The following is a 60,948-nucleotide window of genomic DNA, read 5'->3' on the forward strand; positions in this document are numbered from 1 at the left end:
CTGAGCTCATGGTTACAAATTTCAGTGGCGAATACCAGCATTTGACAAAGCTAACGACGATCGCTCACTTAGAGGCCATCGGTAGTGACGCATGTTCAATGATTGCTCCGATTTCGGCAGCCGCCAAAGTTGACCCCACAATGACCAATACTGTTGACCTCAATTCGAAGCTTTCGTGTGCGCAGAAGGAGCGGATATTCAGTATGTTACAGAAGTTCACTGACTGCTTCACACCCACATCAAAAGTATAGCAAACGCCGACCGTGAAGCACCACATTATACCAAACCCAACTGAACGGCCAGTCCGTCATCACGTCTACCGAGTATCGGAATAGAATCAAGAGGTGGCACGCTCACAAGTGAATGCTTGACGATGATGTAATACGCCCTCAACCATTCCATAAGCATCTCCCGTCGTGCCCACAAAAAAGAAGGACGGCACTCTAAGATTCTGCGTGGATTACCGGAAACTTAACAAAGTGGCTACGAAGGACGTCTACCCTCTTCGACGTATTGACTACTCACTAGACCACCTTCGACATGCCCACTATTTCTCCTCGATGGATTTACGTAGTGCCTATTGGCAGATGGAAGTCGATGAGCGTGACCGCGAAAAAAACCGCATTCATAACCCCTGACAGCCTGTACGAATTCAAAGTGCTGCCATTTGGTCTGTGTTCTATTCCTGCGACGTTCCAAAGGATGATGGATACAGTGCTGTCAGGTCCTAAATGGGAATCATGCATTGCTTATTTGGACGACGTCGTTGTATGTTCACGAACCTTCGAACCGCATTTGGAGTGACTTCAGTTCGTCTTTCATGCGATTCGTGCGGCAGGCCTATCATTAAAACTAGAAAAGTAACACGTTATTCGTTACGATGAACTAATTATAAAGTTCCTCGGCCACCTTGTCAGCAATGATGGTACTCGGCTGGATGCAGAAGAGACATTGGCTGTTGCTGCATTTCCGCCACCTGCCAACAAACGTGATGTGCATCGACTTCTGAGCTTCTGCGCATGCTACAGGCGTTTTGTGCAAAATTTATCCAACATAACCGAGCCAGTGACCAGTTTAACGAACGATAACGTTTCCTTTGGGTAGGGCCCCAAGCAAAAAGCCGCTTTCTCTGACCTTCAGCAGGGCCTGCAAACTCAGCCCTTATTCGGACATTTTGATGAAAACGCCTCATACTGAATCGCACACTGACGCAGTCATCGTTCAATAGCAAGAGGGCGTCGAACGTGTTATTTGCTTATGCTAGCCGGATATTATCTTCTGTGGTGGCGAATAACTCGACCACGGAGAAAGAATGTCTGGCTGTTGCATGGGTGATAGCAAAGTTCCGACCATATATCTCTACGGCCGCTCGTTCAAAGTTGTTACGGATCACCGCGCTTTCTTCTGGCTTGCGAATCTCAGGGACCCTTCAGGACGTCTGGTCAGGTGTCGTTTGCACCTTCAAGAATTTGAGGTAACAATCGTTTACAAGTCTGGTCGAAAGCACACGGGTGCAAAATTGTTTTTCGCGCGCGCTCCACTTGAAACGACGGAAACTGACGAAGACATTGATGGTAGCTTCTTTAGCGCTATCAGTGCATCTGACTTGGTGCAACAACAGAGGGCTGCCGCCGAGCTTCGACAATTCATCGAATATCTTAAAGGGTGTGACTCGCGCCCTCCACGAGCGTTCGCACGTTCACCGTCATCCTTTTGTCTGCGCAGCAATGTTCTTTATAAGAACTTCAACCAATACGTGACTGAACACCTGATCGTCGTTCCATCCACGCTACGTGCAGATATTTTATTGACCTGTCATGATGAGCCTTCGTCCAGCCACTTATGATTCACACGCACCCTGGCTCGTATTCGCCAGCACTACTACTGGCGAAGACTCGCACAGGACGTGAAGCGTTATGTTAGAACGTGCCGTGAATGCCGGCGCCGTAAAGCACCGGCTCAGCGCCCAGCTGGTCTCTATGGCCTATTTTCCCGCGACCACAATCATTCCAACAGATTGGTATGAACCTGATCGGACCTTTCCCCAAGTCTCACGATGGCAACTGCGCTGGATTGTCGTCGCCAATGATTATATGACACGATACTGTGAAACCAAAGCATTGCCACGAAGCACCGCCAATGGGATTACCGACTTCTTCATGGTTAACATCGATTGTTCTTCGACACAGAGCGCCAGCAGTCATAATAACTGATCGCGGAACATCTATTACCACTCAAATTATGATGTCCTGCAGCTAAGTGTAACCGCACATAGGAAAACAATTGCGTACTATTCACAAAGCAACGGCCTTAGAGAGATGCTAAGCAAGACGATCCCCGATATGATTACCATGTACGTTGATCGACACCACAAAAACTGAAATGGAACAAGCCCGTATTACGCGGTATCATTTCTGGCGGAATTGTATGTGCCGCTATACATGGGTTGCACGTACGTCACATCCAGTAATGACAAGACCGAGAACCGCCATGTTTGTCAACATAAGCAGAGAAGCGTAGTCGGGAGCCTTGAAGCGGCGAAATCTGGTCTCCGGTCACGCTACCGGCTTCACCATGACTATTTGGGCCGTTTTTGGATGCAGAATAGTACCCGCCACGGTGGTCTGGTGACTAAGACACTCAGCTGCTGACCCGAAGGTCACGGAATCAAATCCGGCCCACGGCGGCTGCATTTTCGGAGGAGGCGGAAATACTTGGACCCGTGTGCTTAGGTTTAGGCGCACGTTAAAGAACCCCAGATGGTCGAAATTTCCGGAGCCCTCAACTACGGCATCTCTCATTATGATATGGTGGTTTTGGGACGTTAAATCCCAATCCATTACTGCTGTCATCACTTCATCTGAGGTAGGGGTATTTTCAAGTTATGTCCACGCTTGTTGCGTTTACGTACGTGATCGCGTTGCTTTCTCCGGAATGCCACCTAGATTCACAGCGCTGTACAGCCGACCTTTTCCACCTGAAGAGCCGCGTCTCGTGTTGTTAATGGAGGTTAGCAGTGCAACATATGTGAACGTGTCTTCTTTTAACCCGCTACTTCAATGTACGACGTACGCAAACCGCAACTGAGCACCGAGGAACTAGTAGTAGTTGCTCAGCAACGAAGACCAGCAACTGATAGTAGTTGCTGGACTACGGCCGTTATGACCCGACTACTGCCGCAGCATTAGTTCAATTTCACCGCTATAAAAAGCGACAAACGAACACGCTGCGTGCAGTCGCAGCGGGCACGAACTTCCACGGAATCGGGAACATCGCTCCATCTGCCTGCCGTAGACGCAGAGCCAGAGCGTGATGAATCCCACGAAACCGTAGCTCACGAGAGGAAAGTAAACGAAGCATTGCAACATTACTGAAACGAGCACAACTGTGGTGACGTGTGAACACGGGCGCTGACAGGAGCGTGCAAAAGGGGCATTAGCACCTCTCAAACAACCAAATTTCCCCCATTACGATGCAACACGGGTTCGCACTCCTCGCTACAAAATACCGTAGAGGCCCATGTTTTACTTCAACCGGGAAAAAGCGTCGTAACTATCCTCGACTACAACGAAGACATGCTGTGATGGAATCAACATATATTCGCACAGCGCAAGACTATGAGTAGTTATGGCGTAACTACAGAAGAAGAGACAAGGACAGAAAAAGCGCCGTTCCTGTCCTTGTCTCTTCTGTAGTTACGTCGTAACTACTCGTAGTCTTGCGCTGTGCAAATATGTTGATTCCCAATCACCGACAAGCCCAAGCTGCTGTCTGTGATGGAAGCTGCTTTGCTGCTATGCTCTTCACCCAACCACTGCATGGTAAAGTAGTTGTGGCCGTCCAGCGACTTGCAGACCTCCATTAGCGGGACGTGACTTGTCGAAAGCAGCGCTAGTTACGATGTCACCGTGTGTCACGGAAGGCAGCAGATCGGTGTAGCATCCTTACCGATGCACAGCTCGTACGGGTCGATATGCCATCGCACATTCCAATTTTCGCTGGGTAACACTTAAGTCGGTCCCGCAAGCTCTTCGAAGTACGACGGACAAAGCGCTCGCACGTTTAATTTTGCCATATCGCATAAATGACGCCGACAAGCTCTCAACCTCCCAACCGGCGGTAAGCTACACGCGCAGCCTGACTAAATGTTGACAAACATGGCGGTTGCTCTACACGCGCAGCCTGACTAAATGTTGACAAACATGGCGTTTGCTCACTTTTCCAGCCGAAAATGACGTTATGTGCAAAAAAGACGACGAAGAAGAGCGCGCGAAAGGGGGTGATGCCTTCGTTTTGCCAGTGAGCGGACCAGCTTGACGTTCAGCCGACCTCTAGTTACGTGTTGCTGTTCATTATAACGTGACAATATACAGTAACTCTAAACATACTGAATCACCTGCTCCCTCTGACACGCCTATCCTCAAATTCCCCGGAGCTCGCCGCCAGAGCCAGGCGCGACGTTGTCGTCGCTCCGCAAACTTGAGCTTCTGTTCCCGTTCGCGGCAAACCAATCCGGCGGCAGACGCCGCAAAAAAGAAAAAAAAAATTGTTACAAGAGCGATCGGGTCTCACTGCCGCTGAATGAGATTCGGCGCGCTTTCGGCGGTCGGAACGCTCGGTTAAAGTGACTTTAGCTCGGTGTGAAATGAACTTTCACCACCACCTAATGGTGCCCATATTTTCTCTCGCTCACACCAACGCTCCCGCAAGCTCCACCGGTTGTCGTTGGTTTCGATTTCGGTGTCTCCTCGATTGTTACTCTGGACAGCACGTAATATAAAAACAACACTCAGTCTTACTGAGGTGATAAGAATTAAAACGCGATAAAAAAAAAAAAAAAAACACACTCCGGAGCTTTTCATCGACGATCCAGCGCACAGATCAAAAAAACGCGCGTACTTCCGGTGCGCGCCTCGACATCCGGCAACAGGTTTGAAAACTTCATTCGCCGAAGTTTGATGCCCGTTTGCGCATCTCGTGCCTCTTTCTCGGCACAGTTAAATGCGCTGGCTGTGATGTCTCCAGACGTGCGATAATCGACTGCGTATTCACCTCAAGCGCCGAAGTTATACCAGAAAGGGAAACGACCGTGGGAGTGGTGTGAAACCGTCGGTTAGGCCTAGCCGCAGCTGCCGGGCAGTCGACATGGGTTGTGCTGTGAGTACCGCCGCCGACAAGGAGGCTGCCGAGCGTTCCAAAAAGATCGACAGAGATCTTCGAGCCGATGGCGAAAGGCAAGCGAGGGAAGTCAAGCTTCTACTGCTGGGTAAGTGAAGCGGCGCTCGCGCCGACTCTCCGCGCTCTGCGCGTCTCTTGTCGGTAGCGCTTCACTTTCTGACTCAACTGTCCAATGCGCCACCAGAAGCTCTATCTCGCGCTTAGCCCTAATCAACCACTCCCACCGCAGTGACCGGCCGGTTGCGGGCGGGAGTTTCGAGCGAATTTATCGTTTAACGTTAGCGATAAACGCCAAACTGATAGGCAAGGCCGTTTCGGTGATGTAAACGGGCACTTTCTGTCGACTTCCTGTCGCGCGCGATGGGCGGGGATGTCGGGACACATCGGCTCCACGGACATCGGTTCGTAAAACGGATGTGTGCTCGCTTCGGGCACAGGATGTTTGAGTGCGGTGCTTTCAATAAATGTCTCGGTGGCGTCCGTGCCGGTGGCTTAACGCATTCGTTTGCCGGTCCCGTCGCGGTATCCATCGGCCACCTCGACGCGCCGCCGATTTCAAAAGACCCGTGCGCGAAGCTCGGCGTGTCGATTGCTGAACACCTCTGCGCGATTCGGTTGATGAAGCCTTAGCAGACGTGTTCATTCTCCCTCGCCGTTCCCAAGGACCCGTTCATGCTTAAGTAGCCAGGGGTTGCGAGTGCACGATGAGCCGTTCGACCCCCTGCCAACACTTCGATCATGTGCAGCGAACAGTGTCACTGTCTCTCTGCTCAAGAAAGAAGGCCCCGAAACCTTTACATGCAAACTTTGCCAGCTCAGTTTTTAACTCACGCGACATAGCGAGCTTAGCGGTGGGTAACTTCCGGAAAGATAGACTGAACATACAGAGTTGCCTGAAACGTGTTTTGCAGCAATTTCAAGAACTGAAAGGCGTACTGTTGATTGCGTGAAGTCACATCTTTCGTTCTGCAACTAGCTAGCATTGAATGGTCTCGCATTTTAATATAAACTAAGACATTCTTTTCGAGTCATCATTTAGTTTCACTGAAGGCACATTTCTAGGAGTGCTCTCACGCTTGAAGCGCATCAAAGGGACCGCGAAATGATTCTTTGATGTTCTTGCATTCTGAAAATACTTCCCCAGAAGATCTGGCTGACCTTTTGTAACTTGATGCTGTTTGCGTAGGAATGCATGTGGCTCTGTAGATAATGCATGGTAAACACGTCAGTTTATAGGGAAAAGGATTCAAACCCATGACTTAGTGTATGACTCAGTGTGGCAGGGCTCAAACGCTCTGCTAATATGCATGTAGAGTATTTGGACATTTGAACCTTGCTAAGCTAATCACGTGTGCAGGGTATGGGATTCTCATCATAAATGCAAAGTTCTGAAGGCTTTACCTTCAAAGTGTTCAGGGTGTCAAACCCCCGACTTGTGAAGTATATTGGGACAGTCTGCTAAAGCTGAAGAGCTTGTGCACCTCAAATTACACCTATATTACAAGCTCCTCAAATTGTCGAGGGATCTGAAGGGTTCACTGGCTAAATGCATTTGCAGTAATTTTTCAGTGATTTCGGGGTTCTTTCAAGTTAGAGCTCTTTGTGGGGGTTCGCTCGAACTTCATAACTTAAATTTGATATGAGAATTTGTTGTCCAACTTGAATAGGTATAAATTCTGTGGCGACTCCTGTTTTGTGTCTTACGTTGGGGTAGCTGTTATTTTTTGAAGTGCTGGTCTTTAAATTTGTACAGGCGCCCGTCAACTTATGTGGCATTTGAAGAAAATCTCAATTTTTCTGTAAACACTTGCCTAGGGTGCTCCTGCGTAATGCTCTGTATTGCCGATTTAGCAGCCAACTCTGCTATCTCTCTCATCGTGAGCAAGCTGGTCTGCATAGAGTAATCTGGCCAAAATGTTCGAATGTATGTACACCCCAGGGTTGTGGTATACTGTATTACATAAAAAGCCACGACAGCTACGAATAAACCCTTCTGAACTTTTGTCTTGTAGCGGAGAACCCTTCTGAGGTGTGTCGTGCCTGCTGCAATCATCACACACGCTGCACTTCATTCGCAGGACTGTGTGGGCAGAGTACTTGAGATGCTTCCGAACTTGACTGTCTGACCTTGCAGGCACACAAACTCCAAGAAAGCACGCTTAACTAAAACTACACTGTTCTCTTGATCACACAGTGCCAGTGATGGAATAGCTGCACCATACTGTGCAAGAGCTGAAATTTGCTACGTTTCCTCAAAAGCTACATGATTTGCACTGAGCATTTCTGCTGTCTTTCAGTGAGAAAGAAAACTGTGAACACTCGAGGTTTTGAGTACAAGGTAGGCTCCAGGTGCCTACCTTGTACTCAAAGCACAAATGTCACCAGAATTCTTTTCACTAGTGAAAAGAACAGATGAAAATAAACTCTGCTTGTGCTTCTAGTACTAAAATTAAAGCATTAGGGAATGTCATTGAATTATAAAAAGGAAGTTGAATAAAATGCTTTTTTCGATACATTGGTTTATTATGGTATAGATTTAAGTGTAGAAATGGACAGAACACAAGAATACAGGGGAGCATTAAGTGGCCCGAGGTCACAAAACTAAATAATGTTAAATGCTACCCACAGATGGATGAGGAACAGTGATAAGCTCTCCTAACATGCATTCTTGTACACATATATTGATTTTTTTGAACGTGGCATAACTGCTCTTGGCTTCATTATTTGCAATCAGAAATTTTTGATTGGTAACTACTCCAAAATGTTCATTTACCGCTTCATTATGAAATGCGGCCATGGGAACAGTTATGATCGAATCCCAGCTGCAGCAGCTCCATCATCGATGGGGCCGAAAATGCTGTGGGCCCGTGTACTCAGGTTTGGCTCATGTTAAAGAACCCCAGGTGGTTGAAATATCCGCAGCCTTCCATTACGGCATCTCTCATAATCCTATGGTGGTTTTGAGACGTTGAACCACCCATATCAATCTATCAATGGGAACAATAGGAGGGCTGGGACGAGTTTTGTGCATTAAAATTGTGTGCATTATTGATATGTATAACAATAATGCGATAGCCAGTTTCATCAGTGAGAGCTGCAACAAATAATTGGATGTGATCCTTTCCTTCTGTTGCGTGTTTGACTTTTGTGAAAAAGGCTCTAACAACTTGTTTGTCATGTTGTAGGCATACTTTCAATACTAATTAAGAAGACCATAATTTGTGCAGCCTTTTGATGAAAGTGCTTCACATGAATTGCCTTGCATCTAGACATGTTTAGGGTGTCCAAAGTGTCTTGAGATGTTATGCATTGACAATAGCTGTACAATTGTTAATGAAATATCTATAACAAAACTTATCACTGAAGTGTTATTAGAATGTGAGCCAAAAGGGAAAAGAAAAAAGGAGGGAGCCAGCTTTTCATAAATAGTTCGTTCAAATATAGTGTTGGAACTGCTAATCTAGATTGCATGCGTTGAAGAGCATGCGAATGGGGCAAAATAAACAAAAGTGAAAACCTAAGAAACACGACCATAGTAATGACAGGTTACAACCAGAATTTGCTAATGTTTTTCAAGTCTATACTGAGTGCTTCAGTGAATTTCGTTTTTAGAGATGACAGACATCTTTTCACCGAATGCTGGTATAGCAGAGGGTGGTTTTGTTCTCGACAGAGGTCTCTGTTAGTAATGTCGTATCAGGGAATCATTTTAATGGCCCCTGCATTTTTCAGACTGCCATGTATGTAAGTTGTAGTTTATTTAGTACATAAAATTAGCAGCATGCAGATGTCGATGTGGCCATGTGCGATGTGCGTAAGTCGATGTATCGTTGTAGTACTGCCACATAAGTTGTACGTAAGTTCTCTATATTTTATCTGTCAAGTCATATTTTCGTGTTACCTTCCTTTTTCGTTATAATTCACGACGCGCATGCTTACCTAATCAAAAGAATAAAGCAGAAGTAAGTGCATTTGCACTTACAAGGACTATGCAGAGCATCTGTACAGAGGGTTATAAGACGGCACTTGTAGTTTAGAGCTTATGAAACTGCCTTTTAGAGTTTGTCTGAAGGGAATGAACTATGTCATGACTCTCGTCAATCTGCTAGGCTACAGGACACGTGTCCCTTGGTTGTTCACGTGATGGGATATCTGACTAAGGCCATGTGTCTGTTCCACTATTGAGCTCTCTGTGCCTCTGCCAATGTGGCTTGGTCCTTTTGGTTTCCTTGTATGTGAGGGAGTGCACAAGGCAGCAATGTCATAGAAGGGCCAAAAATGTTTGATTCAGTGTATGTCTGCGCTCATTTTTGATGCCACTGCATTTCAGTCTGTGAGGCATTAAGCTGTACTTCACCACACATCTCAGTCTCTCTAGAAACTTCACAGAAACTGCATGATTGATTGGTTATGTTTGTCTGAGAATTTAGTGTTTATCTGCTGCAAGAGGTTTATCTGCCGCAAGAGCTAGCTGGCATTTCTACCTATTAACCACACCTGTTCACTGTTTGTCCTCTTGTTTTCTTAAATATGGCCATCTAGCCAAAGCACCAACCATACATTGTTCCCAGTGTTCTATAGCTGAAATTTGGCTAGAAAGAAGTGACAGGGTAAACAGGATGTGTGCACAAGAATAGTGACTGCTTGTAGGAAAATTTGGTTTTGTTTGTGTTCCTGAAGTGGTCAACTTGTGTGCAAAATTGCTGCATAAAATGTTCTAAGTTGCATAACTACTACTTAGTTGCTTAAAAACAGGACAACTGCAGTCAGACTAGAAAGCTAGGTGTTTACAGAAAAGTCCACTATGTTGCAGTAGTGCTAAACATACCCAGACTGGAAAAAAAAAAGCAGTATACATTTCAAGTGAAGGCTGGCATACTCAAGCCAACAAACTATTCCAAGGTTTGGCTCATCAGTAACTGTGCGATCTTGGGCGTAAATATTTCCATGACGCGAGTGTTCCGTTCTTGCAAACTTCGACAAGATTTGGCATTATGTGTTTGGTGCTGCTCCACTTGTATTGTACAGCAGGTGGGGTTGCTCAGTTTTGTCTCTTTGCTTTGCAGGTGCTGGGGAGTCTGGAAAGAGCACCATCGTTAAACAGATGAAGTGAGATTCTCTTTCTATTTTTTTTTGTGTGCGTCGCATCTTTACCAATAGCACTAATGGGGCACTAATGAGAAAAATGATTTATTGGATCGTGCTTACCAAGAATGTAAGTGGGGGATCAGACCTTTTCTGTAGCCACTATAGATATTGTTAAACACAAACCCCACTTTGTTGAAAGTGGTAACCTCCGTGCAAAAAAAAAAATTGCTTCTGCTTCTGGAGCACAAGCAGATGTGTTACCCTCAGTGATTGTGAGCCAAACGCTTGGCTTCCTTACAACTGCAGATTGAAAGTGTATATGCCACCTGCTGACTAACGTCTCTCTTCTGTCTTCAGCAAACATAGTTTCAGATCAAGTTTTTTGTGTGAAGACTCCCGTCTTGTTAGCTGGTTACTTGAAAAAAAAAATTTAGGAGTAAACATACCGTACTTACACTGTTCTGACGAGACTATGATTGTAAACAAACATGGGTGGCTTTTTCATTGCGTTCGGGAAGAATAATATCAGTAAGCAATGTGTGTGTGGGGGGGGGGGGGGGGGGCAACGCTTCGTTTAACCAACGAAAAAAATGAAGACTGCCAATCAATGTAATGGGACGCAAGCGGAGACATCATATAGCCGTAATTTTTAAAGACTGTCTCAAAGCGAGATATTTCACACCAACTCAGATGATGCATTCAACTTCGTTCATGAGGTGCATTAGCTTACTTTCAGCTTTATCGGTTCAACAGTGACAGCTATAAGGCACAGGGGTGGAACAGCGGCACCATTGTGCACCAAACTTGCTTACCTGCGCCATCCTGCATCAAACCACCACTGTTGCACCAAACTTGCCTATTATATTAGCGCTGTACTGCGCTGCAGCTACAGAATTTAGCCAAAGTTCGAAAGCCACCAAGCACCGTGCCAGGAAACGTGGCTAAACATGGTCTTTTTGGTTTCATCGAAAGGGTTATAGTTTCGGTTTCGTAAATGCTGTGATAGCTTCAGGGGCTGCCTTGATCTTTGATCCTAAAGGTGTGGTTGTGATCGGTATGCGTGCAGGATCACGGAAGACATCAGTGCAAGTAGCTCGTGGACGCTTCTGGGTGCTTCTCTCTCAAAGCGAAGTGACTGAGAGAATAGCATCTCTTCCTGGCACGACTGTATTCTCTTACACCTGCGTTTTGTAGAGTTTCGCGATATCGGATCTAGAAGAGCTGGTTGCCATCCTTACAGTTTTTCGCTATCGTATTTATTGCTTTTTTATTCCGGTGAAACTCTTTTTTTATAACATTATGGCAGCGTATGGAAGAGAAATATATGATGGTAGTAACAGTGCTCGAGAAAAGGGGGTGGTGTCTCGACCTGCTTAAGTGTTCCTTTGTTTGTGGTGTCTTATTCTTTAGTTGTACAATTTTTTCCTTTGAAGGGTAGTGCCAGTTTTTGGGAACACCTTAAAACAAGTGCACATGAGTGCTCATTGAGTGTATGTGCATATTCTTGTTCATTTTGCCACTGTACTTCGCCACTATCAAACCAGCGACTGACACTTCTGCATTCAGGTAAAAAAAAAAAAGAAGGAACGTCGGCGACTGTACATAACTGAAAAAGTCACTGTTGCAACGCAAAGGTGAAGCAATGAATTCGATAGCAGCAAATTGAAGTGGTGCGCAAAGTGAGGCTGGCAGCTAACTCATTTCGATCCCATCTCGCGCAACTTTGCAAAACGCTGGCGTTCGATAATGTGGCCACTTCAAGGAGGGCAACTATTTTGTCAGTCTCGCTGCGATGAAAGTGCAACACGTATAAATTATTTATTTACAATACCTCAAAGGCCCAAATAAAGGTGTTTTACATGAGGGGTGCATGCATGCGAGGTCTCCCATGCATTTACGTGCATGTTGGTGGTGCTGATCTTGAGGGAAATGGCATGTTTTCAGTGTCACTGGCAAGATGGCGAAAAGGGCATGCTCGGGATTCTGATTGTCGTGACGCAGGGGCGCGCGCTAATTTCCCATGTGTACTTTGCCCCACCAGGAGGAAGCGGGGTGAGGGGTAGACACTTGTGCGTTCGCACGCTTATCTCACTGTGGAGTAGAATCCTATGCCTTGGTCTTTTACCAGGACAATAGCTTTGTAGTTAGAAACCGAGTAGTAGTTATGCAACTTATGCATAAAGGTCACTTCGCTTGCTGCACAGTGACTGTTTGCAAAAAGAACGCTTTTCAGACACAGCGAAGTAATAACTGACATTTGTTATTTTGCGCACATCCGTATTTATCAATACGTTTTGTGTATCATTTGTGCAGGAGCAGCGCACTGCACGGTTCGACCTGCTTGCCATTCTTCGCGTGACATTCCATTTTGTTGCTATCACATTCATTGCTTCTCCCTTACGGTGAAACTGTGACATTTTTCATACTCTTTCAAGGTGGCGGAGCGCCTCCTTTCTACTTCAACTGCAGGTCTCCGGGGCGGGGGTATCCGATGTTAACGCATGCGCCCTTCAAGCGGCGGAGGTAGGCCGGATCGTACGATCTCTGCTCCAACCATGTCCGTCATCCCCGCTCGCGCAGTTCTACCCGCGGATAAAACATACGATGCATGGGGGTATGTTATAAATCTGAAAATTATACAGGACATGACGGCAACGGCAAGAACCCGTCAGAAGTGTCCATTTAATTTCTATCACAATAATGAGGCTATTGTACAACTTAGCTGAGTGTTTGAAAAAGGCGGCATTGAACAAATGCAGCTTCACAAGTGCTTTAAATGGGGCCAAGTCTGCTCTGAGTGTTCTTACTTATTTAAACTCTCATACATTTCCACGTGCTGCACTCTCATTGTGAAGAGACTGTGCGAAAAGTGTTGCCCTCTTTGAAAATACCCTTCTGGCTGCTCCAAGCCTGCTATAAAAAGAACTTTTGCCTGCTCCCAGGACTGCTTCAAGCCCATGTACTCTGTTCCACCCCTTACGGCAGTTGCACTGTTTTGTGATGAAATCAGCAGCATGCTGCTCCAATTGAAGAGACTGCCACCCGCTATGATACTAGCGAAAGAGCGAAGGGCACACCATCTTAGAATGGAAACAAAAAAATTCCGCCATATCCACGAAGTGAATGATGATGAGTGGGCAAAGCTCCGGAAGTAAACCTGGTAAACCATGAATCCTCTGTACATTTTGCCCACTCGATTTTATTACATCGCTCTCCCTAGCGTACGTCGCCGCACTAAATCGAACGATTGCCTTCAACCAATGACACGCGCCATATGTGACATCATTCCTATTTTATAAGATCTCGCGTCTTTCATCAACTACAAGTACCGCTTTCTAGTTTATAACATCTTGCATCTTTTCATCATCAGCTACAAGTACCATCATCTAGTAAACACTACAAGAACTAAACGAGAGGTGGCTACATACAGGAGACGGTACCGCCATCTAGTGAACACTGCAAGAACTAAACTAGAGGTGGCTACATACAGGGGACGGTATCGCCATCTAGTGAACACTGCAAGAACTAAACTAGAGGTGGCTACATACAGGCTACAGGGGACGCACAGCCCACGCCCTAAGGAGCTTAGCCCCTAAAAGAACTGCTAAGGCTGTTTCACATGCCGCGATTGCAGTGAAAAAAAATCGGTCTGTTAGCTTCAATCACTCTGTTCGGAACTTCCGCTAATGGCGGTTTCGTTTCACATGGACTACAAACGGTCTGTGATTTTCGCTCTGTGACTGGAGTGATGAGCAACGGTTCTTGCTATCGTTCTTTGTGGCAGACACTGTACAATGTTTCGAATATAATGTAACAATATCTGCATTATAATAATATTATGTTTTCATGAACAGTAACGGAGAGCACTTGTGTTTCATCATTTAAAAACAGTTTTTAATCTATCTCTATTTTAAAATGCGAACCAGGGGCCATTACCAAAACGAAACACGACGATACAATTTCAACGGCTTGGTCGGCCTGGCCCTACTGTCTCGACCGAAAATCGCTCTGCCTCTGTGATCGCAGTGAAAAATTTTCAACATGTTGATAGCTTGCCGTGGTACGCTGCCGCAGGTGCAAATTGCCCTTTTTTTCGCTGAGAACCAATTCGCAGACTGAAAATCGCTAAATTTATGGCATGTGAAAGGGCTTTTACTGGCTTGTAGTGGATTAAAATGACACTCAGCTTGAACATGTTGCCAAAATAAGTTGCAGTATGTCCGAAACCCTGGTCGTCTAGAATTCGGTGCATTATGGTACTTTTTAGGCCACTTGAATTTCTCTGTCAATTGTAACGCCAGAGTGGATTTCAGGGAGCAAAAATGTGGACAAAATGTCATATTAAACTTGAGTAAATATGGTAGGTGCGGCTGCCATATTTACTGCTTGCCTTTCTCGGTGAGGCTGTGGTGTATTACTGCTGGAGCTCCCGCATGACCACCCTACAGTTTTGTCTTGCTACAAGAAACATGTTTCTGCCTTCTGTATTGCAAGTGTGCCTAAAGGTTTGTAAGACAGTCTAATGCCGTGCAATTGACAACTGTGTTCCTCTGAGCAATGCGCCTTGGGTGCCGACATTATGCTCTATAGATGTTTACTGGCTAGATGTTGTTTTTCCACTTGCGACAAGTTTGTCAGTGTGCTTAGTGCAGATACTCGCAAAGAAAACCTCTTTTTATGTTGTAGAGCTTCTTTCTATTCATTGTGCACTGATGGTGCACATATATTGTGATGACATGGCCACAATACTCATTTACCACTGACCACTGTGTTGGGGTGTGGCAAAAAATAAAAATTGAGAAGGGAAAGGACCGGAATACAGCACTGCCCAGGATGTAGGTGCATGTTTACACACATCATGTTTTGCCTCATTCCTTGCCTTGTTGTGAAAACTGGCATTGATATGTGAAACACCAGACCATCTAGTAAAAAAGGTTAAATTGAACAGTTTTACACTTCAAAAAGCACTGTCTTAATATTGAACATGCCAGTATAACTTTGACTGTCTCTTTTTTTGTGTATTTGTATGTACTATTGGCGTGAAACTCAAGCATTCACAGTAGTAGCAGCAAGCATTCGCAGTAGTATGGTGCTCGCCTTCCAGTCAACACCATTGAAAGGCGTGGTTTGGCAGCACCGTACATATGTGCACCGTCCATTGTAATAACTGGACGGTACACATTGTACCATGGCCAATGCTTGCTGTGGTTCAGGTTTCATTTGACGCCGGTAGTACAGTGTTGTGACGTTTTGTCGCTATTGCTCTGTGGCTGCCGGGACAGAGAATGGGCCTTTTTCAAAATTATAACTTTCTTGCTATTGTAACTTTTATACTATGCAGGTTGAACAGCTAATGGCAACTAGTCACTTACTGCAAATAGCCTGTGCAAGCGCGGTTTGCTCATGCAATGATGTGAAAAATATTTTTCACTTAACAGCCGAGATGAGGAAGGTCAGTGACTGTTTCTGTAAGCTACACGTGAGATAGTGGTGGCATGCAGGGGATTCATAGAATTCTTGTTCTTCAGAAGAGCCTTGTTGCTCTAAGGAAGTGCGAACGTGGTCTACTGAGGCATTTGGGTTCAGCCTGTGGTGTCGTACATGGGCTGGTAGAAGGCTGGAAAGATATGGGTGGCCTTAAAGGGTCCGTTAAGATTTTTCTCAACCCATTTATTGTGGCCCGACAAAAAGCTTACCATTAGTAGTGTGTGAAGCTGCAGTAGTTCATCTGAAAAGTGCCTTGCTATTTTACAAGCAGCATTTTTCTATCTCAAAAAGTCTAAATGTAAACATGGATGTACCTTTCTTTTAACAACGTTGACAGTTGGTAGTGATGCCCCCAGCTTTTCTCGCGATTTGTGAAAAGTGTCGTCATTCTTCTTTTGCTGGAGAACCTGTAATTATGCTTAACCGTCTCTATTTCGAGCTTTTCAACTACTTTTTAATATAACAAGCCGTTACATTGAGATGCTGGTCATCATACACTTCCTTTGTATTTGTACCATGTCATGTGCGTCAGCATCCAAGGTTGCCCGTGCTTGGGTCAGGGGTTGCTTGTCCTGGCATCTTTACTCTCTTGATACATGAGCCAGCCCAAGTCATCGAAAATCCTTTATTCATATTTGTGGCCGTGTCGAGTAGCAGTGCGTGTCATTTCCGAGACGAAGTATAAATAGCGAAACATTATCACTCCAAAATTTTCTCATCCTGGAGACTGTGTGCATGGTTGCAAGAGCACGCTGAAGGTTTTTTCGAGGTGAACTGGCGAGCTAGTATCATTACATCATATGAAGGTAGTGCCACGTTAATGCACACTACTAATACAGGACTGTGTGTACAATTTTACACAGTAATATCTTTTAATATATAAAACAAACAATATTTGAATGCTAACAAAACAATCGTCGACCTTGTATAATAACCAACTGCCATGTGGCGGGGTGCATTGGGCCATCAAAGTTTTTGTGTCAAAAGCCACAGGTAATTTTTTGCAACTTTCATTGAATAAATAAAAGAAATAAAAATAAATTAACTTCTCACGAAAACGAGGTTGGTGGACAATCTCTCCATCAGGGAAGTAATCTCATTTTATGTTCTGGGCAGTTATAGGTCAGTTTAAGGTACGAGAGTTGCTTTATTCTCAGACTGTCTTGGAACTTGTTTATTGTGGCAAAGGCGTCAGCTAAAATGTTCTGAAGTTTTGTTCCTTCTTGATTGCTTTTGAGCAGTGAGCAGAATTTTATTGCAGAACTAGTATAAAGGTTGTGACGTGCAGGTATGGATAAGACTGGATGTTGCAATTAAAGTTGCAAATAAATTGTTTATTCAGCCAAACTTGGGGCCAGGTAAAAGCAAAGACAGATTACAGCAATGCACTGGCACTGATAGTGGCGAACAAAGCGTCTGCTGTCGATCAAATGACAAGCAATGAGGCGTAGTGAGGGGACAAGAGGTTCGGCATTTGTACACGTGTTGTCGAATATTCTAGCATTATCGCTAGGGGCCACGTAGACTCCAGAATAATCTGTAATGTTCGCGTAGTAGGCACAATATTGACGAAATGATCTAATACGATCCCAAAGCTTCTCGAACACTGCAGGCGTGGTTTGCGCTGAGAAATAGGTACAATGCAACGGGGTGAAAACACAACTTGAGGAGGGAACGCGGCAATATATGTGTGTGTGTGTGTGTGTGTGTGTGTGTGTGTGTGTGTGTGTGTGTGTGTGTGTGTGTGTGTGTGTGCACGCATGTGTGTGAGCGCATGCGAGTAGACCTTTGTGGCGCAGAATATGGTCTGGCTATCCACTTGCATGTGCGGAGCTCCAAATTTGTATGAAAGGTATTTGTCGTGCAGTTGCACACTTTTTTTCGTTTTGGCGCACTGAATTTTTTTATCAAGCAACGCAGTCTGGGTAAAAAATGAGTCTGGTTGACGTCTTGGCAGATTTTGATCTGTTTTTGTCGATGTTTTATATTCTTGGCAGTCTTCCTGTTGGAACTACATGCTAATATTTCGGCTTATTCTAGAAGGGCAAGCAAGTGCCCATACCCTTAGGGGATGTGCTTAATATATGTACTCGTAGGCCTGTTGGTGAACCGTGATTTTTGAAGAAACAGTGCACAGTAGGATACAGAATGGACACACATAAAAGATGCTATGCTTGTGCTTGCATCTTTTATGTGTGTGTGTTTTGTATCTTTCTGTGCGTAGCTGTTTAAAAAAAAATTTAAGGGATAGAATGATTTGCTGGGACTGTATCATTTAAGTTTGTGTTTAACTCATAGTTTGTTAATGTTGTGACACTTCAGCTCGTATTCTTTTTAAGAACTTTGTCTACTAGGTGTATAGTTTTGTTATAACACTATACTAGCATAACATAGTGGTTTGTCGTGGCTTGCCTTTATACAACTTTAATCATTTCATTGACGCTAGTTCTCATGAACATCTGTATTTCACAAGTCAACAGTCACAAATGGCCGTGAGATTGCTGGCAGTCATCAGTATGTTGAGTGAGCACTTGCTGGAAAAGATGTTTTGTACTTTACTTGTATATAAACTCACACTTGATTTTCACAGCGTATTTCTTAGTAATAGTCTTTCATGTAGTGCTTGTATATTAACGTCGAATGGCATACAAAGTTTAGTGTCAGCTTTATAAAGTCTAGTTAAGGTATCACAGTAGTATATTATTTATGACATGCCCTTTAAATATATTGAAATGGGCTTTTCACTGCTCCAAACTTGCTGTAAATTTGAATTGTGCCTGATCACGGATCAGCTCCATAGTGTATTTAATCACTTCTGTCCCATGTTCCCAAAATCTCCAAATCGCGTGAAGCAACACGGCACTCATAGCGGTAGCTAGACTTCTTCGAGTAAATCAAACAATAAGTCTGAATCGTCATAGCTATATTCACAGCCACTGTACTGTCTCTTTTGTGAAATCGCATGTGTGCTTTCTAAAGCGTAAGGCATCTGGGGCAGTGGCAGATATTGATAAACAAAACTTTTTGAAGCAGTTTTTTTCACAGAGCACTCATTAGACTTTATGAAGTAGGCGGCAGTACCACTTTTAAGTGCGATAAGCTCCAAAAGTTCAGTGAGCTACTCAAATGCGAATCCATGTTTTCGGTGTCCTTGTGTAGTTTTGTGCGCAGCCAACTTTTTCTTTCAAATCAGACATTTGTTGAAAATAAAAATTATCTCATTAGTCAATTTTCTCAGCAAGTTAGCATGGCTTCTTCTCACACTCTGGTGTTTCAAAACAAGTGGCAATATCCTGTTAGCCCCCTCCCCAAATTGCTTGGTGAGCCAACTTCCTTTTTATCTCAAGATGGCTTGCAAAATAAGCAAGAGGGCCTTCCGTTTAGTACCACCACAATGGTCCATAAGCGTGATGGCCACATGACTGCCATGCAGCACACAGTTTAGGTGTACTTGCATATTCACTGGTTTCATAGTTTCACCATCGGAATGTGCAGAAGCTTCATTTCATTGCCTCAGTATTCCTTTGCAGTGGCTGTAGTGAGGCATCTTATTGATTTCGCTTGTTAATATGCTTTTTTATAATAAAATTATGACGTGTTTTGTGAACAGTTGTTTTGATGCTTATAGTAAACTACTTGAATAAACTAGTATGTTTCGACAATACGTAAAAGTAAAATAGTGCCTTACTAGGCAGTGAAAACAGTTCTATTATATTCAGCTTACCTTGTTGACAGGAATGACCTCTTAGATGTCAATGTTGGACCTTTTTTCTTCATCAGTATTGCTTGCATAGAGAATAGCAGTAAAATACACATGAAGTTTCACTTGTTCTTGATAGGCATAAAATATTCAAGGCAATTGCATGGCTTTTTTTTTTTCGCAAAGTACACTGAGTGTTGAAAAGGTATGAAATGTCCAAATGTGTGTTTGTGAGAGCAGAAACCTGCATTTCTTTCTTTTTTTCAGGGAAAAAAATTGTATTCACCATACTTAACTTTAAAATGCTTCTTGTGAGTCTAAAACTTGTCACTAAAGTAAGATAATTCAAAATATATTATTTCTACCTGGACAACATGTTCATGCTCACCTGGTTTCACCCTTATGTGGCTCTTGTTATTGTTGCAAGTGCATTATTGAATGATTATCAACGTATTCCGCTGGTCTTCCTTACTTTTGTATTGCAGAGATGTTGCTGAAGTTCAACTAGTGAATTAGCATTTTTTTAAAATTGGTAGTCATGAAGTGCATAATGTCTTTAACCTTCCTTTACGAGTCTGTATGCTGTAATTGCGGTTGGTGTAACAAGGCATTTCCCACAGTGTTGGGCTGATTTTGTGGCATCGTATCCTGGCTGCAGCGATCATATTTTGATGGAGGTGAAATGCTTAGATTTACGTGCACGGTAAAATGTTCAGAGCTTCTTACTGTGGTGTCTCTTGCTTGCATGTTGCTTCGGGACGTAAAATCGCAACAATTAGTAATAATTTTAGGCCACTTCTAACACGAAAATAGTCGCAGATGTTGAGAAGTTCATGTGTCGACAGTGTTCATTCATGCGTTTTGGCAACACACTTAAGGATAGTGCACCTACTTTTTGTGGTGTGCCTAGAGCCGCATTCTACCTCAGTGTATTGATGTACAGACATCTCTGAGAGAGTGACAGCAAGTGCGGTGTTTTAGGATAATCCACGAGTCTGGGTACACGGCAGACGAATGCAAGCTCTACCGGCCCGTGGTGCACAGCAACACCATCCAGAGCCTGCTGGCCATCATCCGTGCCATGGGGCAGCTCAAGATTGACTTCAAGGACCCCAGTCGAGCTGTAAGTTGGATCATCAATCGCTGCAGTCACATGTTCTCGTTTGGCTTGAGTTCTACTAAACTCATTATGCGTGCTCTGTCTCACCTGCGCATTTCCATGTGTTGAGATGTGTCCGTTCACATCCAGTCCACACTTGAAGAGGCTTGGCCAGATCGGTATTGTTTGTGAAGCAGTTTGGACAATCAGAGCATGCCCATTCAGCTTCAAGACGAGGCTGATGGCCGTCAATATTTTTCATAATGGATGCCATCACAGTTGGGAAAATGCTGGACTGATTCCAGAGGTTGCGCAGTACCAGGTGAAGACATACCTTATAAGTCTCCCGGAAATCAAAATGCAGCCCAATCAGATCAAGGCTTTCTGCAAACCTGTTGAATTTTATTTAAAGGAATTTAGGAGGCATTAGTGTAAATGTACAGTAGAATTGGAATGATGCGAAACCGGGTGATACAAATTGGTGAAATTCCCCAGTCAAATTCCACGACGTTCATTGGGCCGAAATTTATATATTTCGAATACTTTTTCTCATCGCAGCTGGTCGTATGAACTTTAGTACCGAAACCGTCGAACCAAGGCTGACATCATTATGCTCAAAGCTTCGTAAGGACGCGCGCGGCCAGCACATGCATTGTCTCAGCTGTAGTTATCGTTTGTGGGCAAAACTGCGGTACTTCTAGACATGATTATAGCCACAACGGAACTGACAGAACTCCAAAAGTGCGTGCACGTCCATCGCTCGACTAGTCAAAGCGACGCTGCTTTCCACAAACGCTGCAGACAAAGCCGCAGCAGATGCAATCATAGATAGCAAAAAAGCTACTTGGTTTTGAAGGCACATACGCAGCCAGTGCATTTGGATTGAAAATGGAACTACCATTTTCTGCAACCGCCACGCGTGAAACCCTCAATCGCAACGTGACTATATATAGCGACTACTAGCGGAGGGCACACAGCTTTTACTAGCGGAGGGCACACACAGCCTTTACCTATTGTGTGGTCAATTAGGTTTGTAGGCTTCTCTACTCTTGAGTTGTGGAGTACTTTCCAGATATATTGGTTCATTGCTGCTAAGGGGGGGATTTTACTCGTGGATAACTGCTGGTGGGAGCAGAATCTGAATGCAAAAATATACATGTACTTATCTTTATCCCTTAGATGGCCGATTTTTTTTTTTGTGTGAAATATGTCTCGTAAATGTTCCTTATATTGCTGGAATAAATCCTTTATGTGAATCTACTTATGGGAAAAAAATGTCAAAGAAATTTTTGTGTGACCATAAAGTGACAAAAAAAATGTGTTGTTACAGGCACAAGCTTCATTCCTAAGTAACTACAGGCAAAATCCTTTTTAAAAAAAAAGACGGAGAAGTCCTGAAAAGTACTCGACATTTTTTAAGTCTTGCAACAACACAGAGCTAGAAACTTGTTCTGAACGAGTAGTGTCAAATGGAAACACTGACGGGGTATAATCACCTTGAATCCAGTCAGCATCATCTTTCCGCACACACTTTTGGGATGTCGCTTCTTCATCCTCACCTGAACTTGCATCCAATGAATCAGATTCTTATTCGGCTGTTCGGTGGTTGTCCACATCGAAGGATTCGCTGCTTAACTCACCAGCAGCACAGCAACTGTCACACACTCTCATAGCACAAGTTAAGTGCACGAGTAAGTGCTCAGAAAGAATGTCTGGTTGTGCGCCTGTCCGAAAAGCAAAACGAATGAGAGCTATTTATCTCCAATGTGATGAAGTAGTTTTTCAGTGTACTAAAAATAGGAAATGCAACCACAGTGGCCTATTTTGTAATTTAGGGCTGCATGGAAGCAGGTGTAAGCACACCTCGAGGAGCAATTAAGGAAAGAGTAACAAGTGGTCAGCTTTTGAGAGATTAGAAACCAGGCAGCCATCAGTATAGGTGTTCTGAAAAGCGATAACCACTTAAGAGACCAAACCAAAACCAGCCATACTAAGCATGTGCGCTTGGATGCACAGGCGAAAGCCAGCGGGCTGCTTTGGAAAGAAAATTAAAAAAAAAAGTGGAGACATCAGTGCATGAAAAAAAAATTCATGTAATCATGTAGTGTGCAGTGTGGCAGCACATGCCAAGCAAGAAAAATATTTGGGAAAGTTGTGCATTTTAAATCTACATGCAATGACGCGCATGTACATTTTTGACTGTCAAAGATTGAAAGGGGCCCTGCAACATTCTTCCAGGTAGTCGTCGAATGGTTTCCTTAAAAAGTTTATTGCCCCATGCATTGACTGTTGCAAAAGTTTTAGCATTTTTCCAGTATGAACAAGGTGGCAGGGATGTGCATGACCTTAGCACTTCTTCTCTCTTGTCTAGCGAGCGCACTGACTTCACTGTTTAGCAGTCAGTCAAACACTGCTAGTCATATGTGCAAAAAGATTCGTGTCACCGCCTTTGTCCTATGCAATATGGGTGTTATCTACGAGGTTTCCACATCCTGCAGTAGCACCTACATTGGACAGGCTAGCCGCTGTGTGAATGATTGCCTGCGTGAACACTCCAGCAACATCGAAACAAAAACAGGTAGCAATCTGGCAATCCATTGTGCTGAGTGTGGATGCTTCTGAAAATTTCACCAGATGCACATGTTGCGTTGGTACCCTGATAATCACGGCCGCTAAATACAATCAATGCCCGATTTGCCGGACGCCCAAAATTTCGGACATGCCTGATTACCCGGACTCATTTCCGGCACCGTCAAGTTTCCAATTTAGTCAATGTATTGAAAAGTTCAAAATTTCGGATGCTTATAGCCTTCCCCATTTGATTTTTCGGGCTTTTTAGTGCTAACCGCATACTCAGTCACCGTTAACGCCACCATTTTGGTTGTTTTCATACCCTCAAATCCACCATACTCGCATCGCATGCACGTGCTAGGGAATGGTCGCGGATGCTGCACCCTCAGAACCGCAATCGAAGCAGTCTAGCACCCGCCAATTTGTTTCCTGCCGTAGCTTAGTCAAATCTGTGGTCAATCTTCCCTATGTTCGTTCACATATCTTTCTGTCAGCTGCGCAGTAGTGGCTGCTGCACGCTACCTTTGGCGTTGACATTCCGAACTTCAGCAGCCACTGAGATTGTAGCTGTTTGGCGCTGTGCTTTTCGTCAAGCGAATTCGCTGAGACAGCCATCTCGCCTGGAATGGACAGTGTGTGTGATGAACTTCCGTCCGCAGATCTTGCCTTCGACAATCTGCATGTTGCCGGCGTTCTGATTTCAGCTGGGCTAACCTTTAGAGGCTTCGCCGATGCTAACAAAGATCTCAATCTGTGGGCGGAATTGACCAATGTTGTCATTCAAGTGACGGAGGATTTCGAGAACTCCGACTGAGAGATCAAGGAGGCAGTGCTTACGTGGCCAACGAGCTCGAAGTGGATGCGAGCACTGATGACACTGTCATCGATGTACTGTGACAGCATGACATTAGCTGAAATTGAGGAAGACATCATCATGGACAAGCGAAACGCCGTGCAAAAGCAAGTAAGCAACTTTTTGGCCCAAAGTGTTGACCATTAAGGTAGCGTCAGCCACAAATATTTTTTTTTATTTTTTAATGAACGACTCTTTTTCGAATTACCTAAACGATGCCTTGGCTTGATTACAACAAACATTTTGCGCTCCGGCCATGACCCTCTCCGTCCGCTATAAATACCTGTAAAGAAGGCGTGTTTTCACGTGCATTCGTTTGAGTGGTCTGCCCAATTTTCCGGACATTTTTGTGGTCCCTTGAGGGTCGAAGGTCGAAGAAATGGGACGTCAACTGTATATAAAGCCTTTGCCATTCATGTTTTAGGTGAAGCATGTATCAGCTCCTGATATATTGCACTAACAAACATAGATGATCTATCTTTGCAGTTTTCTATGACAAAGCACAGTTGTGCACATGTGCCAAGAAAGTCCTTCTCCTCGCTACCGTTTTTTTTTTTTTCACTTCCCCTAGCGTATGTATTTGCACTTCAAATGTTGTCGCAATTATCTTGGGAGTGCTTGCAACTGACACGAGAGCAGCAAGACAAACACACTTTATACATTCAACATAAAGAGAAAACACACACTCAAAATAATGTAACACAAGATGGAACCAAAACTAACTGTGAGCCACTACGGCCTCTTGATAACCATGCGTTCTTGCAGTTCACGTCGACTCTGTGCCTTTGTCGTGTTGACAGTTTCAAGTGTGTTGTCCACGTTCTCCGCGAGCTTCTAAGGTCGCTGACTGACTGAAGTGAGCGTTATTTTGTCCTGAGAAGACAAGTCCCCCTAAGGGGGCTCATCTGCGGGCCGCGTCCACGACTGGACCAGGAGATGGAACTCGACGACCAGGTCGTGGGCTCTCTGGACAGCCCGAAGTTGATCTTCCACTTTCAGACTTGTGAGGAGAGCGGTCCACTGTTCCTCCGTGGCTGTTCCGCTGTTCGCATTTCCACTAGTTTTAGCATTTTTCTAGTATAGGCACATACCACGAGCAGTATGTGCCCAGACCTCGTCTTTCCCACTACAAGCTAGATCTGATACTACAAAGCAGTAATAATGAAGGCAAAACGAAATTCACTACACAACATAACACCAATTAGCATTGTATATAACTGTACACTGCTTGGCACTCATTCACATCGTCAGCTGTCAGTGTTATGGTTTACAGTAACACAGGACGATCCCACTGCTTTGCCCACTCATGGTCATTCAATTCATTAATGTGCTGTGATATTTTTTTCAAGGACCAAAGTGCTGTTTGTTATGTGGGCAAGTTCATTATGTGAGTAAATATGGTAACTTATAAGGGCACTTTTGTGCTCTGTAGTAATTTGCAGTACTATTAGTTGTGCTTCTATTAAAAATGTAGGAGGAACATGTCCTAACCACGTCATGCTTTAAGAGAAGAATAACTATACGACAAAAGCTGTATTTTGATTTTTACTCTATAAATTATTGCATATAAATAATTTATTGACCATTACAGAAGATTTTTTCTTTTTTTCATTCCGAAACAGAAATGGAACATAACTTTTTGCAGTGGAACGAAACCAAGAACTGAAACAAAACAAATTTTATTTTGACACCCTGAATATTATCAGGTATTTTCTAGCATTGCCAAACTTACAGTATTTACTCGATTCTACCGCGCCATCGATTGTAACGCGCACCCGATTTCCACCGCAAAAAAAAAAAAAAAAACGTAAGACATCGATTGCAACGCGCACCCATTTTTCTCGCTGGCCAGCACGATCACACCACTTGAAAAAACGACTCCTTTCGGGAGCGTCTTCCATTTAAATATGAGGTACGGGCGAAACTTGTGCCCATCTGACGTGTAACAGAGCATTGCCGTCACTGTAGTTTTACCGTGGACCGATGTCAGCACGCGAACTTGCTTCGCCCCCTTCTTCTGGACGGTTGTAATGCCAGGCATGTCGAAGTAAAGCGGCGTCTGATCGGCATTCCCGATTTGCCCAAGCAGGTAGCCGTTGTTACGCCGCAAGTTTAGGACGAACCTCTGAAAACTGTGAAGCTTTTCATCGTACTCCTTCGCAAAACTTTTCGCATATGCATGTTCCCCTTCGGAGGAAAAAGCCTTTCCTCTTCATAAAGTTAGTTTTCTAGCACCTGCTCGCTTTAAACTGGCTCCGCATTAGACCTTTTTCTAAGACTAATTGCATAGCTCGCACTTGGAGCAGTTCTGTCGTCACGGGCCGCTGTGCGGCTCGCTGCTCAAGCACATACTCGCCGAGCAGCTCTTTAATTTGCGGAAACCGACCCTGCAGTGGTGCACTGAAGCCTTTACGTGAAGCTTTGCTGTCGACAATCTTCTGCTTTTGTTTCCGCCGCTCCCGCACGCACGTTTCTGGAACTTCGAACGACCGAGATGCGGCCCGATTTCCGTCCGTTTCTGCACACGTGATGACTTTTCTTTTAAAATCGGCATCGTGGTGCACTCGAGTTTTTGGGGTCGGCCCTTCCACGCCGTCGATGCTAATGCACTACTAGATGACGAACTCCTCAGCACACGTACGAAGTGCCGCACATGGGAAACACATAGGCAGAAATGGCCGACGCGCCATGCCACGGAGGAAGGAAAGGTGCGCCATGCCGACACACGTAGGGGGCGGCCATTTTGGATTTGCCGATGGCAATAGATTGACCGTAATTTTTTTGTTCGTACTCGATTCTAACGCGCATGCGATTTATGAACTTGCTTAACCGGAAAAAAGGTGTGCGTTAGATTCGAGTAATTACGGTAAACTACTGCTTCTTTTGGGATGATTATTTGCTGGTTAGCTTCGCCGCATCAACAACTAGTGCATGTAAAACTGGACCTTTGATTTCATTGTCTGACATGTCTGCTGTGTCATCTTCAAGTGTTGTTGCTATTTTAGTACCATATTTACTGACATAATTCTCGAATTCTCTTCCACGGAAAGCCGCCCCGCCTCGGTGGTCTAGTGGTTAAGGTACTCAGCTGCTGACCTGCAGGTCGCGGGTTCGTATCCCGGCTGCGGCGGCTGCATTTCCGATGAAGGCGGAAATGTAGGCCTGTGTGCTCAGGTTTGGGTGCACGTTAAAGAACCCCAGGTGGTCGAAATTTCCGGAGCCCTCCACTGCGGCGTCTCTCATAATCATATGGTGGTTTTGGGACGTTAAACCTCACATATAAATCAATCAAATCACGGAAAGCCAATGAATAGTGTAGGGGTGCGAGAATTATGCAAGGAAAATATTTGATAAAGTTATATAGATGGAGAATGAAAATAAAGAGGCCACAAATCAAAATTCTCACGCCAGCAACTAACCACAAGCTTTGAGAAGCATTAATTAGGACTTACCTCAATAAAACAACAGGTTCACCACTAAGCAAGATTTAATTGCAGACACTAAGGCTTGTATTCACAAACCAACCTTACCTGACCTCATGTTTTCCTCAAGTTCCTGTACTCTCTACAATCGTTATAAGGGCACAAAAATGGAAATAGGGTAGACAATAACAAGGTTGGTTAATGAACACTGACCTACTTTGTTCACCATGCGCAATAAAGGCTTAAAAGGGATTAGGAGAACTCGAGGTAAGGTTGAGGTTGGTTTGTGAATACGGGCCTAAAGCCACTGTCTCAAGGGTCTTCGAGTGGAAACACTTACCGTAAACAAGAAAGGCCACCTTGATTAACCTGTGGATATTACTGGTCGTGGTAAACTTCGGGCTGATGGCTATCCAACGTAGGATTGTCCGCAGTTTACTTCTGAAGAAGCAAAGCTTTACCATCCATCCCATTCTGTGGCACACGGAAGGCCCTATGCTTCTTGGTGGCTTTCAGCTGCTCGTGCTGCAGTCACCAGTAACGAACACAAAACTCGTGAAGTGCCGGCCGGCAGTCCTGTTGGCGTTGTTTAGTGCACAATCGATCACTTTCACCTTGAAAGCAGCCAGGTAGCTTTTGTGTCACCCCATAGCGTAACCACAGAATGGACACAACGTATGCTGCGCAGTCTAGCACACTGCAACGCGCACTTGCCATTTTGGCTCGGCTTGGATCGAGGCTAGTGCTTTAATACTGTGCATGATGCTTAAAAGATGGCGCTAGGCTATTGTGAACCATCAATATCAGGGGTCGGAAGAAGCAGACATTATTGCTGCAATTTTTGGGTGCGCGAAAATTACACAAGGAAAACAAATCTTTTTGTTGGGCTGGGCTGGGGGCGTGCAAGAATTCTGCGAGCGTGAGGATTACGCAAGTAAATGTGGTATAACATGTATTCTTGTGTATGCTTGCATTTCTACTTGGGTGAATCGGTAAATTATATAGAAGTTTGTACACCGAGACTGAATGTATGGCTTCTGCAGGATGACGCCCGCCAGTTCTTCACGGTGGCAGGAGCGACGTCGTCCCAAGAGTGTGACATCACACCGGAGCTGGCCTCGCTGATGAAGCGCCTCTGGCAGGACCCAGGGGTGCAGCACTGCTTTGCCCGCTCACGGGAGTACCAGCTCAATGACTCAGCCTCATAGTGAGTTGTTGTCAGCTCATACGATTCAACCTTGGGTCAGTGCAGGCCGAGAGATAACTAGAACTTCAGTGTAGAATGCAAGCTCTTGTGAAAGCACTATTGTCCAGAAAGTGTGGTAAGCTGGAATGAAAACATGCCAACTGACAATTTAACCCTTTGTGTGTTGAATTTTTTTAGTGATACTTTCTCAGATGGTCAAGTTACTTTATTGCAGTTTTTAAATGTACAAAAATCTTGAAGTCGGGAAAAAGTTGTGAATTAAAAAAAAAAAAAGGAACAGTTTTTTCGTGCTAGCATGACTCAGCCAAACATTCAACGGTACTGCAGAGCGGGGTATTCCCTGAAGCAGTTGTCTACGCACAGGCGCTGTGCGTAGATTGTCTTTCCTTTCCCGTCTCTGTTTTTGTCGCGCTATTAGTCATTTAATATGGAAGTGCACCAACTCGCCCAATTGTCCCTTCTGATGCCTTAGCGCTCTACGCTCACATAACACTCGCATCCATTCTCTTTGAGCGGCAAGTTGTACTGGTCAAGACGCGGCATCTTCTTTTCTGCGTGTGACTGCCTTAGGCAGAATAAACTCTGTTATTCAAGGAAAATGAGAATACCTCGTAAGTGTCCTTGATAAACAAGCTAATAGCAGCACCAGTAAAGGTGACAATCATCCTGCACCACCTTTGAGAGGGAGTGCTTACAAAGGTAAATATCATGTTTGTTTTGCGCACCTTTGCGATCATGTGGCAAAACCGAAACCAGGGAAGGTGTTGCTCACTGGCTTTACTGCAGGCTGCACGACGCACTGAAGCTAGACATCAGTTTTGTTTATCTCCGCTAGAAGGTAGCACAAAGGCTTCCAATACTTGTTGTAAGTCCTAGTAGGTGGCAACACTTCTCTATGCACACACATTGTCATTACAGCGCGAAATGTTTAGCCTAGGGCCGAAAACATACTTCAACGATAAAGACAACGGAGCAGAAAACTACCATCGTACATGTATGGCAAAGACACTTAGAGGGTGAAGACCATTTACTGGTGACAAACGGTGATTAGACAAAATATGTCTGTGGCTGTCTGCTCACATCTTATGTATCTGGACGTACACTTGACACCATGTAAACCTGGAAAAGCCCAGTTTACTTGGAGTTTGTCTTCAAGGTCCGATTCTTTGCCCAATTTCGACCCGTAGAAACTTCCTGGTTAGCGTGCAGGCATAATTCTCCCTTTGTTTGCACTTCGGACACGGACACACACACAAACTAACTTAATGCAGTTATTTTGCAGCTGTCTTCAGTGTGCAGTGCAAGATAAGTTCCTTCAATATGGGCTTTCATAGTGTACTAAAATGGATTTGCACATTACTGGAACCATTTGCTCTTCGCTAAGAACATATGTGACGCATATAGCAGGTGTGTGAAACGGAGAAGGGGACTTGGACCCGATCGTCTGGCTGCGTTGAAGGTCAAGGGATCAACTGAGCGAGCCAGCGCCCGTAGCTCGTGCTCGTGTCCGCCGCCCCTTCTTTCTCCTTTATTTACAACACACTCCCGCGGCCACAAAAACTTAAGAAGTACCGCCTGCTTTGGGAAGGTACAGTTTTTGCACCGGTCGCCTGATGCTGGAGCCAAATGCAAACGTCGGAAGGGCACGCTCGGGCGATGTTGTCGCGACCGGGAAGCAGTTCGGTTACGTGAGCCATCTTCCACATTATTGGCAGGGAGTCGTCGTGCACCACGATAACGTCGACAACCTGCAGTCGCGGTGGAGCCTTCAGTGCCGCTTTGTGGGCCAAACGTGGAAACAACAAGCACTCCTTTCGGCAGCATTTCCAGAGATGATCCGTCAGCGCTTGTCGATGTCAGGCTTTAAGTGAATCTACCAAAAGGTGTGACACAACGATGAAGAGGCCCCTTGTCTATGACGAAGCCAATTGAGGTGGTGGTTTGTCTTGCGGGGGAAGCCGTCCCTTCAAACTGTAGTGTGTAGATGACTTCGCCGTCACGTTTGCCATCTTCAGGTCATACTGAGAGGTTTTGCGCTTCTTGCATAGCTTGTAGTAGGACGAGTCTGACTTTAGTCTGTTCTTGTACATTCGGAAGGCTTCCTGATAATCATCACTATCCTTGCTGTTGTTGGCATTTCATGTCGAGCCTCTGCAGGTGCTGCACGAATATGCTCCGCTTGACCACTTCGGCTGTCAGCTGGTCCTGATAGTGTGCCTGGCTCACAGGTGCTTCCGATCTGAATAAAGACTCCGCAATCCAGGATGATTCTTCTTCTTCCTCACTCGATGAGGACAACGATAATGCTGATGGATCGTGGTATCTTCGCGTAGCGACTTTGCTAAGGATGGGAATCTCGTCCACTTTCGAGGGCAGCGGAGGTTTGTCCACGTGTGCTGTTCCTGATAGCACATTGTTGGTGTCCAGTACGGCATCTCTGACGACGACGTGCTACGAGCTTACGTTTACGGGTGCGAAATTCTCAGCCATGGTGGCCTATTTGGTGGCATCATTGCAGGAGTCTCCGGACGACTTGTCGATCACAGTGTGTCCTGCTTCGCGAGAGTCCTCGTTTCTGACTGTTTCCTGCATGAGGTGCGTGGCGTAGGGCTGGAGCTGTGCGGTGTGGCGCTCGTACATCCATGGCAGGTCTCTCACGTCATGCGCCATGTTCTTGTGATGTTCGGTGGCGTCGTAGACGGTCATGGTGTCCACGAACCTGGTTGAGTGTGGCTCATAGCAGCGCTTCCACTCGCACTCCCAATCGTGGACTTCCTTGGACTTCAGGAAGGACGAACTGGAGACCCTACCACTAGGATCAGGTCAGAGGCGCCTGTGGGACAAGGAGGAGGGCTCCACGTGTTGTTCTCCATGAGGCGATTCCTGGGAGCGGGAGATGATTTAGACTCCAACCAAAAGTTTTGAAGAAACCCGACGTTTCGAAACCGACTTGGTTCCTTCCTCAGGGGTGACTGCGGAGGCTACGTAGCAGCGGCGTCTTCAAAGCACTCGCGGGGTGGATAATGACCCCCCCTCTCTCTCGTTTTGCCGTGGAGCGCAGTCCGTGTGTATACACTGGGGGAAGGGTTCTGAGACAGCGGATGATGTTATTGGCTGTCCTCTGTATGTGCCACGACTCGAGTAACAACCTTCTCCTCCAGTTCGGCTCGCTTTCAAGGATGGCCGTCGCTTCAAAATTTATCTGGTGATCCAATGTCTCAGCATGTTCGGCGACTGCGCTGCGCTCTTTGTAGGAGACCCGGACCCGATCTCCTGACTGCGATGAAGGTCAAGGAATCAACTGAGCGAGCCAGCACCCCAGGCTCCTGCTCGTGCACGCCGCCCCTTCTTCCTCCTTTATTTGCAACAGCAGGTAGTCACTGAGCATGAAGAAAAGCTCTGCAAATTGGCAAAAAAGCTGCTGTTCCCATGGCGATGGCAGCTGCATCAGCCCTTCTGATGGTTGGCTGTAGCATGTGCTGCGAGCATGGTTTCTGTTATGTATTCAATTCTAATTGCACAGGCAATTTTTGGGCACATTTTGTCAGCAGAATATGTACAACTTTAATAAGGTTTTAATCGCACTATTAGCATTCAGTATTAACATTTTGTGGGCTCTTCATTGTCCACAATATGCTCCCTTCTACGTAGTAAAAAATGTTAGAGTTCAAGTTTCAAAGTTCCCATACGCACGACTGTCTATATACGTAAGGAGTGGCATTTCTGTCGCAAAATGCTTCTGCCAGTACAGTGAAACCTCGTTAAACCGTACCCGTCTAAACAGTAGTTTCGTTTTAAAAGTAGTGAAGTCAAATCCCCGACTCGGCGGCCATTGAACGTAATGCATTTTGTATCCGCATAAGCCGTACCAGCTTATCGCGTATGTATCGGTTAATAAGTAGTTTTTCCAATTTTTGTTGCGCACTCGCCGCGACATGTCGATCATCCCCCATTGGGCGTCCCGACAGAACAGCAAGCCCCAGAGATCGAAACACGCCTCGCTTGTTTGTGTTGATGATGATGGCGGCTGTGTTGGTGAGCGTCATCTCTTGGATTTTTCTGCAACAAGAAGCACTCGGCCGGCTAGGCTTCTGGTGTTGTCCACGTGATGGCGCTCTGCACAAACACGCAAACACGGTGTGCACTTGCTTTGCTTTCTTTGTTCCTTTGGCATCGTGCATAGGTGTTCTCTAGTTGATCCGTGCCGTACAGCTCTCGCGTCGTTTTTCATGTGTTGTGTATGTGTGCTTGTGCTGCTTCGTACTTGCGTCATGCCGATGCTGGGACTAAAGCATCGAGTGCTGAAAATAGAGGAGAAATTGGACATAATTCGTGCTATTGAAAGCGGCACGAAAAAATCGGCGCTGGCATGTGAAAAGGACCTGCCGTTAACCACGGTGTGTGTAATTTGGAATTCCAGCACTGCTCGGCAGTGCTGCTGCAGCTGCGAAAAGATGCCGGCTACGCGGTTCGGCGTTTTCGGATGTTGAGGAGGCGCTGGTGAAGTGGCTAAAAGCTGCACGGTCAAAAAATCTGCCTATCAGCAGACCTCTGCTCGTGGAGAAGGCCCTGGGTTTTGCCTCGCAGCTCAACCATGACAACTTCGTGTGCAGCAATGGCTGGCTGGCCAGATTTAAGGCGAGGCACGGCGTTACCACGAGGACTGTTTCGGGAGAAGGTGCTGCAGCTGACGTGGATGGCGCGGAGCAGTGGCAAAATGGTCAGCTGAATAACATCTTGGAAGACTATGCACCTGATGACATCTTTAATATGAATGAATCGGTGCTATTCTTTAAGCTGCTACCAGACAAAGCACTTGTGTTCAAAGGCGAGACGTGCACCGGCGGCAAGCATGCAAAAGACAAAATATCAGTGGAGCTTTGCGTAAACATGACTGGAACTGACAAAACTCCGCTCCTCGTGATTGGAAAGTCGGCGAAGCTTAGATGTTTCAAAGGCACCCGGTTGCCATCAGGGGTCATCTATCGCAGCAACACCAAAACATGGATGACGGCAAAACTCTTCGAAGAGTACGTGCGCCTTATCGATCGTCGTTTTGCGGCTAAGAACAGAAGAGTTATTATTTTAGACAATGCTTCGGCGCACGTCGCCCTGAACAACCTAACGGCTGTGAAGTTGGCGCTTCTGCCACCAAACACGACAGCGATTGCCCAGCCCTTGGACCAACGCATCATTCGAGCTGTAAAACAGCTCTACAAGAAGAATCTGCTGCGCAGATTTCTTCTCGCCATTGAATGTGGCAAATTATTCTCCATCGACCTGATTGGCGCGATTCACGTGCTTGAATACTCGTGGTGGCAGGTTGAAGCAACGACAGTTCAAAATTGCTTCAAGCGTGCTGGCTTCAGTGTGTGTGCGGGCGACGCAGATGACGCCAGTGACACCATCGACCAGACTTCGGACATCGTAGACAGAGCTTGCAAAACTCTGCTAGCTGAAGTGCTGGAGCGGCAGGGCGTTACGGAAGGCATTTCCTTCCCCGGCTTCAGAGGCGCAGACAGCGATGTGCAGACATCTCCGGACATGTCTGACGAAGCCATTGTTGCCTCGGTTGTCGAAGTGTCGCCAAATGATAGTGATGAGGACGACATGGAAAGTGACAACAAGGGTGATCCAGGCCCGACAGTGGCCGAAGCTGCGCATAGTGTCAGCGTGTGGTGTATACGTATCCCGCAGGAGTACGGCCACCAGCGTGGGTCCTGTCTTAGCGAGCCGCAGGGCACGCGTTAACGGTCGCCGTGGCGAGAACACGATACTGCTCAAAGTCGCAACACTTTATTGTGGCAACACCAAACGCAGTACAGCCCGTTGCAAAGGCGCGGCGGGAAAGCAAATAGGCTTATTCACGCCACGGGCATAAAAGTACTACACAGGGTGCCACGAGCACGTCTCCGCGGTAAAGGTAATCCATGGAGACACCGGGACCAAGGCCCGGTTGCTCGAGCAAGGGCAAAGGCGCTCGCGTTGGCTTCGGAAGGAGACGGGTCGGCGTAGCTAGGCCACGCACTAGGACACCGTACCGCCCTTCGGCCATGCATACGCAGTGGGGCAACAAAAGGTGAGCGTCCGCCTCGGGCGCGAGGCGCCGTCAGCGAAGGCCGACGAGCCTCGAGCGACGGGAGTCGACGGACGGAAAAGATTGCGTGGCTCACCGTTTGAAGTTCCGGAGAGTATCTGTCCGCTCCTGACGCAGCGCGCGAAAACCTCTCGGGAGACCTCGCGCGTGGCGCCACAGTCAACATCCGCTACCGGGTGAGGGAGTTAAACGTCTCTCCGCTCTCCCAGCGCGGCAGACAGCAAAGGAGGGCAGACATGTTGGGACATGAGAACGGCAGAAAAGGCGACAAAGCCCGTGCAAAGGCTGTGGGCTAGCCTCAATTCCCACATCTCCCTCTCCTAAATTTGCCCTTTACCGGTGTGCAAAAGGCAGCCGGACGTCACCCATGCAGTTAAAATGACACTGCTATGAGCGATAGCTAACCTCAGTCCAGCCCTGTTACTGCTGCTAAAAAAATGATGACAAAGGAAAAACAAAAACATAAATAACAAAATAAACACACGACACTATAAAAATAACTGCGGAAGGGAGCACAGGAAAGTAGTAGTAGTGTTCGTGGTGCTGAAGCAGGATAGCGTCCACCGCGCGGAGGGACGGAAGAGCGTGACAATGTTCGCTAGGTGCGATGCCCGAGTGCGAGGTCAGAGGTACAGGAGGGGGCTCACTGATGGCTCGTTGCTGCTCTTGATAAGCCGCGAGTCTGACGAACGCTGCCTCGGTTGTGGTTCGGAGGCCCCACATTTCTGGCTCGATGACGGAGCTGGGACATTGCGGGAAGCCGGGCCTCTCCAGTGATCAGGGAGGCCGAACCAAAATTGGCTGCGAGGCGCTCTGGCGATAGCTGCTTTCAGCTGGCCGGGCGCAGGAGCCATGGTGGGAAAGGCAGCAGGGCTTCTTCGGCGACAGCTGAGAGCAGAGCACAGCCAGATGGTCTAACGTCAGTGGGTCAATGCCCCCCAGCACCTCCAGTGTCCGCGTCGATGGGGGGAAGCCATGACGCACTCTTCACGAGCACGCACTGAAGCATCACGCAGTTACACGCGGACAGAAGCACGCATGCACACACCGCCGACGGCTGCGCGAGCATAGGCGCAAAGTGCCTTCGTCTCTCTCTCCCGGCAAGCACCGACACTCAAGGTCACACACAGCTCCCTTCGCGGTAGACAAAATGAACACGGGAAAAAAAGTAAAAACAGAGCAAAATGACACTCAACATCTGGCCAAAAGAAAATAAAAAACATAAAATACAAATAACACCTAATATTAGACAAAAGAAACAAAATACACATGAACACTTAAAAAAGAAACACTGGCAGCAGACTGGGCGGGGTCAACTTCTTTACGAGGAAAGGCCGTAAAGAAGCTAACCTATACTGAGGCTAGAAAGTAAACTGAGGGCCTTCGGTTGCGGAGAAGTCCGCCGTCCGGCGCGAAATCACAAAGGTGACCGCTTCCTCAGATTACTTGGTGCGGGGCCGAATGCGGTCCGCTGCTCTGGGTGTGCCCCGTTGCTTGCGCGAAGTGCCGCAGGGCTCTGGCGCAAGCTCGTCAGACCGTGATACAAAGGGTTTCAGGTCTGCGATATTGGCACGGCTGAGTTTTCCCATATAAGGATCTTTCAGCAAGTACGCGAGTGGAGTGCAAGCTTTTTCCACTCGGTACAGACCAAGCCACTTAGGAGCGAGCGAGGTCTAGAACCCCTTACTGGCATCGCTAAGAGCGTGGTTGCGCTTCAGGACAAGATCACCCACCTCAAAAACTAGGTCGCGATGCTTGCGGTCATATTGGTCGTTCTGCTGAGCCCTGGCCGACGCCTAACTTTGCCTTGCTTTGCAGAAAGCTCTACAAAGCCTGTCCCGAAGTGCCGACGTGTAAGCGGAGCAGTCTGCCGGCACCTCCTCGTCCTCGAGCTGGCATTGAGTGACGCTGGTCACCGGATTCGCCAACTCCCTTCCAAAATTTAAGAAGGCGGTCGAGAAACCAGTTGAGCGGCTCTCGGATGTTCGAATAGCGAACGCGAGCTCACTCAAATGGTCTGCCCAGTCCCTTTGACTTTCGGCAAAAGCAGCCAACATCGGTTTGAGCATACGATTGACGCGCTCTGTCAAATTGGACTGGGGATGGTAGGGTGAAGTGGTGCAGTGATCAATTCCGAGGGAACGGCACGTGACACATAACACCCGAGCGGTGAAATACAAAGCATTGTCAGTGATGAGCCTTTCTGGGAAGCCGAACCTGCAAAACACTTCCTGCAGCTTCTCAAGCACCGCTCGCGCTGTCACCTTCCGAACTGGGAAAAGTTCCACCCATTTCAAAAAGTGATCGACTATCATCAGGTGAATGAACCCCTGCTTACTTCTGGGAAATGGTCCCATTAGATTGCAGGTGGCCACTTGCCACGGACGCTCACTGACAATCGGTTTCATCAGACCGGGTGGTTTGCTACCCCTTGATTTCACCGTTTGACAGACGCGGTAAGAACGGCTATAGCGAAACATGTCTCGCTTCATGCCAGGCCAGGTCACAATGCGGCTCAGTTTTGCAAAAACCTTGGAGCCACTCAGGTGACCGGCCATGGGTTCGTCGTGAGAGGATCGCAACAGTGCGGCTCTCGGACTTCTGGGCATAATCACCTTAAACGGCTCGATGGACTCATCGTCAGTGGCTATATACTTCAGCAGGAGCCAGTCATGGTCCAGAAAATATGAATCCGCCGGGGACTCGGCGACACACGCTGGTTCGAGCCCCTCAAGCAGTGTCACGGCGCTCCGTTTCCTCAAGACAGTCGCTATTGGCGCCCGCTGCAGGACAAGCAGCGCCACGGCGCTCCATCTCTCTGAGACCGTTGCACACATTTCGCGACAAAACGTGTCACTTTTTTCAGGGCCTTCAGAAGCTCTTCTCTGCTGAAAGCGATGCCAATTCTCCCAAAATGGGGGAGTCTGGTATCGCTCACACTCAGGACCGCAGCAACAACCGCTTGAGTCGGCGTTACGGGTTCGCTCTCGGCCTCGTGGCCTTCGGAACGCTCCCCCGCTTCGTGGTGCGCCGCTTACCTGGTTAGCAGCCAAGGTTTGTCCGCATGGAGACTCACCCTTCTCGCCGAATGGGGGCGAAGCTGCTGTTTCGCCCCCGACGCTTGCATGTGCTAAGGCACCACTAGCGGCACCAGGATCAAGATCCTCGGCCGACAATGGGGCACGAGATAGCGCGTCAGCTACCACGTTGGTGCTCTTCTTTCGATACTGCACTGAAAAGTCATAGTGCTGTATCAGGAGAGCCCAGCGCGCCAGCCTGCCGGCAGGCTCACGGAGCCGCATCAGCCAGCTGAGCGCACTGTGATCCGTTCGCACTACGAATTTCGTCCCATCAAGGTAGACGTACAACTTCCGCAGTGCAAACACGATGGCGAGGCACTCCTTTTCGGTCACGGAATAATTTTCTCAGCAGAGACCAAGGAGTGGCTAACAAAGGCCAACGGCTGCAACACGCCATCGTATTCCTGTAGGAGAACAGCTCCTAAACCCACATCGCTCGCATCAGTTTGTACAACATACGGTCTGGTCAGGCCGGGGAGCTTGAGCTGCGCTGTCTCAGCTATGGCGTTAGACAGTCGGCAAAACGCCTCCTGCTGCTCAAGTCCCCATTGTCACCCAGCAGATTTACCCAAGAGTTTGCTCAAGGGCACCTGCAGTCGGGCACAGGACGGAATGAAGGAACGGTAAAAGTTGACCATTCCCTCTTCGAAGGTTCGTGAAGAAATCACGATGTCGTCGAGGTAGCACATGCAGTGTGACCACTTTGCTTCCCCGAGGACGCGGTCCATGAGTCTTTGAAACGTCGCAGGAGCATTGCAAAGACCAAAGGGCGTACGAGTAAACTCAAACAACCCTCTGTGGGACGTGAACGCAGTTTTACACTGGTCACGGTTACCTATCCGGACCTGTTTGTAACCTTTAGAGGCGTCAAGCGTGGTAAAGTACTGTGCATCACCCAGGTTACCTACGATGGAGTTTATCGTGGGGAGCGGATAGGCATCCTTACGAGTCACTCGATTCATACGGCGATAGTCGTCGCAAAGGCGATGACTGCCATCTTTCTTAGGCACCAGCACAAACGAGACGCCCAGGAGCTAGACGAGCGGCAAATAATGCCAGCCGCAAGCATGTCATCTAGCAACCCATCGGTAATCTGCCTTTTGGCGAGACTGACGGGCCTGGGGTTACACTTCAAAAGAAGCGCGTCACCAGTTTCGATCACATGGCTCACTAAATCGGTGCAGCCAGGTTGATCGGTTAAGAGTTCGTCGTACCGACGTAACAGTGTCGACAGACGAGCCTTCTGTGCTTCATCCAACTGAGTCGCGCAGGCGACCAAAGGATGTAGTGCCTCTTCGTGTCGTGTCGGTCGATCCACACAGGGGTTTCGAGCCGACGAGCGCGGAACGCCAGGGTACAACCAAATGATAGTGATGAGGACGACATGGAAAGCGACAACAAGGGTGATCCAGGTCCGACAGTGGCCGAAGCTGCGCATAGCGTCAGCGTGTGGTGTACACGTATCCCGCAGGAGTACGGCCACCAGCGTGGGTCCTGTCATAGCGAGCCGCAGGGCACGCGTTAACCGTCGCCGTGGCGAGAACACGATACTGCTCAAAGTCGCAACACTTTATTGTGGCTGCACCAAACGCAGTACAGCCCGTTGCAAAGGCACGGCGGGAAAGCAAATAGGCTTATCCACGCCATAAAAGTACTTCACAGGGTGCCACGAGCACGTCTCCGCGGTAAAGGTGATCCACGGAGACACCGGGACCAAGGCCTGGTTGCTAGAGCGAGGGCAAAGGCGCTTGCGTTGGCTTCGGAGGGAGACGGGTCGGCGTAGCTAGGCCACGCACTAGGACACCGTACCGCCCTTCGGCCGTGCGGACACAGTGGGGCAACAAAAGGTGAGCGTTTGCCTCGGGCGCGTGGCACCGTCAGCGAGGTCCGACGAGCCCCGAGCGACGGGAGTCGACGGTCGGAAAAGATTGCATGGCTCACCGTGTGAAGTCCTGGAGAGTATCTGTCCGTTCCTGACGCAGCGCGCGAAAACCTCTCGGCGCCACAGTCAACATCCGGTACCGGGTGAGGGAGTTAAACGTCACTCCACTCTCCCAGCGCGGCAAAAGCAAAGGAGGGCAGACATGTCAGGACATGAAAACGGCAAAAAAGGCGGCAAAGCCCACGCAAAGGTCACTCCACTCTCCCAGCGCGGCAAAAGCAAAGGAGGGCAGACATGTCAGGACATGAAAACGGCAAAAAAGGCGGCAAAGCCCACGCAAAGGCAGCGGGCTAGCCTCAATTCCCACAAGCGTCTTGCGGGTATTTACCGAGAAGAGGGGGCTGGCGGAAAAGCTGGCTCACAGCATAAGTGATTTTGAGGCCGCTGTCGTTGCTGCTAGGCCGCCGCGTCGTCAAATGAAGATTACAGACTTTGTCACGCGAAGTTAATAAATTACTGCACATTTTTTGTTCTTTCATCGCACTCCCTGAAGGTTTCTTTTTTTGACAGGTAAGTGAGCGACCTGACGCGATTTTGGTTAAGCAGTACTACCGTTTAGTACGTACTTTTTCTGAGCTCTGGCCAACTACGGTTTAACGAGGTTTCACTGTATTCTGTTAACCAGCCTGACTACTATTTTGCTTACAAAATGATCTTTATTCTTTATCACCAGTTTATGCCATCTTTAGCTCTTTCGTTACCACGCCTATTCAAATTTATCACTAGTAAATTATACTTTGAATCATTCTTTTTAGCATGTTGAATTTGTTCCACATACATCTAGCACTTCGTAGTGGTTTGTTCAGCCACTGACCTGCCAGAATCGGTTTGAATTTGCCAGTGTGGCAGACATTTCGGTGAACCAATGTGTGTATGTGTGGCCGGTAAATGGGCTTGGCTGACAAACTTGAGAGAAATGCGTGCCGCATGTGGTTATGCCGCAGTAACATCAAAATTCTGTAATGAAAAGAACTTCAGCAAGTCAAATATAAAATTATGGCATTAGCTTTGCAATCTCAGCGTTGAGCCATAATAATTGCCTCAAATTTATGCTGGCTTTTCACTAGAGAGCTGTAGTTAGGAGTCAGAAAAAATTTATTTTACAAAAAAATTATGTCCAACGTCTGCTGCATGTATAACGTGTGGAGGTTATCCTTTCACACATTTTCCAGCAGCTTCACTTTCGCTTCTATTATTACATCAGACACAGGGCTGCATCCAGTGTTGCTAGTGCTCCTATGTCGTCACGAGCGCATGGGTGTGCGCCTGCGTCATGAGAAACGCGCACCCCTCGAAACTTTCTTGCAACCGCAGTTGAATAGAGTGACGGAAAACTCCGAAGGTTATAGCGTCTCAGTTTCAAGCTCTGGTGGCGATAGTGTTTTGCATCAACCTGCGACATCCGTAGTTGTTCATGGGTTGGATTGGTTTACGGCCTCAGGTGGTTTCCTCCATTGCACGTGTATAGTTGCTGACTTTTGTGTGCTATCTTAGAGCTACTCTGGTTACGTGCGGGATCTACGCGTCGCTGGGGCATTATGTGCTGGTGCTTTCCACAAAGCTTCTGCTCACCACAAGAGGGCAACCGGAGCACATCTCGGCACCGCACACCGCACTATAGAGTGGTGTCAGACGTTTGAAAGTGTGAACTGTGCAAGCAATTTCGTTCTTTTTTTTTTTTTTTTCCAGGACTATCAGCGTAAATGCTTGGATGCACATTTTGGAGTAAGCCTATGTGGAGAGAGGTGGCTCGCGGAAAGAGGGGTGACGCCAGATGAACTAGTGAATTTGAATGGACGTTTGATGTATATAGGCATTATTCACATTGCGTATGTCCAGCTGTACTGAAAAACCAGCAAGCTCTTCTGGTAAAAAAAAACAAAAAAAATTATGTCAAAAGTATGCGAGTAGACCTGTGTTTTGCGAAAAAGGGAGATGCTTCACCGCATGGCATGAGCATTGAGGCATTATTTTGGTTCAGGTTTCTTTCGTCTATGCTAATAGAAACATTGTGTAGAACATTTAGTATTTTTTATGATATTCCTAGGCCATTCATCTTCAAAATGTGTATTCTGAATTTGCTTTCTTTGATTGTTCTTGCAGATATGGTGTGTTTTATTCCTGTGTTTATTGGCTGGCAACCAAAGTTACACTTTTCAAATGTTTATACAACATTGCACAATAGTTTTATTCCACTATAGTTTATATTGTTTGGGGAAAGGCATTTCATTATGCGTAATTTAGTGTGCTGCAATGTGTACTGGAGCACAGAGTTTCCTATTATACACTAAAGGGAACTCTGGCACTAGTGTCTATAGGAGCTCAAATGCACGGCGCTTCAGCGAGCGTGGGAATGATGGGTAGTACACACATTTGTTCAAACTTCGTACTTTCAGCCTGCTTTTGGCTCCGTGTGTGTTCGTGTGGCTTGAAGTTTTCTTATGAAACAAAAATCGGCAAATGTTCAGCGGTTGCGCTTCACTACCCTATTCTTTTAGACTTACCTTTCCGAATTGGGTCACGAAGTTCAAAAGGGTTAAATCTTTCATTCAAAACAAAACCGAAACACAGCAATAAACGAAGCCGCCAGTACGATTCGCTGCCAGCAAGTACGAAGACTAGGCAAATGTGTGTACTACCCATCATTCCCATGGTCGCTGAACGATCGCAGCGCCAGAGTGCCCTCTAGTTAATTTTAGAAAACTTTATGTACTGGAGTACTCCACCAACTGGCTGAAACTTCGTCCTCGAGACGTATAAAAAGCAGCTGTTTTCTCCCGGTAACAAAAAAGTTAATGTCAAACTGTCAATATTTCTGTCTGAATTCAACACATTTGCATCTCTGTAGGGCTTGGCGTCCATTCTATGCTATGAAACGTCATTCGTTTTCTTGTGTAGGTTCACATGATATATTAGTGCAAGTGAAGGTCTCCGCTTGTGTGTTGTTAACTCATCATGTGCAAAGGAAAAAGTATTCAGTATATGTCGAGTCTTCTTAAAGTCTTGTTTTCGTGTGAATTTCATGGTAAGTGCAGCGAGTGCATGATCTGATAAAGAATGCTAAGGGCTCATAATATTTTTTAAAGAGGCAGTATTGTGTGGGTCATATAAACTGCCTGCACAGATAATACCGGCATGTGACCATGGTTTACCAAGGGCTTGCTCCCACTGTAAACTTTTCCTGCTCCAAGCCTCGCCGCGGTGGTTGATATAGTGGCTAAGGTACTCGGCTGCTGACCCGCAGGTCGTGGGATTGAATCCTGGCTGCAGCGGCTGCATTTCCGATGGAGGCGAAAATGTTGTAGGCCTGTGTGCTCAGATTTGGGTGCAGGTTAAAGAACCCCAGGTGATCGAAATTTCCGGAGCCCTCCACTACGGCGTCTCTCATAATTATATGGTGATTTTGGGATTTTAAACCCCACATCACTATCTTTTCCGGCTCCAAGTTGCTCCAAAATGCCAAGGGCCACTTCGATAGCTAAAAAAAAAGCAAGAAAAGTAAACAAAGAAATCGAAATAAAGCACAAGTAGGAAAGTGTAGCAAAACTAAGGAAGAAAACAAAATGACTTGGCTCAACAACTTGCAAAAATACATTAAAAATTTTCTTTATTCAGTGATTGAAAAAAGCAGAACAATGAAATACTTGAAATTTTGCGGGGACCAGGTGTCCTGGTTTGGATTATGGGTCTTCTGCTGTGTTTTATACATTCGATTCCAAACTTTCAGGTTTGTTTGTTTTGTTGCCGTGCAAGTTGTTGCCATGACGGGTATATTGTGACACATTGCTCTCTTTCCCCCAGCTACCTGAATGCATTGGACCGCATCTCGCAGCCAAACTACACACCGACACAGCAGGATGTACTACGAACAAGAGTCAAGACAACGGGCATTGTCGAGACACATTTTGTCTTCAAGGAGTTGCACTTCAAGTGAGTGAGATGCCTGGGGAAGGGGGGGGGGAGGGGGGGGAATGACAACTGTAGATTTCATGGGGCTGTGGTCATTTTTTCAATACAACTCGAATATTTTCGTCATGCATGACATTTGTTTTGATAACTACCTATTTAGGTGTCGCTGAATAATTGAGCACACCCAAATGTTCAGTAAAAAAAGTGAATATTCGAGCAACTAAAGAATTACCGAAAAGCCTCATTGATCTGCATATCCATTTTAATGTCGTAAGGTTATAGCACAAGTGTGTTTGAGCATGAAGAAAAATAAGCCAGTGAAGAAGGGAAATACGGATGACAGGATGAACGCTAAACTTCCAACTTCTGTTTATTGCATAATCCTACAGCACATTATAGAGCTCTGCTGGTTGAACAGGTGTACTGCACACATTACAAAAATTTTGAGCATGTGGCACAGCACACGTGACAGCTGATGAGCTGCAGCGGTCTGGGCTTTAGCGATTCTGAGCGTCTTTTTTCGCCGCTTATGCTCTGCAGCTCCTCAATGAGCCTTCACTTGGCGAGGCACAGGCCGATGTCGCTAAGCTTTTCGAGCAGTGGCTTTTTGCGGAACCTTAAGCTTGGGATTTGGGTGGCATCGACGCTGTCTTTCTAGGAGCATTTGCTAAATGGCGCCCACTGATTGGGTTCTAGAGAAGGGCTGTTGTGAGGAGGAATCGCACGCCTGCCGATGTAGGTGCCGTCTTTGTGTGGTATCGGAGTGAGGGGCAGGTTTCTGAAACATATTTAGTTTTTTTTAATTAGTTATACCAATTTCTTTTTGGCTATTTCGGTCAAATATATCATTTTCAACTTTGTTCATTTATTGTAACCTTGGTTTGAGCATTGCTACCCTTGTTTTAGGCCTGTGCTGATTGTGAACATGATCACGCTACGCGAGATGGATAGACGACAGGCCCCTCAGAGACCCATGTCTCCCCAGAAGTGCTGCACGCTTAAAAGCGTGTCCTTTTTGTATGTTGCAGGATGTTTGATGTAGGAGGCCAGCGGTCCGAACGGAAGAAGTGGATTCACTGCTTTGAAGGTGTGACGGCCATCATCTTCTGCGTGGCCCTGAGTGGCTATGACCTCGTATTGGCCGAGGACGAGGAAATGGTGGGTGCCTACGGTGTCACTGACAGGGCAGCTAGGGAACGGAAGAGCTCAGTTTATGTAGTGGCTCAACGTAAAATGCTTCAGAATTATGTGTGTGCAGTAAGCAGGTCTCCGGAGGGGTGCAGTCTTAATTAATTAAAAGTGATGCTTCCCTGCCAGCTAGTTGTTTGCTTCTGTGCCTGACTGTGAGGAGGAGGAATGGCCATTTTTCTTTTTGGGATCTGAGAAGGTTCCTGGCCCACCAGTTGTGCTAACTGCTGCCCAGTGCAGTTTGAGATAGATACCTTGTCTCTAAAGGTAGTACGGTTTATCCCAGACATGTCAAACTTGGATATCAAACTATTTGCCTGTGTTGCACAGTTGAGAAACACCCTTGAATATCTCATGCAAAGTAGGATGCTGTTGCACACTTATGTAGACCACCACACAGTGACACATCTGGCATATCGAATGCTGTGCCACACCGAAACCCTGAAAGTGCATTTTTCCTTATAAGTATTATTCCCTTTTCAGCTGCATTTTAACAAGCTCTGTCCCTTTTTTTTCCTTTCAGGTGGCAAAACATTGGTATCGTTACATTACATTGCATTGCTCTGGTCGGTTGCACAGTGCCTGAGAGTGCACGGGGTTGTGTGATGCACATTCTCTAGATTGTAATGTTCAGCTCTATTGTTTTTCAAAGAGGCAGATTGCCAAAACAATCAATCAATCAATCAGTTTATTATCATGTCATAAAAGGATGTTACAGGGAGTAAGAAGTACAATACTGCAACGGGACCCTCGGTGATCATTACAAATAATAAAAGCACAAGCAGCTGTTAGAATCGTAGAAGCAAAGATATATAAAGCAGAATGAAAACAAAAAGGCATGGAATCAAAAAACAAATAATACAGCATAAAACAATACAAACAAGATGATAGATCAACTATTTAACAGGCACTCTTTTAATGAGTTTTTAAATGAAAATAAAGAAACGTTGCATTTTAGCGAAGTTGACAAATTATTCCATATGATGATGGTACAGAAGAGAGAAGATGATTTACCATAGTTAGTACGAACCTTAGGAAGTAAAAAGTTATTATTAGCCGCGAACCTGGTTGTGTTAGTATTAACTAACATCTTAGGATCAATGAAATTAGCAGAAAGTTGATTTCTTATTTGTTTATGCAAAAACATAATTAGATTAAACCTGAATAGATAGTTAACAGTTAAGATTTTATTGCATTGAAGAAGGGGAGCGGCGCTACTGTCGCGGGAACAGTTAAAAATAGCGCGAATAGCTCGATTTTGTAGATGTTGTACGGATGAAAGATGACACTGGTAAGTATTCCACCAATAATTTCACTTAAGAGCCAAAGGCTCTTAAGTGAAATAAATGTGAAGTGACTTGTCAGCCTCGTCACAATGCTGGCATTTCTTCCAATGTTTAGTCATTTTCATTAGTACACGGGCCTATATGCATGACCTTGGAGATCTGCAACCTACGAATGTATTTTTAGTTATGAAATACACATCGTGGAGGCTACATTTTTTTTTCTTTACCTGTCATATCAGTGGCTGCCTGCTGCAAAGCCACAAGTGCCTTTGCAAAAATTTTAAAAGTGGAGACTTCTTTAGTTGTTGCTGTTAGTGTGGATCTGGCGCGGCATTGTCTCTTGCAGCGCTGTGAACTTCTGAATTTCTGGCTCGGTTCATGAATAATATCCTGAGTTGTGAGTCAACCTAGTAATGACCATCAGATCACTGGGAAGGACAAATTAGGGTATTTCCTTTCCTAATTAAAGCCCTCTTAAAGTTGTTTTGCTCCAAAGATTGTTTCTCAATGCATGCTATGCTTCAGTTGATATGCAGATGGGGGCAACAGACATGTCTTTGAGGTATGCAAGTCTGCACACATTGGCTAAGAATTAATTTGACAAATTGTGCTTCATATCTCAGCCTGTTAGACGTAAAAATCACAACCACAGGCCTTACAGTTGTGTTTAGCTTAAAAAAGGAGATGCTACACTGACCTCACTGACCCCGCCCTCTCCTCGGCATTTTCTATGCCTTCTCGGTGGGCAAAGAGGCTCTGTTCTAGCGGGCACAGAGTGTGGCCCTGGTCTTCTATGGTCCTCCGAAATGCATTGCCACATCAGTGTGCAGAAACATTCTAGACAGTCTTCACTTCTGTAAGTATTTGAATAATGGTTGTGCTTTGTATGAATTCACGTTTTATGCAGGGCCATTCGTGGATGGCTCTCTTTAAAGGGCACATATGCATTGGGTCACGAAGACAATGTTGCATAAACGGATATGTTTCAGTAATCTGCAAGAAATGACTGACGGTTGGCTCTTGTTAATTCAAACTCGAAGAGATTTTTAAACTTGTTTATAGTATTATCAAGAAGTTTGAATTATTAGAAGTTCTCAGATATAGGACTCTGGGCAAGGTGTCACATTGATTTTGTCACATTAAACATTTTTTAAGTGTTTTTAAACCCTAACTGCACCCGATGAACAGGAAACAGAGGTTTAAGGTCTATGAGTTTATTGGCCATTTATTGCTGATCAGAAAAGAAAATGTGAATTGCCTATTGCTTCTTTGCTACTATATGTGCCTTCAGCACCAATCTCTCTCTACCAGTTGAGAGGCATCACGGTTTACCATGCATGGGCCTCATTTATATTACCGTAATTACTCGAATCTAGCGTGCACCTTTTTTCCGGTTGAGCGAGTTCATAAATTGCATGCGCGTTAGAATCGAGTATGAACAAAAAAATTACGATCAATCTATTGCCATCGGCAAATCCAAAATGGCCGCCCCCTACGTGCGTCGGCATGGCGCGTCGGCTATTTCTGCCTATGTGTTTCCCATGTGCGGCACTTCGTACGTGTGCTGAGGAGTTCGTCATCTAGTAGTGCATTAGCATCGACGTAGTGGAAGGGCCGACTCCAAAAACTCGAGTGCACCACGATGGCGCTTTTAAAAGAAAAGTCATCGTGTGTGCAGAAACGGACGGAAATCGGGCCGCATCGCGGTCGTTCGGAGTTCCAGAAACGTGCGTGCGGGAGCGGCGGAAACAAAAGCAGAAGATTGTCGACAGCAAAGCTTCACGCAAAGGCTTCAGTGGACCACAGCAGGGTCTGTTTCCGCAAATTAAAGAGCTGCTCGGCGAGTATGTGCTTTAGCAGCGAGCGGCACAGCGGCCCGTGACGACAGAAGTGCTCCAAGTGCGGGCTATGCAATTAGCCTTAGAAAAAGGTCTAACGCGGAGCCAGTTTAAACTGAGCAGGTGCTGGCTAAGTAACTTTATGAAGAGAAAAGGCTTTTTCCTCTGAAGGGGAACATGCATATGCGAAAAGTTTTGCGAAGAAGTACGATGAAAAGCTTCACAGTTTTCAGAGGTTCGTCCTAAACTTGCGGCGCAACAACGGCTACCTGCTTGGGCAAATCGGGAATGCCGATCAGACGCCTCTTTACTTCGACATGCCTGGCACCACAATCGTCGAGAAGAAGGGGGCGAAGCAATTTCGCGTGCTGACATCGGCCCACGGTAAAACTACAGTGACGGCAATGCTCCGTTACACGTCAGATGGGCACAAGCTTCGCCCGTACCTCATATTTAAATGGAAGACGCCCCCGAAAGGAGTCGTTTTTTCGAGTGGTGTGATCGTGTGGGCCAGCGATCAAAATGGGTGCGCGTTGCAATCGATGTCTTGTGTTTTTTTTTTTTTTTCGTGGTGGAAATCGGGTGCGCGATACAATCTAGGGCGCGGTAGAATCGAGTAAATACGGTATTTGTTTACTAGCAAACTCTTTTTTTTTTGAAGGTGTGAGGCAGTTATTTTTCATTTTAGGACTGTTAAGAATATACAAGCACACAAATTTTCAACAAGTAGTAGGAAAGCCGCAGGTATTTTCCAATATAAAACTGCAAAGAGTATGAATTAACCAATTGACAGTGTTCGAATTAAGAGGCTTCTAAATAAAAATACATTGAAAGAATAGAGGGCCAACCAACGAGTTGAATTTTGTTTGAATTAACCAAAAGTATGAATTATCAGAGTTTGAATTATTGAGAGTTTAATGTAATAAACTTTAAATAAAGTCTGGCAGTTTCCTACGCGTGTGGTAGGTGATGAGGAGATTAACCCCTGTCCTGTCCCACCCTTCGTCGATTAAAAAATATTGTTTTACTTGTACTCGGTTCTACTTGTCAAGGTTTAGTAGTTGACGCAAGGGCTTGGAGATGGGTTTGTTCTCCATGAAATGACATTATCAGAAACTCGGGTGGCCTCGTTTCAGAACCGGATGATTGAGAGCATGAAGCTGTTTGACTCCATCTGCAACAACAAGTGGTTTGTGGACACGTCCATCATCCTCTTCCTCAACAAGAAGGACCTCTTCGAGGAGAAGATCACCCGGTCACCACTGACCATTTGCTTTCCAGAGTACACAGGTGAGCACTGTTCTTCTGGACCTATTCTACAAGTGCCGAACCGTACCTTTGTCTGCTGTATCACTACGCTTTAACTTTATATTCTGCAAATGCCAGCTGAAATGACAATAATCTTTATGTCGGAAGAGGTCAAAAGTGCCTAAAGCAAAGATTTCATAGTATAAAAGGGCTTTCTTTGTTAAGGGGCAATCGGATTGCTGCTGGTATTTCTGTCTCTTCTAATTTCTTCACCTGTTAGCTAACCAACCATGGGGACACCATTGTTTGCAAGTGTCGCATTGGTAGATGTCAAAGCCACCAACACCAAGTTACCTACCATGCAAAAAAACTGTTGTGCTGGAAATGGTTACCAATAACATTCATTGACAAAAGCAACGAGATGGCTTCCCACCTCACTAAAGCTTTCAATACCGAAATGTCAAGTCCTGTCCCATTGATTAAACGTCTCTGTTGCTTCATGCTCGATGCTTGCCTGTATTTGAGCCCACTTTAGTTTTTGACCATTCATCACTCACCACAGAAACTTACATGTGATTGCTAAACCACACGGAAAACTAGCAGATCGATGTCTACTATTAGGGCAGTCCACCTATACACCTTTTCACAAGACCACTCTGGAACCGCTGACTGCGGGGGTCGAGAGTATGTTCTCAGTGTTGCTTGCCATCGTGCCTTGGGCTTTGCATGCCGTACCCGCATACATGATACGCTTGGATGCAGTATGTGTAATAATAGCTGCCTCCCTCCATTAAAAAGTGACTGTCGTGGCAGGAAATTGTGCGTATTCGAAGAACAGACCATTTGGCTATCGCTGTGTCGTGTACAGGTGCACATGCAGTCATTGCAAAAGAACAATTTGAGTGAAATCGTGTCTGCAGCATAGTACATCATGCGATAAGCACAGCTAGGATATGTTGGTGCTGCGTCGCTTTCCGGCGTTGCCTGAATTGCGGAAGAAGTGGGTGTCGTCTGTAAATTGAAAGTACCTCCATGTCTCGCCATCCTCACGCCTCTATGCTCGGCACTTGCTTGATAGAAAGAAAACCGACAAGAACAACGTTTCTGTGCTGCGTTTTGGATACCGAAAAAAAGGTACAGGAGGAGTCACACATGTCCCCAGAGCACCCAGTTGGCCGCTTTAATTGCTGTTTTTTGCAAAAACATGCAAATACCGATGCTGAAATAATACGTATCACAGTTACCTTGCATACACTCTTGCTGTAATTATAGCATGATCAGAAGCTTGTAACTAATGTGAAGTAGCAGCTGCGGACAATACTTTCTCCAGCCAAACACCCTGCTGCTCTACTGAAGTGTGATTACATCTGTATGGAATTCGCTGAAGGGAATCTGCTTTCTGGTTCTAGTACGAACGATAAAGCACCACCATTCGTAGACGCGGAGCCTTTCTTGCGTCACTAGCACGAAGGCGCGCCACTGAGTGGTTCAAACAGCCACGGATGGGTCAGTGGCAGCAACGATATCACAAAACATTCTAAGCAAATGAAAAATGGCAAACACACAGACTTCAGCAGGGATTTCGCACTATCGGATAACGCGCCGGTTTGAGTACGCGCAGCCCTAGATGGTGAGCTTGCCAAACTTGCACGTTGAACAGCACGCCCCGCCACGGTGGTCTAGTGGCTGAGGTACTCATTGATGATTGATTGATATGTGGCGTTTAACGTCCCAAAACCACCATATGATTATGAGAGACGCCGTAGTGGAGGGCTCCGGAAATTTCGACAACCTGGGGTTCTTTAACGTGCACCCAAATCTGAGTACACGGGCCTACAACATTTTCGCCTCTATCGGAAATGCAGCCGCCGCAACCGGGATTCGAACCCGCGACCTGCGGGTCAGAAGCCGAGTACTTTAGCCACTAGACCACCGCAGCGGGCGGCTAAGGTACTCAGCTGCCCACCCGTAGGTCGCGGGATCGAATCCCAGCTGCGGCGGATGCATTTTCGATGGAGGCGAAAATGCTGTAGGCCCGTGTGCTCAGATATGAGTGCACGTTAAAGAACCCCAGGGGGTCAAAATTTCTAAGGCCCTCCACTACGTTGTCTCTCATAATCATATGGTGGTTTTGGCATGTTAAGGAGAGATGCTACTCGAAAAACGATTTTCTTTAATAAGAGTCTGAAATTAACACAAATTGGCATGGTAATAGAGTTTTTCTCCTCTTTTCAAATATGTCATTTATTTTCATGTAGATTGCTTGGTTTTCTTTCTGCTGGTCAGATACTGCAAAATTATGGCCATTGTTATGCGACAATTCTGACCTATAAAAATTTGAGATAAAGCATGCAGATATAGCTGACTATGATGCTTTGGAACTGTAGAGTGCAAAAAACTATATAAATTTTGTGTGTAAAAAGGTGAAATACAATAATAAAATAGAAAAATTTACTATGGCTCTAGTTGGCAAGGGCTTTCAATGTTATGTAATTTTTGAAAAACATAATCAAGCAGCACTGACAATCTGAATAGATACTTGCACTCTATGGGCCTTCATCATGCTATGTGCAAAATTTCATAGAGGTATGACAATTCTAAGTATACGAACTAGCGTGTATAAGAAGCACAGATCACACAAAACTGCAAAAGGAGAAAAACGCATTTGAAAGTTTGAAACCTTTTTTTTATCACAGAGTTGTTAGAAATGCATAATCTTTGGCCATAATGTTCAACAGAACTTTGAAAAGCACTGCAAGTTACTGGAACTGTCCTGCAGCATAGGTTGTGCCCTCACGGTTCTTGCGAGCACTCTCTTCTAGTCGTGCCCTTTTCACTCCACGACGACGGTGGGCCCTTGCTTCTGCTGTCAGACGCTCGGACATTCTCTTGATGCGCCTCGCATCGCGCGAATCACTGAAAGTAACTAGATCTCTAGATGGCAGTATGTTGAGCTCTTCCAGGATGTGCTCGAAAGTAGCATAACCCTTGTTGAACCACATTATTGCCATAGCTGCGGCAGTCTCGACAAGCGTTCGGGAGACAAACTTAGTCTTGGGGCAAAGTAGCCAAATTTTGCTGTTCAGGGATTCCGATGCGTTCTGGGTTTTCCCTTTGATGCATCGAGCAAGGAGCTTCTCATCCGTTAGCCGCTTATAAATGGGCAAAACAGCCAATCCCTGTGCTTTTGTCAGGAGAGGTGTGTGGCGTGGTGCAGGTTCACCAAGTGCTTCAGCGCGTTGATGTTTGCACCACGACTCTGTTCCTGCAGGGCAAAACTTGTGGCTGCCAGCATTGTCAGTAGAGCATGAGTGGAAGTACGAAGCCCATACTGCAGTGTACATATCCCGTACACTCCCCCTGTTGCTTGTTATGGCAATCTGATAGTATGTTTGGAGCTTCTGAATGGCTGGCTCTTTCATTTTCTGCCCTCGTGGTAATGGCACATGCAGCTTCCGTAGCGCGGTGCCAAGTCTCTTGGCCACATGATTAGTGCAGTCTTCTTTTTCTATATTGACAGCACCATAGACTTTTGACTCTGCAACTGCACTATATGCTTTGCCGTCACCGTCACTCAAGAATGTCATGAAATGCAGTGGGGTTTCATCAGTCAATGTTCTCTGCCAAATGCGCATTGCAGCCTTCATTTCCATGGCATGGGAGGGACAGTCTGCATTTTTTTCACAGACTGGGCCATGGAATGCCTGCCACACTTCCTCGTCTGGGCCCATATCCTTGTGCCTACTGCATGTCAGGCAGTAATTTGATATGCCCTCGAAGTCTAAGCAGAGGCCAGTATCTAAGGAGATAACTGCGCCAATCCCGTTGTGGCTTTTGTGGCCCCTCTTCTGCCAAGTGCCGTCGAACATAACAGCCACATCAGTTTCGCCTGCTAGTACCGTATATACTCGTGTAAGGGCCGCCCTCGTGTAAGGGCCGCACCCCAACTTTGAAAGCGGATATTTCGAAAAAAAAAAAAACAAAAGTTCAAAATGTCCCGCCAGAAAAGTGTAGTTAGTTCATTTACAGCCAGATGGCGCTGCACGCTTTTCCGCTTTTATTCTACTTCCGCCGACGCGCCGACCACGCTGTTGACAGCGCGCCGCCATATTTGCCTTGTGCGGCCTCTTTGTTGGCATCGTTCCTAGCATCGTGTCGATACGTTGGCAGCGCGACTTCAGATCGGTGTCGTCGGTGTCACTTTGTTGGTTGTAGTGAACCCTGCAGAAGCCAGCGCACGTGACGGACGATGGGCCGGCATCTGAGATCATTCACTGCAGCATTTAAGCTGCAAGTGATTGACTATGCCGAGGAGCACGGGAAGCGGGAAGCTGGACGAAAGTACGACGTCGATGAGAAGCGCGTGCGTTACTGGATGAATCAGAAAGATGCCCTCGCCGCTACTAACAGGAGCCGAAAGGCGTTTCGCGGGAAAAAGTGCAAGTACCCGCAACTCGAAAGCGAGCTCGTCAACTACGTCGTCGACACACGAAGGGACGGCTACGCCGTATCGACTGACATGATACGCGTCAAAGCCCTCAGCATCGCTCGCCACATGGAAATACCCCCGGCACAATTCAAGGCAAGTCGGGGCTGGGCTACGCGGTTTATGAACCGTAACCAGCTTTCTATTCGGCGCCGAACGACGATTTGCCAAAAACTGCCGCGCGAGTACGAAGACCACGTCATTAAGTTTCATCGCTTCGTGAATGCTCTCAGGAGGGAGCATGAATACGACCTGTCCCAAATTGGGAATGCGGACCAGACACCTGTGTGGTTCGATGCACCGGAAAGCACCACAGTGGATTTAAAAGGTGCGAAAAGTGTGTCTGTGCGCACGACTGGTGCAGAACGCCAAAGGTGCACTGTGATGTTGTGCATCACGGCAGACGGCAGGAGGCTTCCGCCGTACGTCGTATTTAAAAGGAAGACTCTCCCAAAAGAGAAGTTCCCTCAGGGAATCGTCGTACGTGCGCAAGAGAAGGGCTGGATGTCCGAGGAACTGGTCGTTGACTGGATTAAGACCGTCTGGGCAAACAGACCTGGAGGGCTGTTACAACGGAAAGCCCTCCTTGTTTTGGACAGCTTTAGGGGCCACTTGACCGACCGCGTCAAGAACCGAGTTGCCGCAACTCGTACGGACTTGGCCGTCATTCCCGGTGGCCTGACGAGTGTGCTGCAGCCGCTCGACGTATGCGTCAACAGACCATTCAAAGTGGAATTTCGCCGATGTTACTCTGAATGGATGGCTGGAGGCGTCCACGAGAAGACCCCTACAGGACGGCTGAAGCGGGCGTCGCTCCAACAGGTGTGTGAATGGATTTTGAATGCGTGGCGTGCCATGTCAGTAGAAGTAGTTGCTAAAAGCTTCAAGGTAACGGGAATTTCGAACTCCATGAACGGCACCGAAGATGACCGTCTCTGGGAAGACGCGGACGCCGAGGCGAGCTCCTCCGAGAACGAGGACAGCGAAATGGAATCCGAATAAAAACATTTCTGGCATGTCATTTGTGACTCTTGCACTCTGCTACTGTTGCATAAACAGTACAGACCTTTGGCCTGTACTGCCTGTACTAAATCGGCCTGATTCGTGTAAGGGCCGCACCTAGCAAAATTTTCGAAAAAAAAGTGCGGCCCTTACACGAGTATATACGGTACTTCTTTCGTCAACTCTCTGGATCGGCGCAAGTTTTCACTCACAGCTGCCATGGCAGCGGTGTGCACCTTCTTTGCTATCGAAAAAAATCCTCGGTGGTGCATTGGCTTTGGGAGTCCAATAATGGAGCAAAATCTCGACAGTTGCTCATGCCCAATGCCGACAGCGCGTGCAGCCACCACCGCCTTCACATTTACAGCGAAACTATCTCGGGAGCTCCCACTGTCGTACCGTTGGCTCACTCGGCTGCTGCCGTCCGCTGTAACACGCAGTGACGTATAGGAGCACGAAAGAACAGTCGCTGAGCATTCGCTGTTTTCGCAATGAAGTTCGAGGAGCGATGAAAGTCCCTTGCGCTTTCCTGCCGGCTCCCGAACGGCAAGTTTTTGAATACCGCAAGCAGGGCATGCCGCACCTGCCACAAGTGCCGTCAGCAAGAGGGTGTCGCACAAAACTGTCGTTGCACAAACCTCATCGCGCTGTCTTTCGTCTTTTTCGAAGAAGCTGAGCTTCTTTTCCAAAGCACTGACGAAAGAAAGTGCAGCGTCAATCGCTTCATCGCAGCCACTGTCGCTCGTGCACTCGTCAATGCCGCCGTCAGGCCTAGCACACGTAGGCGCGTTCTCGTTCGTCGCAGTCGTTCGGGGCGCTTTACGCTGCCTTCCCTTGAACTTGTGCTTCGTTCGAAACTTCTGCACTTTGCACTTTTTCGGGCTTGTCATCGCGGAAATATGCGTAGACGCGCAGAAAAGCAGACGGACCAAATGCCGATGGCCGCCACCAACAAAGCTGACAATAACTCGGTAGCCAATGGCGATGCGGCTTAGGGTGCCGCGCGTTTCAAACCACTCAAACCACGTGATAAAAAGGCCTCATTTTTCATTTATTTTTTGCCCACGTACGAAACTGGCGGTCGTCGGAGCTGTAAGAAGAAGGCCGGACGCAACTTTCCCAACCGATCGCGATGGCGGGCGGCCCTGCGACGGGGAGCAGTGCGTAGTCAAAGATGGCCAATATCGGCGCAAATTCACGAAATTTTGAGCCACCGCGATGCCTTCATACACATTTTTTTGCATTTTGCGGTTCGAATTTAGTTTTGAAATTTTCACAGATGAAAGAAGAAGGTTTGAAGATTACAATGCAATAAAAATCTGAAATACGAGAAATTTCACTAAATACGCAATTTTTCGACTCGCATCTCCCCTTAAACCCCACATATCAATCAAAGGCTGTGCTCCCTTAGAGTCCGGAGTTCCAAATCTGTCTCGTAGACTTCAATATGCAGTAGACTCGGGATAATTCAAACTCTGATAATTCGTACTGTTGGTTAATACAAACAAAATTTAATTTCCTTGTTGGCCCTCTAATATTTCAATGCATTTACAGTTAAACACAGTTATATCGAACCCACATATCGAATTTTTGGGTATATCGAACTCGCAAATTATCCCCTTGAAATTTCTTTGTGAAATTATATAAATTTGCAAATTTATATACAACGTATATAAATTTGCAAATTTATATACAACGGTATTTTCACCCACCTTCGGACATACTGGACGCCGCGCGAGCTGGAAGGTGCGCTTGGGCACTCGCAGTTCCAGACACGTCCGTGCGGCACCACGCCTCCGCCAAAACCTGAAACGCTCGAAAAAAAAAAAAAAAAAAAAAGGTAAGGGCGAGAGGGCTCAGAATGCACAATCTCTAACTTGCGGAACGGCTTTTTTTTTTTTTTTCGTTTCTCTTTTTCTCTCTCTCTTTCTTCACGTACCCATTGGCAGGAACGAATAAGGCGACGTCCTCTTTCTTTCGCTTTTTCTTTTATTTTTTGTTGCTGTTTTGCGAGTTTTGATCAGCCAACCACAGCTCGCACCTTTTACTGTTGCCCTCGCCAACTCCTCCTCTATTTTAGAGGCACTGTCCTCGCAGGTGGCTATCGCCTTGCGAGCGCTGTGTTGCTTTCGTTCGCACGTCACCTACGTACCACCGTATGTGCAGCATTTCTCTTTTGTGTGCGTGGTGTGCAAAGCCGCTGCGTACTCCTTGAATTGTCGACTTCTCGCGTATCTATGGCCAGCGACAAGAAGCACCAGACCCTTGACCTTGCGACGAAGTTGAAGGCTATTCAGAATGCTGAGGCGGGCGAGAAATGTTCTATCGTCGCAGACGAGTTCGGAATTCCACGGAGCACTCTGAGTACCTTGTTGAAGAACAAAGCAGATATCAGGGCAAAGGCGGCAGAGCAGCGAACGTCGTGAGCCTGTCATGTGCGTACTTCTGCCCACGGGAATGTAAAAAAGGCAATGTATGCCTGGTTTTTAGAAGTGTATGTGTAGAACATTCTGATAGATCGCCAAGGCCCTGCATTGGTTTGCCCCTGCACTCGGTGAAACAACTTCACCGACAACACCAGGTGGCTTCACCAATTTAAGCAGCGCTACAGCATCGTTGGCAAAACCAATTCTGACGAAAGCGAAGCTGCCAGCAGCCGGGACATATAGTAGTGGATGACGAAAAAGTGGCCGTAAATCTCTGCGAAGTTTTCTCCCGCGGAGATCTTCAATGCCTGGCGAGACGTGAGGACGAACACAGTGGTCGACTGCTTCCGCAAGGCAGGCTTCGAGACTGCGAAACTTGTGGAAACCGGTGAAGACGACGAGCACATAGGCGATGCATTTTGCGAGTTGTCATAAAATCGAGACTAGTATCGACATTTTAGAAACGAAAAAGCAGGCCAATGTTAGCGTTTTTTTTTTTAATTTTTCACGCAAATAAATCATTCTGCGTGTGTAGGGAATTAGTTGTCATTCTTGAATGCAGCTATTGTAGGTGATGATCTGCTACAGGTAAGCTCTCGGGGCCTATATTTTTTTATATTGAATTTTTCATATATCGAACTAATTTGCAATCCCCTTTCAGTTCGATATATCTGTGTTCGACTGTAGAAGGCTCTTAATTCAGGCTTTCATTTGGTTAATTTATGCTTTTTGCGCTTCCATACCTGAAAATATCTGCTGCTTTCCTACTACTATTTAAATTTGGGTGCCTATATAATCCTAAATGTTTAAAAATAAAAATAAGCACAGTAGGCGTTCAAGGAAAAAGGCTTTGCTAGTAAACAAATGGTATAAATGAAGCACGCACAAGGAAAACCGCGATGCTGCTCAACTGGTATAGAGAGCTTTGTGATGAAGGCACATGTAACAAAGAAGCAGTTGGCAATTCATGATTTTGTTAAAAGGTCTGATCTGTAATAAATGGCCAATAAACTTATGTACCTTACACGTTTACTTTCTGATCATTGGGTGCAGTTGCGCTTAAAAAATTTTAAATTAAAGGGGCCCTGCAACACTTTTTGAGGATGGTCAGAAAACGTTGCCGATTGGTAGTAGAGGCTCCCGACAACACGCCATTCAAATGTTATTGGGTAGCACGCAGCCTGGAGTTCACAATAAGTTATCAAAGTCTGCTAGAAATTTCTTTTTCTTCTGTCAACAAATCATGGAAGACGCTCAAAAATCACTCGTAGAAACCCCATTTATCAGCCATTGGCTGATTTGAACATGGCGCGCTCAGTTGTTATAAAGGTCACCGCGAGAGGCCGTCATTTTTCCACGTGTGTGCACGCGATCACACTGAAAAAGCCGCGTATTCGAAGAAAAAAACACGAAAAATGCTCAAGGTCCCGAAGCGAGAGTGACGTTTTTTGTTTGCTTCTCCCATCACTCCTTGCTCAGCTTCCAGTGCTTTCATCGGGACGAGAGAAGAGAGAATGTGATTGCCGGGTGTGACAAATCTTTGTAACTCCGCTCGTACTAGTCGGATTCTTAAAATTTTTTGCGGCGTTCACAATTTGGGAGGTAATAGCTTTTCCAGTGAACTAATTCCATGGTTACTCAAAAAAGTGTTTCAGGGCCCCTTTAACTGTGATAAAGTCTATTTGTCACCTTGCCCATAGCCATATAGCTGAGGAATTTTGATTATTCATATTTCTTGACAATTCAAACGAAATTCGGAAGTCCCTTTGAGTTTGAGTTAACGAAAGTCGCCTGTAGAACGCCATTTGAAATTTTAGACTAAAATCTTAGGTGTCTGGCTTTTCTGGCTTCCTGCCCCAATTTCAGGTCCAAAACAGTATTAATTGAGGCCCCACCTCTCCCACATCTATTATCTCCTTGACTAAATCAGCGTTTTGGTTAATCTATACACTTGCAATCGTTGCACAGCCTGAAATGCAGCTTTGCCGGAGTACGAGATTGTGATGGGGTGAAGCATATTGAAAAATCTGAAGGGGCCACTGTCAAACGATTGGTGACCGTATTTATTGTCAGGAAGTTCAACTAGTAAAATTTTGATGCGTATTGGATAGCTAACGCTACTCGAAAAATATTTGAAATTTCGAGTACTCGCCCACTCTTATCGAAAAGTTTTTTCGAACAGGGAACGAGACAGCAGTGTTGCCAAACACAAAGCTTTCATCACGTGGGCCATGGCCACGGTTTCACAAGCAACCGCATAGTGCTATTCTGCTGGAGCAAATGCGGCAAAAGAAAAACGGTGGCTATGACATCGTCACAACCTGTTGTACTGACTACAGCAGGGGGACGTGAGGGAAGTAGGGAGGTCACCATGGGGGTTACTTTTGACGGTGCCAATACCGTGAGGGTTGGTGGCACATGCAAACCTCAGGATTCATGTAAACTACCTTCCAAGCTATATTTGCTGCTGAATTTTTGCAGAGGTTATGGCCATGTTCATGGGAATCGATCCCATGGTCCATCTCGCACGCAAAGTTTTGTGTCAATACCTCTTTAAACCTAGATGTCATTTCAACTTTTGTCTCCAAAATAAACCTAGATGTCATTTCAACTTTTGTCTCCAGAAAAGCTGCATCTTTGTTAGGCATAAGGATGTACTGGAACCAGGCAGTTACATGACACTTTATTGAACACTTTTTCCTGTAGCACCCAAATGCAGGCCTGTTGTTGATAAAGCCAGTGAGGGCAATTTTTTGTGATCGAAGAATGACTTCTGGTTTGCTTTGCTCAGCACTAGCACTGCTAGTCTCTCTGAAGTGTGCCTTTCTTGTCTGGTGACGCCTTCTTGTCCTTGTGTAGGCAGTAACACGTACGAAGAAGCGGCCGCCTACATACAAATGAAGTTTGAATCGCTGAACAAGCGCCGGGACACCAAGGAGATCTACACCCACTTCACGTGTGCCACTGACACCAACAACATCCAGTTTGTGTTTGACGCCGTGACTGACGTCATCATCAAGAACAATCTGAAGGACTGTGGTCTCTTCTGAACGCGAGAAGGCAACGTGTCGACGGCCCCCCTCCTCCCAACAGCAGGATCACTGCCTGTTACTGTTGCCAAAGCCACTTGCACGGTGGTGTCAGATGAAACTGGACGGTGACCTGCAGTCTTATGCACCGGGTGTTCCTGTGGACGTGAAGCGAGTGGACTGCCAAAGAAGAGGGCAGGGATGCTCCTTGAAGGCACGTGGTTCTAGCCGAGGCGGGAATTCTTGTGCAATGCTGTCGCTTGCATGAACTGCATTTCTTTTATATCTTATGCCTTGTGTTCAGCAGTCACAGCCGCAACATTTATCTTCTTTCTAGCCACCCCTTCTAGGCCCTTTTATTTTAAGCATTACTTAAAGCTTGCAACAAACATGCAAAATAAGAAAGGAGAAATGACCTGATTCTGTTGCGGCAATAATTTACAAAGGCATGGCATTTATTTTTGTTATTACGGTTACTTTTTAAGTAAGGGATCAATTCTTCTCACTGTTGCGTGTTTTTTTTTTCCCTTTAATCTTTTCTAGCTGTGAGCAGAAGAGCTTAGTTTCCAAGTCCTCACTCTGTTACCTTCCTCCCTGCAAGTGTGTTGTGTGTGTATTATGGTAAGGAATTCATGGACCCATTTGCTGTGCCCTCTCACTTTCCTCTGTGATGTAGTTCGGTTGTTGAGAATGCAGTCATGTCGTACCTGCCAAGGGTTCCAAATCTGCCATGTTGCACGAATTGCATTGAGATTCTTGCAAGAATGTTTTACACCACCAATGAGGCGACGTGGCCAAGTCTGAAACCAATT

At 46.3% G+C, this 60,948-nt stretch overlaps 1 protein-coding gene across 1 annotated transcript; it reads left to right on the forward strand.

The window, feature by feature from the left end:
• The first annotated feature begins 4,926 nt into the window (after positions 1-4,926).
• On the forward strand, positions 4,927-60,327 carry Galphai (G protein alpha i subunit). Its single transcript, XM_037424877.2, has 8 exons — positions 4,927-5,266; positions 10,245-10,287; positions 20,435-20,576; positions 28,442-28,605; positions 43,526-43,654; positions 44,662-44,791; positions 49,082-49,235; positions 59,967-60,327. The coding sequence occupies exons 1-8, from the start codon at positions 5,146-5,148 to the stop codon at positions 60,155-60,157; spliced, it is 1,074 nt and encodes a 357-aa protein (XP_037280774.1). The 5' UTR covers positions 4,927-5,145; the 3' UTR covers positions 60,158-60,327.
• The last annotated feature ends 621 nt before the right edge of the window (positions 60,328-60,948 follow it).

This window comes from Rhipicephalus microplus, chromosome 5 (genome assembly GCF_043290135.1).
Source record: "Rhipicephalus microplus isolate Deutch F79 chromosome 5, USDA_Rmic, whole genome shotgun sequence".
In the NCBI taxonomy this organism is placed as follows: domain Eukaryota; kingdom Metazoa; phylum Arthropoda; class Arachnida; order Ixodida; family Ixodidae; genus Rhipicephalus; species Rhipicephalus microplus.

Excerpts from the sequence above, each read along its gene's own strand:
- Galphai (XM_037424877.2), top strand. The coding sequence starts at position 5,146 with ATGGGTTGTGCTGTGAGTACCGCCGCCGACAAGGAGGCTGCCGAGCGT. Across the intron at positions 28,606-43,525 it reads CTCAATGACTCAGCCTCATA|CTACCTGAATGCATTGGACC; the intron begins GTGAGTTGTTGT and ends TCTTTCCCCCAG. Across the intron at positions 43,655-44,661 it reads TTCAAGGAGTTGCACTTCAA|GATGTTTGATGTAGGAGGCC; the intron begins GTGAGTGAGATG and ends TGTATGTTGCAG.